We start from the raw sequence: 72089 nt of genomic DNA on the forward strand, positions 1-72089 counted from the left end.
AGAACAGAAATCATATACAGTCTAATACTCATTCATATCTGCCAACCAAAGTCTACCGACTCAAAGCTCATCCGTATAACAACTGCTATTGCTGCTAAAGTCAGAGGCTCTCGGTACGAAAGTCAGATGCTTTCGGTACGAAATCTGCAAGTTCTGGACCTCAAAGCTGCTTAAAATTTTAATTATCTCATCTTTCAGTACAATGCATTCTTAAAATAAATAAGATTAAGCTAAGTGCTTTCTTTCATGGTGTAGTAATTTTAATAGACAGCTGTGTAGTCTCTTTCAAATGTAATCAAACGCTAACAACTGAGTCAAGTGATTAAAATACACAAAAAGGTTTAGGTTTCTTACTTGACATTTTATTCTGTAACTATTTTATATACATTTCATAAAATAATATCGTAAAAGTTTGATATAAATAGTATAATACATATTAGAATAAAATATAGTGTCCATAAAAGCGATCAGATACTTACTGTTCCATTAAATAGAACAATACTTCCTTTATTTCGTATATGGAACTAAAAAACTAAATATTTTATTCAGGTTTTCTTGGATTCCTCTTACCTTTTATAACGCGACTGAATGTACTAGGTTTTAATGTTATGCATCTTATATCACTAATCCTAAATTCCTCTTTACAGAGATATTTTGTTTTTTCATTTTATTTTCCAGTTTTGACAAATATGTTTGATAGAATTTAAATCTAGACACTGAGAAATATTTTGATTATTTCGATGCAGTTGAACATCAGTCAGATACTGTGTTCATTCTTACCAATCATTGTCTCGGTAGAATATGAGATTACCATTGTAGGTTAAGTTTTTGTGCTGATTATTTAAAATTTCGAAATATCATTGTGTTTATACTCAATCAGTTGCACTACCAATAAACTTTAGGTTATGATTTCAACAAATGCCTATATCATAACTCTCTTTTACCACCACCTTACCGTTAGAAGTAAGTTTTCCAGAATCTCGTTCCCCTTCGTATAGTAAATTGACCATTCCATCCGAAGATGTTAACTAACTTAAACAGCAGTGTCAACAAATTTATGTTATCATAGTTCTTATTTCTGATACAATCTCAGAAGGAAAGCTGAAATTTTCTTTCTTAAAGGATTTTTCCCTTGCTTCTTGCCCGTTGTATTCAACAAATAGGGTTCTTATTTTTAGAATAACAATTGAATTAAGGTCTTCTTTACAAGATTAAATAATTTTCTGCTACAAGTGTGGGATTACTGAGTTTTCTATTATAGTAATACTTATGACAATATTGGCTGTATCGCATAGAACAAATCTCAATGTCTTTCAACTCTTTATTTTGAATTCTGTGAAGCTTTGAATAATGTTTTACTATGCCATAATTTATACTTCATTACGAAAATTTTTAATTTCATATGCTTTTTAAAGCAGTTTTGATATAAAAATACATAAACAACATAAATTTTGAAAAATGCAAAGAGATAAATTTTAGACGTTGCCTATGAGTCCGATGTAAAATAATGTCACAAACCTACATTTGTTATTACAAAACATCAGTACATGTGTCTTACTTCCGGTTGCGTTTGAATACATTTTTAATGCAATTTTCTATGTTAAAAAATGCAGTGTTAATTATAAAGACCACAGTTTTATTTTTGCATGGATATTAAACGAAATAGAAAATTAGCTAAAGTGAACTTCAGTGACAAATCTTCTTATAGTTTTAGTTTATGCTTTTGAAATTTTTTAGAGTATTTTCGGGTTTTAACTCTTTGAAGGGCGTTGGTTACCTAAAGTAAACACCTTTTCTATTGAACGTCTTATTAACTCGTGTGAGTGGATTTCAAGTTTCTGAAGTTCTCTTGTAGCTCACTAGATGGCAATCAAGAAACATAAGCCAGCAGTTGATGCAGAAATTCGTCTTCAAGAAAATAAGCCATCGAAGACAACATCCGATGATGTGCACTCTGCAGCACTAGGAAAAAGCCTGTAAGAACAGTGTGGGGATGCAGTACATGCAAAGTTGCACTCTGCTTGAAAAAGTAAAACTGTTTCCATAAGTATTATAGAGACTGATTTGTGTAGGGATGTGTTCTGTGGTCACTGACACTAACCACCAGAAGTGGTCATTGGACAAAATATGTGTAATTGTTGCAAATAATTTCATGGTAACGCCTGATAAAGTAAATAAAACAAGAGTTTTACTGAAAACGTTAATTACCTTTTCCTGCCCCTCAAAAAGTTAAAAGTAATCGGATCACTTTTGTAGGACACTATATATCTGTTTTATCACATCAACGTTCAAGAAGATTGAAAATCCCTTGATATGAATGATTTCACAGCTCGATAATGTGAAAACTCTTAGTATGAAATAAACCTCTCGAATTTCCAAAACGATTGTTTAGGTTATTCCTCATTTCCAACGAATACAAACACTGCAATTCTGATACTTCAAAATAGGCGTTTCAACGTCACTTTCTCTTCCTTTAGCTTCGCTCGTATCTGTAGTAACGTCCGTTGCTGAATTGAGTCGAGGCTCTGGATTCGGTTTCGTCATGCTGCTATCTTAGTGCTCCCCTGTAATCTTAAATAAGACTATAGAAAAAATATTTCGGTGAGACAAAGAGGATGAGGATGCAAAAGTGGAAACAGGAAACGAAACTGTGTAACCATAAGATAGTTACTTCAAAGGAAAAGGTTAAAATGTAGTAGAGAGAGTATGTATGTTCTTCAGCTGTCATTCGGCATCTGGAACTTTATCTTCCACTTTGATGGCGCGAGTCCTGGACAGAACGAAAGGTCTCTTCACGAAACACACACAGCACGAGGGAAACTTGAAGGCATCTGTGTAAGTCTTCTTCTGGTTAGGATGCAGGGCCAGTAGCCTCTTATAAGCGTATTTTTGCTTACAGCGAGAGCTGACGCCTGAGGGCAAGGCACCATCCAAAAAAGAACAAGGTTTGCCTTCTTTCCTACAAGAAAAAATTAAAATTAATTATAATCAAACTCTGCAAAGCTGAAATGTAAGGGAGCAGAAAAATTTTGAAATAAAAAAATTTGAGCTAATGGACCTTCTAAAAATTGTGCTTAAAAATATTTACTAGTAAGTAGTTATAGTAAGTAGATACACATTGTGTATACAGAGTTCGCCAAAAACTATATGCACAGTTTAATATATGAAAGTGTCATTGTTTTGACAATAAACGGCATGTATGATTAAAAAAAATCATTACATGCAAGAGTGCGTGGATGTTTTATGTTTTGTGATTAACGGAGAATCCCCGCAGAGTTGTAGAATGAGTAGAAAGTTGAAAAGAATGTTAAGTGGTTTCTTTTCAGAAACTTGTTATATATTACTTATGTATATTATTAATTCTGAAGTTTAATGTAGATGAAATTCTCGGATGCCTTATTGATAATATGGCCCACCAGCGGCCGAGCGGTAAAGTCGCTGAACACTGGTAGTTTGGTCCGAGGTTCGAATCCCGAGAACGGGCTGGCTGCATGGGTGTTTTCGTGATTTTCCCCATGTGTAACGTGTATACGAGCCAGTTTCCCTTAGAAAGTCCTCCGCGAAGGCATCCCTCCCCTTAGGCAGATAGCTCTCGAGGCTTTGCCGTAATTAAATAACCTAACCTAACCTATTGATAATATGCTTATATCCGAACAAATTCAAGGTGAAAATTACTTTTCATCTTATTTATAAGCTTCATTTATTGTATTATTTACGTTTTTATCGAGCCTGGTACAAAACTTCGATGTAGTGTACAAAACTTCGTGGCCTTTCTAGTTGAACAGAAGGATGATAGCAAGGGGTATCAAAACTTCCTGTCAAAAGTAATCATTTCTTATACGACTGTAAACCGAATACGTGAAGCAATAAAGATGAATTAAAATGGTCAGCTCGTAGTTGTCAGTTGAAGCATTTAAGAGCATTTGAATGTAATATTTCAAACTTGAGAATGTTACTGAAGTGCAACGTAAAAATCAAGGTGCAAGTTTGCAGTACCACTACCAGCACAATTGACAATTGTACAGTTTTGTGATTAGCTTGATATTCATTTGTGATTAATTCCCACTGAGTTCAATCCCTTTTGTGATTAGCGCGTGAAACGACGAGACACACCTGTCACTGCAACGAATCTTGTTTTACCAGCTATGGTGTTGGGAAAGTTTACATGTCTGCCACAAAAATCTGCCACACCATGTGAAGAAAGCAGCTTAGCAGTATAGCTTATCTAGATGAGTCTGCAAGTATATTGTTGAGTTGCATTAAAGTTCTCAGCGCGTTCCCTTAATTTAACATTAATATCGTTAGACTTTGAATATAGGAAACAAAGGATGTCAAGCATCATAGAAGATGCTATACTGGACAGAACTACTAGGGAATTTGAAATGGCATATGCAGCAGCAATCTTCATGAGCACCTAGGCCCATGTTGTCGTGTAGCTGGCCACTAACATCTATCACTCTGAGTTAGATGTTAAAGATGACTTATATTTATCTCAAGACGCGTAAAAAAATTAATCCCATATATCATAAAGTTTTTGTTAGTTAAATTGTGTAGACATTTTTTGGAAGGCGGTAAAACTCGGAACTAGCTGCTTCTAGCAATGGTTATTGTTTTAAATAATTTTTAAATAATTTTAAATTTTAAGCCAAAGTCTTAAATTTAACTACAGTTTATCATTACTTCGGACTTTGATCGACCATTTTCAAATGTAACTGGCAAAAACTGGCCGAAATTAAAAATTACCTTCCATTCGCTTTTAATGAACTAAACTAATCTTTTTGGCGACTGAAGAGTATATTTGCATTATAGCAGCATAACTGTCAAAAACTGCATTTTATTATTAGTATCATCAGAAGTACGTAATTGGAAATACGTATAAAATTTTTCGTCAGCTGTTAAAATGAAATAAAATATTCGTTATTAGTGAATAATTATGAACTAAAATACCCATAAATAAATAAAACATGCATTAATTTCTTCTTGTTCTTCTTTTCTCTTTTTCCACGCCTTCCTTTTTTTTTGGGGGGGGGAGTATAAAAATAAACAGCAAATAATGAACGTTAGGATTTATTTTTTCACGATATAGGCATTCTTAGGGGAATGTTTCCAAAATTTTTGGAGCAATAAATCAGTTGATTTCCTTATCATGAATTTATCATATATGTGGAATGGCAAGTGCTGCAACTGTAAGCCCCAATACCAGTGACTGTCAACTCATAAGTTACCAGTAGTTTTTTAATATATTAAGACAGTCACGCATACAAAAATGTAAAAATACACAGCGGCACTTGTCAGGACTTGTGTTTCTCTTGATTTGCGTTGGAAACATGAATGATCCTGAATAGGAACAGGGAGCTTACTCAAGCTATGATCAAGAAGGTGTTAAGTAGACAACACAAGCAGGAAGGGTATACGAAACCCTTTATTTTCAGTCTTTTACAGGCACTTCCGAACTTCGGAATACAGAGACCAACCACTTGTGGTCTGAACGTAAGAATATAAAAATTACTAACTAAAATTCTAACTAAAAAGCTAACTTTGAATTAGTATACAAATGCCTAGCACTAAGATTGGCTTTTATTTAAAAAAGGTACGTATGTAATACGCCGAGCTGCTGAAACTACGATACGTCTGCAAATATCAAGAGGTCTAAACCTCTGGCCTTAAAGGCAACCAGCAACCGAGTGAAAACTCGTAAAGCTACAGTGGCAAGCGGCTTGCTTCCTAAAACTCCTTCTCTCTCTCGCTTGGCAAAAAGCCACAACTGAAGTACTTGGGCGTTAGCAAGACAATTTCCATAAATAAGTTAAAGCATTTAATTCTGGCCGGAAGTAGAAAATAAGAAGTGATAGTACAGTTTTAAAATAAAATAAACGTTAGTAAAACTTAGGATCCTTACATACTAACTAATAAAAAATCAGGTGTATTGCACTTAACTGAAATAAAGCTGCGGAACAATAGTAGTTAATAAATGGTCTCAATAAACTAATCAATTGACTGCTGGTTATATCGAAATTTTTCGTAGTTTTTTTCATATATTATGTGAATAAGAACTTGTTTCTATTAGCAAGTCTTTCGCGAAGATATCCTGCGTATAACTAGATAGCTGTTGAGTGCTCTGGCTTATTTTTTTAAGGAACTAACTAATCAATCTACTGTTACAATTTGCTGCATGAATGCTTTATACCAAGTGATGAAGCGTATGACTGTTGTATGGCATAATATTCATATTATATCATTCTACGTCATATGTAATTTCATTAAAATATGTTCATCACTTCTGGAGATAATCGAACTAATACAAAAAATCCTTCATTGAACATCAGTGTACCTTCCCTCCAATTTGTAGGCCCACCAGTGGCCTAACGGTAAAATCGCTGAGCACAGGTAGCTCAATCTGGGTTCAATCTAGGCGAACGGGCTGGCTGGATGGACAGTTTTCTTGGTTCTCCCCGTGTGTAACGTGTATTCCCTTAGATAGTCCTCCACGAAGGCATCCCTCCTCTTAGGCAGACAGCCTTCTAGTGATGTGCCATAATCAAATAAACGAAACCCTCCAATGTGTATCCTTAAGGCATTTTCCTCTTAAAATTGGAATCACAGCGCTGAACTTATAGACATAATGAGTTTTTTTAATGTTTGGGGGATTGAATTTTTCCAACCAACCCCAATAAAGTTGTAAAATGCTAATATATGGCAGTGGTTACATATACATCTCAACTTACTTCCATTAAAATTTGCTTCATTTATAGGTACAAATTTTAATATAATTTTAATTTGCTTCATTTAATGCACCCGGATACTTGGCTAATAGATTTAAACAGAAAGAAAGTTTTTTTAAATAATGCATATGTTATTAACCAAATTATCATAAACAAAAATGTCATTCTATACCTGCAATCGGTTTTGCATTTCTAACTAAACAGACACCATTTCAAGGGCATTTCAAAAAGTCAGAAAATTGTAATTAAGGATTCAAGAAAGTATCAAAACTTGACTCTAACGAAGACAAAAGTTCAATGAATGTAAAGGCAGACGTAAAGCATCTAAAGGAATGTACAAACAGTATTCAAAATAATAGGAATTATTTTAAGCAATTACATTATACTTTACATATATTAGCCCCTTTCAAGTATCGGTCCATTTTCTACGACATTTTGCCTAGTGCTGGAAATATAAAAAGTGTTGTGGAATTGTTGAGATGGAATATTATTCAAAGTAAGCAACATATTTTCTTGCTTTCATCGAGGAATTTTTTTTTTTTTTTTTTTTTTTTTTTTTTTTTGAGCAAAAAGAAGTTATGGTGAGAAGCACGAGGGAGATAAACTGTGTTTTTCTTCCCCAAAAAACTGTTGAACAGAAATCATTTCTTAATATTTTCCTCATTTCCACCCTTCAATAAAAGTGCAAGTAGTAGTAGTTTTCATTTGATATGTCGTTATTTTTTAATTTAGAAAAACCACTCGTGCACTTGGGATTTATTCAAAGCATATTCTTTGAAGAGTCACCAAAGCATAACAATGACCTCAGCTATTTTTATTTCCAACGGAACATAACAAAAATAAAATTTCGCACACAATCTTTGTTCATTGTGAACGCACCTAAAATAAAGGAGCAAAAGGACGCTGACAGCAGATTTTACATAACAACACCGAGGATGAGACGTTTTACTCAAACTGATTCAGCCTAAGTAGTAGATATTACAAGGTAATCACATGATCCGCAATTTGAAAACTGCGCCTTCGATGTCATTACAGTAATTTTTAAGTGCTCCTGTTTATGTAGAAGGCTAAACAGTGATAAAGTTTTTTTTTTAATCTCGATTTTTTTAATCAGTTCTAAAACTATAAAGAAGCATTTGTACTACTTGTTTTTCATGCCCCGCGATAAACGGGGCAATTTATGTAAAACGTGTGAAATCATATCGTCAAATTATGTAAACCGCTTTAAATCATAATAGTCTTTTTCCGTTTTTTATTCATGCAAAAAAAAATGGTACTTTCACTTTCGACTTCTATATTAATTAAAATTGACAATTTTTAACATACCGACGATTGAGAAAGATGGAGTATCATTTTCGAGGAAAAATATGCATTACCTCGCAATCTGATATGAGTTGTGATACTTCTTTGGCGAAATGAAGCAACTCCAATGATGGAACACAGCAATAACTTTTATTTAACACTCAAAAAAATAGCGACATACAAACAAGAAGAGAAAACATATTCTATAAACTTATTTAAAAAAAATAATTACATGCTTCGTGCGAGAAAATGCATGCAGCTCTCGAGCCTGCATTTCAATATTGCCAGTAATCTGTACATTATTTATTATTCATCTATTTCAAATGCACGAGAGATTAATAACGATATTAAAGCTGTTACAACCTCTACCCCAACGGAGAGACTTTTTCCGAAGGGAAAAGTTCTGTAAAATTTGACAGTTTAAAAGCTCGGCTTGCTCAAATGCTTAAAGAGAAAAGGTAATTTCTCTTATAAATTTCCAAATTTTCAGGCCGAAAATTTTAAGTTTTAAACAAATATTTTTACACCACATTTAAATAAGAAGAAAATGGACAGTGTTCAAATTAGTTTTCCTTTTTTTTCTTGACGGCGCCTAGATCTCTTCCATGGTTGACCAGTTCCTCGGCTATAATTCACAGCAAAGCCTTTTCTCAGTTTATCTGTGCCTTTCGGATAATATTCATTTGTCATTTGCTTTCGACAATTGTTTTCTTCGTCTATTAGTAGCGGCTTTGATATTAAATCAAAAGCCGAAAGATGATGATAACGCTGCATTGCAAAATGATTCTCAATATTAATTTCTTTATCGTTTTCCAGTTTTTCGTGAACATCTTCCACGTTTAATTCCGGTGATTTTACTTCTTCAAAGACATCTCTGGATGCTTTATTTTCTTCCTTCATCGGTTCCAAGATCTTCTCTTCAGCTATTTTTCCTTTCCTTTGAGATCTAGTAGAGACGGCATTAACCTGATAAGGATGACTATCAAGTTCCTTTCTTTGTTTATTCAACAGTGCAAAAGTTCGATTGCCTAATAAATACCTCCCTTTGTCGAGTTCATTTCTAATAATGGCAGCCTTAGTCATTACTCACCCAAGATCGCAATTTAGTTCGATCTCAGCCAATGGTAAACAGGTTGGATTCAAATCTAATGGCTGTTGCACCCACACATTTTCCCCTGTCAGCATTTCCGGCGTGATGTATTTGCGACAAACTATATCAATACTAGCACCTGAATCCCTTAATATAGGAATTTTATGACCATTTACGTAACCCATACTAGTATAAGGTAATAGAAATTTATCCTCTGGTTTTGCACTAATTCTGTTAAGATTAGCAGGAGATTCAGTACTATTCTTAAGTTTTGGACATTGGGGTCTTAAATGTTGATAGGACCCACACTGATAGCATTGTGGCGTTTTTCGTTTTTCATATTTATCATCTGGACGTGGACTTCTAGGTCTATGAAACCAGCTTTGCGAATTAAATCCTGATGACAATTTTTTTTCAATTTTATTTTTATTATCTGAACTCAATTTACCTTGAGTTAGTGCATTATATCTTTCTTTCTGCCGATCCACTACAGGCCTTTTTTCACAGTTTCCGCAAACATTTTCGTAGGCATCAAGTTTTTCAGCTAATTTTTTAGATGAAATCATCTCTACCCATTCATCAAGAAAATGATCTCGAATTTCAGGAGGAACTCGACGTTTAAGTTGGTCAAGCACCATCAAATCTAGCAACTGATCAAAAGTCTTAACTCCTAGACCAGTCACCCATTCTTTGCAATAATTTTCTATTTCATAATTGAAATCCACCCATGTGGATTCGGTATGTTTCATAAATTTCTGCCTAAACTTTTCCGGGCTTAGTTTAAACCGTCTTAACAATAAATTTTTCACGTGTTCATAGTCTTTAGCTTTATCGGAGGGTTCTCTAGCTATTAACTGGGTTACTTCGTAAGGAAGTAGTCCTAGTAAATGAGATACAAATTCTTCTTTATCAATTTTAGCCCATTCTGCTTGCCTTTCAAACAATAGCAAATATAGACTGATATCTCCTTTCTTATCATCAAATTTCTGCATAAGGTGACGTAGCTCCGTTTTCGGCCGGATCTGTCCGGTATTTTGAGACTTTGTCTCTGCTTCAAGTCTTAATCTCTCTAATTCATACTGTTCGTTCCTTCTCCGCTCTTCTGCTTCTTCCTGTCTCCTACGTTCTTCTCTTTCCCTTTCCTCCCTCTCTTTCCGTTCTTCTCTTTCCCTTTCCTCCCTCTCTTTCCGTTATTCTCTTTCCCTTTCCTCTTTCTCTTTCCGTTCTTCTCTTTCCTCTCTCTCTTTTTCTCTTTTCTCCCTCTCTTTCCGTTCTTCTATTATTGTGTCTAAGACTCCTTTGATGAATACTTCATCATAATCACTACTTTCAACAATTTTCTGTTTTAAATCGACTATTTTCATATCTGCAGTCACATGAACTCCCAGTTCAGCCGCGAGATTTTGCAAATCTTCCTTACGAGCTCTTCCCAAGTAGGACATTTTCTTATGTTTAAAAATAACGAACACTGTGTTCCTTATATTTCCTCAAAATAGCTCAATTCAATTACTTTAGTTAATTAATGCAGTCAGGAATCACGAAATTAAATGCACTTTGTTAAGTACGTATACCTCAAAAATGAAATATTTAAATTATATAAAGTTCATTCTCTGTACCACATTAATTGTGATTAAAATAAGAATAATAACATAGAGCAATATATATATCTACCGTCTGGACAACTAAAATGAATATTAAATATAATATCAAATACGGTAATAAAATAAGACAATTTATTATTAACAGGAAGTAATAATCTGGTATCACTAATATTGCGTTCAGTGATGAACGAATAACATAAAGCAATTCTATATAAACATTAAGTAATAATCTGGTATCACTAATATTATGTTCAGTGATGAACTAATAAAATAAAAATACGCACGATTATTCGATCTCAGTCAGTGCCTCCAAAATAATTAAGACTGTGATACTTCTTTGGCGAAATGAAGCAACTCCAATGATGGAACACAGCAATAACTTTTATTTAACACTCAAAAAAATGGCGACATACAAACAAGAAGAGAAAACATATTCTATAAACTTATTTAAAAAAAAAATAATTACATGCTTCGTGCGAGAAAATGCATGCAGCTCTCGAGCCTGCATTTCAATATTGCCAGAAATCTGTACATTACTAATTCAGAAGTCAAACAACAAAAATCAGCGTTATATTTACAAAATTTTCACAGGACTAGTTTCGATGGTTTTACCGAACCATCATCTTCAGCTGCAAAACCGCAAATGAACAAGATAGGAAATAATGATTAGATAAGATAAGAAAGCCTGGACAAGAATAAGCAAGTGGCGCCATCTGTTGGCGAAACCAGAACTAAAACATAATTTCTCTAAAAGCCGAAGGCAAATTTGGATTGGAATTAGGATCGTTAACTAGAACAGAAAGATTTTTATGAATGTGAAATGCCTCTAGAAAATCCAGTTCTCCAATGGAAGATGTTTTTTGAATAATTTTGGCAGCAGAAAAATTGAAAGTGTGATTTTCGGACCAACAATGTTGAGCAACAGAAGACTTCTGTGTTTCCTTTTTTCTAACATATGCCTCATGTTCTTTGACGCGAAATTTTAAGGCTCTCTTAGTTTGGCCAATGTAAATTAAACCACACTGGCAAGGAATCCTATAAATACCCCAGGAATTCATATCCGGAATGGGGTCCTTGAGTATAGAAGTTGGAATTTTATTGATGGGAGAATAAACAACCCGAAAGTTAAATTTCTGCAAAATATGTGCAACTTTATAGCTAATTGATGGAAAGAACGGAATGACAACAGAATTTTTATAATCTCCTAAAATAAGAGTGTGGCTTTTAGTGTGTTGAGATGAAAATTTTTTAACTGCTTGATTAATAATGTTGGGTGAAAAGCCCCTGTCAATAGCTATTGCTTTTAAATAATTTAGTTCTTCATCAAGGGCTAGTTTGGAGGAGCAAACTTGAAGAGCACGGAAAACATAGGAATAAAATGAAGCTAACTTTTGTTTAGTCGGATGACATGATTTAAAGTGTCGTGGAAGGCAAACCGATGAAGGTTTACGGTAAGTTGTAGTACTGAAGTTGCATGTGTTACGTGTGACCAGAATGTCGGGAAACGGAAGAGAATTGCAAATCTCAAGTTCAAAAGTGAACTGAATAGCAGGATCAATAGAATTCATTGTTGAAAGAACTTTATTTAAATCATCTTTATTACCTTCAAACAGGGTAAAAGTATCCTCTACGTAGCGGAACCATGCCGGGAAGTTTAAAGTTTCAAACAATTTTGATCAAACAATAAAATTCCAACTTCTATACTCAAGGACCCCATTCCGGATATGAATTCCTGGGGTATTTATAGGATTCCTTGCCAGTGTTGTTTAATTTACATTGGCCAAACTAAGAGAGCCTTAAAATTTCGCGTCAAAGAACATGAGGCATATGTTAGAAAAAAGGAAACACAGAAGTCTTCTGTTGCTCAACATTGTTGGTCCGAAAATCACACTTTCAATTTTTCTGCTGCCAAAATTATTCAAAAAACATCTTCCATTGGAGAACTGGATTTTCTAGAGGCATTTCACATTCATAAAAATCTTTCTGTTCTAGTTAACGATCCTAATTCCAATCCAAATTTGCCTTCGGCTTTTAGAGAAATTATGTTTTAGTTCTGGTTTCGCCAACAGATGGCGCCACTTGCTTATTCTTGTCCAGGCTTCCTTATCTTATCTAATCATTATTTCCTATCTTGTTCATTTGCGGTTTTGCAGCTGAAGATGATGGTTCGGTAAAACCATCGAAACTAGTCCTGTGAAAATTTTGTAAATATAACGCTGATTTTTGTTGTTTGACTTCTGAATTAGTATTTATTCGGCGTGTTATTGTGTCTTAATCTGGACATTATTTATTATTCATCTATTTCAAATGCACGAAAGATTAATAACGATATTAAAGCTGTTACAGAGTAAATGCCCACGAAATGAAATTATAGTATGTGGAGGTGAAACGTTTTACACAAAAAAGATCATTCGATCCGACAACTGATTCCAGAATACCGTTCCTATAGTTCGATCGTCTGAAGCGCAACCCTGGTTGGCATTCTGCCAAAACACATCGACTTGTCCAGAAGAGGTGGTATTACTTGCTGCGACGTGAAAGCTCTTCTCTTCTTCGGAAAGAGCTATGCTGGAGGGAAAGAACGTCTCCATCCTTCCACCCTATTTTGAGAATAATTCGGTCCGTATAGCACATGCGTGTTTGCGCTCATGGTCGCGGATGAGGCGGTCGAACTATAACAGCGCTGCGTTTCTTGTAGTGTTGGGCAGAGGAACTAACGTCGCTTAAGTGGCGCGATAAACATCTTAACATCTGCCAAAATATCATGATTGACTGGAACAATTCTATACGAGAGGTTTGTTCACTAAATTTATTTCGACAACCTGAAGGGCAAATAAATAGGTGGGCCCTCGAAAAATAGTTGAAATTGATGACAACTTGTTTGTGCGGCGTAAAAGCAACTCTGGCAGGGTACTTCCACAATAATGGATATTCGGCGGGTTATGCCGTGAAAGTAGCGAGCAGGTTTCAAATCGGGAAGCAAGCACACTCATATCAGCAATTGTAGACCACGTAGTGGAAGGATCGACAATATACAGGTTTTCAAGATTGCTGGCGAGCCTATAAAACAGACGAGCTTGAAAAGGCCGGTTGCAGTCATTTAACTGTGAATCACAAATTTAATTTTGTTGATCCAACAATGAATGCTCACACCAAAAATGTGTAAAGATTATGGGACTCTGTTAAATGGCGAAACAAAAAGCAAAGGGGCCTCGACATAGTCTAGAGCAGGGCTTCTTAAACTTTTCTCAATCGCGACCCCTTTTTATCCCTGAGGCTTTTTCGCGACCCCAGGACCCAGGACCAGGATATTTACGAAAAGCATTGTGCAAATCCGACATATGCGGGAGTGAAACCGTCAATTTTTTCACTTGTACTTACTTTAATATACTATTGCAATTATGCTAATTACCTAAACATAGTATATCACTTTAATATACTATGCTTAGGTAATTAGCTTTAATTTCTAATTTCTAATTTTAAAATTTTAAATAAGTAACAGACGAAATGATAGCATCACGTGCAAATCAAGTAAAATGAACGTTTTTATTATAAAAAGAATGCGTCGAAACGTTTTCGCTTTTTTTGCCTGTATTGTCTTATCTTTATCTATTTTCAGATATAGTATGTGAAAATATTTGGTAATTATAAAATTATAGAAATATCAAAACTGCTAAAATTTTTGGCGAGCCCCTGCTGCAGGTCCCGCCATTCCATGGGGTTCGCGACTCATAGTTTAAGAAACTCTGATCTAGAATCATACCTTTCGGAATTCATGTGGCGGAAATCCTGTGGGAAAGGAAGACTTTTGATGTCGTAATAAAAAGCAGTTGCAGAGATACGGCAGCCACAAACTATAAGCGAGTAGTTTAAACCTGGCGATAATCTTGACTCTGCGTTGATAATGGAGGCCGTGGAAAATCAAATAGTACCGAAAAATTTTGTATGTATTGTTACTCAAATTAGAGTTACACTGCAATTTTTGGCAATTTTATCATCGTGAGTGAAAAAATTAATTAAATTATAGTTCTAATGATCAGTAGCCGCTTTTATCACCCGAACTTATTACACGCCCTGTAAAATAAGTTCATGTGCCATTGATTAGGTGCTATACCACTTAAAAATTTTATCGTAAAATTACCTGATTAGGGGAAAAGCATTTATTCTCCAGGGAATGCCAATGGGAGTATATAATCCTTTGGTAAGGAAATGAAATTTTATGTGTGTGTTTGTGATATAATTATGCTAATGTGTTTGTGAACTTATCCCCCCCCACTCCAAACGCCGTCTTAAAGTTTGGAGGAGGAATAGATTTACATAAAGCATCTTAGATCTTACTAGGCAGTGTGCTTAGCATGGTAGTTGACACATCACTTGAAGAGCTAAAATACAGCCCTTGTACAAAATTTACAAACTATTTACAATACACATAGTGTGCATAAAAGTTCTTTTATTTTTGCAACTATTAGTTGTAGACACATTACTAGCTACATATCATTTGAAATAATATATGCAAATATTATGAAATTTTCAAGTTTAAAAAATCAGTTTTGTAAAAAGTACGAAATCTAATGCTTTTATGATCCTTTGTCCATATGGATATTTAATAAAATGTTAAACTCATTCTTAAAAAAGCACAGAAATTTGACTACCGCAGCTAAAATTTTAATTTAAAATATTGCCATTTCTTTCGGCTTTATCTTGGTTGGTCGTTTATAAAATAAAATAGAGTAATTTAAGGCTCGGTTTTTTTTTTATTTAATGCCAGGCAGTGCCTTTGTGATTCATTTGTGTAACATTCTTTATAATTTTCACACGTCATATGGGATATCGTATTGTGACACCTTTGTGATTCATTATCTTGTAACATTCTTTAATTTATGATTTTCGTACATCATATGTAGTATCGTATTGTTACTCATATACCTTTGTGATTGAATCAGTGAGCAACATTCTTTAATTTATAATTTTCGTACATCATACGTGGTATCGTATTGTCGCTCATATACCTTTGTGATTCATTAGTGTGTAACACTGCTTAATTTATAATTCTCGTACATCAGTACATGCTATCATATTGTTCCTTATATACCTTTGTGATTTATTAGTGTGTAAGATTCTTTAATTTATGATTTTCGTATATCATGTGCCATACATCTTATGTGATAATGTATTGTCATTTACATACATTTGTGATTCATTAATGTGTAACATTCTTTAATTTATAATCTTTGTTCGTCTGATGCGTCACGAGTATTTTCATACCAGTAGTTTATAAGTTTTCAACTGCTAAAAATACGTTACTTATGTTCAAACGCAGTTTTATCACGTTAAAACAGCAATCTTAAGACAAAATCTCTAGAAATATTTTCCCTCTTAATTTATATAAATAAGGTTAAGCTATGTGTTTTACATGATTTGGTATATAAGATATCCTTTAAAAAAAAAAAAAAAGTCTTGTTATCAAACCATTTCCGCATACCGCTGATTGACACTAAATCTGTTAAAAACGAAAACCGTTTTCTAAAATAATATTTCATTTTTAGTTACGTACAATTTTCAATACTTCGTACTTCAGTTTGTGTCTCATCCTTGAATTTGCAGAAACGTGACTTCGAATTTTGAAAATAAATATCTCGGTCAAATTTTGCCGTAAGGGGATCAAACTTCCTGCGTTTTATTTTTATGAATGAACATAAATTTTTATTAAACATAACTATTCGGATCAACGGAACTTAAAAAAAAGGAACATTGAGCGAAAATAAATGGGACAGTTCTATATCTCCCGTTCTACTGTGTCGATTTACGAAAATCAAATTGAGTTTTTCATGTCTCGAAAGCGCGACTTAGAATATACAGTAGATTTATATACAGCAGTTGTTCTAACATACGTATTTTGACACAAAATCGGAGTTTTTCAGAAATAACATACCAATTTTTTTCCATATTTCGATTCTACGACTCAAATTTTATATTTATATAACATTTTATAAAATATGGTGCAACATTTAAGGAGAAATTTCAAAATTTAACTTGGCGCATTGTTTTCAGTTTCCGCCAAGAATAATTCACTTGGCGAACTTTTAAATATATGGCAACCTATTTTTCTTTCCCTTCCATTGTGCAGAAGCGGAAAAAAAACTCACTTCGTTGCTAGCTTTTTACATTGTGCGTGAGCGAAATCACAAAAAAAAGTCACATCGTTTCTACTTTCAAATAATTTTAACAAAGTGCCTAAACCTTATTTGATGTTATTATCACTTTCAACAAACATGTCAAATTTCAATACGCGCCATTATATAAATTCACGTATATCTTCGGAAATTTTGAATAAAAAACTGTAATTTTTTGGAGGTATACTCAGAAATACGTCTACTTTAAGATGATGGTAAAAATGTTATAGATTAGTATTCAAAATTTTTCGAAAAACAAATAAAAATTATTTTAAAAGAAATCATAAAAAAGGGGCGAATTTTATTTAGAATGATCCTAAATTTCGAAATGTGACAGGAATAATCAAATAAGTTTAATAAAAAAAAAAAGAAATATTAATAAATATATACCAAATTCAATGAACATTGAAGAGCTAAAATTTTGAGAGCTAATTTTTTAAAAACTACTCGTGCGGGTTTTACAAAACTTGGCAGTTTGACGTTTCAGTCGTAGAATTTAAATATGGAAAAAAATTGGTATGTCATTTCAGAAAAAGTCCCATTTTGTATCAAAATAGCAATATTAGCACGATGCTATATATAAGTTTAATACATATCCAAAGTCGTGCTTTCGAGATATGAAAAACTCAATTTGAACTTCGTTAATCGGCCCAGTGTAGAACAAGAGATATAGAACTGTCCTTTTTTTTCTTCCCGCAGTGTACATTTCGTGATTTTTACAAAAACTGGTTATTTAAGTTTTAAAATGCTTAAATATGAATGTTTTCCTAATTAATTTAAAGCGTTTCTGGTCTTGAAAATACATCTCCACTACCATCGATCGCAAAAATAAAGGCCGCTTAAGGATTTTTGTGAACATTGTGTACATGTACACTGCAAAAAAAAAAGGGGGGGGGACAGTTCTATATCTCTCGTTCTACTGGGCCGATTGACGAAATTCATCTAACGTTTTTCATGTCTCGAAAGCGCGACTTAGAATATGTATTAGATTTATATATAGCATTGTTCTAATATAGGTTTTTTTCACACAAAATAGAAGTTTTCTGAAATGACATGCCATTTTTTTCCATATTTCGATTCTAGGACTCACATTATATCAAATTGCCAAGTTTGATAAAAAATACCTCGAGTAGATTTTTTTAAAAAAAAATTAGCTCCTCAATGTTAATTGGATTTGATATATATTTATTAATCTCTCTTTTTTTATTAAATTTATTTCATTCTTCCTTTGGTATTTCGAAATTAAGTTCATTCCAAATAAAAGTTGTCTATGATTTGTGTTGTTTTAGGATTTATATTTAATTTTATATTTTTAAATAATTTTTATAAATTTTTCGAAAAAAATTTTGAATTTTAATCTATAAAATTTTTACCATCATCTTAAAGTAGAGGTATTTCTAAGCATACCTAAAAACTAAAAAAAACTGTAATTTCTAAGCATACCTGCAAAAAAATTATAGTTTTTTATTCCAAATTTCCGAAGATATACGGGAATTTATATAGTGGCGCGTTTTAAAAATTTAGCATATTTGTTGAAAGCGATAATAATATCAAATGTGGTTTAGGCACTTTATTAAAATTATTTGAAAGTAGAAACGATGCGACTTTTCTTTGACTTCGCTCATGCACAATGTAAAAACCTAGGAACGCTCTAATTTTTTTCCCGCTCCTGCACAGTGGAAGGGAAAGGAAAATAGTTTGCCGTATATTTAGAAGTTCGACAAGTGAATTATTCTTGGCGCAAACTGAAAAAAATGCGCCACGTTAAATTTTGAAATTTCTCCATATATTTCGCATCAAATTTTACAGAATTTAATATTTAGGCATAATTGTAGTCGTAGAATCGAAATCTGGAAAAAAATTGGTATGTTATTTCAGAAAAGTCTCATTTTGTGTCAATTTTAAAACTATTTTATGGTGAGCTGAAAACAGGTGGGATTGAGTTCAAATCTTTGAGCAAAATGTGTATTCAAAGACGAAATGGTCTAAACTGCCAATATCGACTCAGCTGCACTTCTCTCTCTTTGAAGCCCAAGGCCTGATTTTAGATACTGTATTAACTGAGATATGCCACTAAGAATCTGAAATTCCAACATTTTAAAACTATTGCTCTTTTGTGTCAGGAACATCATAAATATAGTCAAATCTAGATTAATCGAGTTGCGGATCACAAATCATCAGTGTAAAAAGCAAAAAGGAAAAAAAAATTCGTGTAACACCAAAAATTCGTACGAGGATTATTAGGAAACTAGGGTTTGAACCGCCGCAGTTTATCGAATCTTGGACGAACATTGAAACACGCATGTGTATCCTATTCTCAGCATGCCTTGCTCGCCAAACGACGCCATTTGAACTGGTATTGTTGCAATTTCCTGAGTACAGTATCAGTTCAAAATGTTTAAAACAATTGGTCAGCCACAACTGTGAAATACGGTCAGTGATTCGGTTTTTGACAGCAAGGAACGTCTCAGAGCTGAAATTCATCATCACATAAGCGACGTGCGTGTCTCCAATGCGACGAGACAGCAAAGTGCGTAAGTGGGTGAGAGTTTTCAAGGACGGACGAGAAAATGTCCAGAATGAACTGCGATCAGGCCGACTATCAGTGATCACAGACGATTTGGTTATGCCGTGAACAAAAAGATTCATGAACACCGACGATTCATATTTTCAACTTTACCGTTGAAATTTCCGAATATGGGTAGAAGAACTTTGCGGTGTCTGAAAAGTTGCAATTTCACAATTTCTGCGCGTTGCAATTTCACAAACTCTGGGCAGGTAGTGTTACCAGGCTGCTGCTCACTGAGGAACACCAAATGAAAAGAATGGCTCTTGGTTTTTTGGACAGATATCATAAGAAAGATGATCAGATTTTAAAGAGGATTGTTACAGGGAATGAGACGTGGGTTTCTCATATGACCCTAGAGTCTAAACGTCAGTCAATGGAATGACGTCTCACGGCATCACCAGTCAGAGTCAAGGCCAAGCAGACAGTCTCAACACGCAAAGTTATGGCAACCGCGTTTATCGATAGACATGGAGCCTTGTTAGTCCAGTTTATGCAGCAAGGGACAGCAATAAATATAGCCTCTTACTGCTCTACCCAGACTAAACTTAGACGTGCAATAACAAATAAGTGACGTGACCTTCTGACGTCTATTGTTTTGTTGCTACATAATAATGCCAGACTCCATTCTGTCATTAACACCCAAATCCGATCAGATCGTTTGGATGAGAACTCTCCGCCCACTATATAATCCAGACTTGGCACCCAGTGATTTTCAATTCTTCCGCTACCTAAAGAAGTTTCTCAGTAGCAAGTGCTTCGCCACAGATGACGAGGTGAAAGAATCAGCTCAAGATTGGTTATCCTCACAGGCGGTAGACGTTTGTGACTTAGGCATACAAAAGCTTGTAGAATATTATGACAAATGTTTAACCAAATATGGAAACCTATGTAGAAAAATAGAGAAACATGTAAGGAATTGACTAAAAAAAACGTTCTTTGAAAAAAAAAAAAAAATCTGTGATGTTTTATGTTTCATAAGAAATCGAACTCTACTTTCCGAATACCTATATTAGAGGCATTTCCAGAATTTTGTTAAAAATAAATTATCCGATATTAAAAAGCAAACATTTTTAAACCTAGATTTTGTTAATCTGCTTAAAGAAAACTGTAGCATTTTGTTTACATTTTAAATTCAAAAATAAAATTCGCCTTAATTCAGAATTTTTTTTATTCAAAGGCCTAATTAAAGGCCTAATTAAATTAAAATTTATTAGGCCCTAATTAAAGGGTACTTTTAATGTCAGATTTGTTTGTACATAATCCGAAATATATAAATATCGTACTATAAAAAGCAAAAAGTTTCACCCGACCTTTTTTACGCGAGTTTGAACTCGGAAACTTTATTCAAATTCTCTTTCAAATATTGTTTCTTTGTTCTAGTGTAGAATTGAGTGCCCCTTCGATTAGCGACATTTTTTTTTTTTTTTTTCGATGAAATCTCACTTCTGGTTACCATGACAGTTTTAACTTTGTTTTAGCTTCCTGATTTTATTTAAATGAAAATATAGTACATGGGCAAATTGAAGGCAGTGCGCAATGCCTAGTATGTGCAATTCTAGGATGTTTTTTAAGTACAGACAGATCGAAGTGTACATGGACACAGAGTGTGTGCAATTCTTTGACTTCTTATTTTGGTTTTCTGCAGCGGCCATCTTGAAATTGTCCTTCCTGGCGCCGATCTTGGCGTCAAAAAAGAATCGCCAAGAAACAAGGGGCACCCAATTGTAAACTTTTACCTTGTTCTTTAATGATATTTACAATTTTGTTTTTTTTACTTCCTTGTACGAAGTAAAAGGGAACTATTGTAATCGCGAAAAGTTTCAGGCATCATATTTTAACGCAAAAATCCATTTTCACCCCTATCGAATGCAATTTAACGATGTTTTTGCTTGACATCTGTTTTGTTTTTGCTAGAACGCCCCAACCCGCCTGATTACAAAGTGATCTTATGGTCCAAAAAGGGGCATCCCATTCACACCACAAGCGAAGGCAGCCAGCGACCCGGAGAGTCCTCCAACAAAAGTTAAAACGCCAGATTAATAAAAAAGAACAACTAATCCAAGATATTATACACGAAGCAACTTTAGCATTTAACTTAAAATTCAAAGCTCCAAGAAACCAAGCCCGGTATTCGAGTAACTAAAAATGTTAGTATAATCAACGAAAGAAAATAATAATTATACATCCAGCAAGGTTGCCATACAACTATATAATTTTATTTTTTTTTAAATGGCTGGATTAACAACACAATAGTAAAGAAGAAAACCAAAAATAACTAAATCAAGAAAACTGTATTAGTAAAAATGATAACATAAAATAAGGAAGGAAAACACACAACAAAAGTATGACATACAGTCACACATATCATCAAAACACGACGAAAAAGACATCCTAAAATAAACACATTGAAAATAGAACGAACTTAGTTAGAAACCCCAATCGCATATCTATTGCCATTAATAAAGGCCATCAATTCTCCTGCATATAATTTCAAATGTTTAAAATCAAAATTCAATAAATCAAAATGTATATCACTAAAACTTCGTCTGATAAAATCAGTCGATTGGCAATCCACCACGAAGTGTTTGGCATCACCCAAAACATTACAATTTGGACATAGATCATTATCTTATACATGAAATCTCTTTAAATAATGAGGAAACCTACCATGTCCGGTGATAATATGATTCATATCAATGTCATCATACATTAAAACTTTATCTGTAATTTCAATATTAGTCAACAAATTATTTTTCCTTGTTGAACTTTTCCACACATCTTTCCATATATTTATATAATATTTCTTCATGCTCATAATGGCAATTTGTCTAGAACCAGAAATTTCCACAATGGATGCATTAGTTGAAATACATGCCTCCTTGGCCAGACTGTCAGCCCTCTCATTACCAAAAAACCCCACATGGGCTTTAATCCAATGAAAAGAAATGGTAGAACTGATAGATTGCAACAGAAATTTAATATCCATAATAATACAGTTAACATTATCGGGACAAGAGAGCGACTGGAGCAAAGAAAGACAATCAGTATACAAATTTATAGTAACCCATGTTTTAATATTCATTTTAATCCATTTCAAGGCCTTCAAAACAGCAATACATTCCGCTTGAAATACTGAGTTATAAGAATTCAATCTATATAAACCATAATCAATTTCAACATCATAGAAATATACAACAAAAGCAGCTCCAGTACAACCCCGAACCATCCGTATAAATATCATATATTCCAATTTTTGGAATTTCTCTATCAAACCCATAACTGATTCTATTTACAGGGTGTAATAAATGTACATTAAATTTTTCAAAAACATATTTAGTAATAATATTAGAATCAAAACAAATCATATCAATATTTCCAGAACGTAAAAGATATTTCTTGTAATAAAAATGACATCTGTATGTAATGAATGCTTGACATCTGTATGTAAGGACAGAATAAAGGACTCTTTTTTTCCCCAGCCCACCAGCGGCCGAGCGGTAAAGTCGCTGAACACTGGTAGTTCGGTCCGAGGTTCGAATCCCGCGAACAGGCTGGCTGCATGGGCGTTTTCGTGGTTTTCCCCATGTGTAACATGTATACGAGCCAGTTTCCCTTAGAAAGTCCTCCACGAAGGCATCCCTTCCCTTAGGCATATAGCCCTCGAGGCTTTGCCATAATCACACACACACACACGCGTTTTCCCCCAAAAAAAATTGTAAAACTAATTTAAAATGAATTCTGAAGAGAATTTTTCGTGGCGTCTGTGCGTACGTATGTATCTCGCATAACTCAAAAACGAGTAGCCTCAGAACGTTTAAATTTTGTATATAGGACTGCTGTAACATGTAGATGTGCACCTCGTATTTTGGTTACAGTCGGCCGCACCAAAAGTATATAAATATATATATATATATATATCCACTCTGTTACTCGGCTCAGTGATCTCAGTTACTTTATTCTTATATGTTTATTGTGCATTTTTTCTTTAAAAATTATTGAATTATGTTGTTTTTATCTTCCGGCTACGGTTTTTATGCCTTTAGTAAATCTGTACGCAATATTTTTAGAATTATCAACAATTTAAAAGTTGTTCAAGTGTCGCTAAGCCTAATAATTTTTCTTCCATGGCGGCCATTGCTTGTTTACATTTGGAACAGCAGAAAAGTAGATTTGTTGCCAATCTAGAGAAAGTAAGCTTCGCAATAACAAAAATAATGCCTTCTTTTATTATTGCGAATTAAATCATGCTTAATCCATTCTGGAATTTATTCGAGGAAATAAGTGTTTAAGATTTACTTCATAATTTTCAATACAGACATTTTTGAGTTTTTATGTGTGTATTTTTGCCTTGTCGCGATGTGAGAATTGAATTAATTGAATGAGAAATACTAAAACGTCTGTGAAAAACTGTTTCTTTTTGTTGTTGTTGTTTCTTAATTCTTTTTATACATCGTTTTAGATTTATTACAGTATTTGAATAAAACATGTCGCAACGATTAGATAATTCGTAAGATGATATCAATTTTGTTCATATTGAGTTAAAAAAATGATTGAAATGTAGCGCTGTTAAATGAACCTAGGGCCAGAGTATCGCTACGGTAAACAATAATGAATTTTAAAGAGTGTATTTATTCTATTATGGTTAATGCGTTATTCGACGAAGTAGATTTAATGGTAAACAAATATAGTGAATTTATTCTATTGTGGTTTATGCGCTATTAGCGGAGTAGATTTAACGGTAAACAAATATAGTGAATTTTAAAGAGTGCATTTCTTCTATTGTGATTTATGCGCTATCGAAGAAGTAGGTTTAATTCAATCCAATAAATTTAAATGAAATGCAAGAAAAAAATGCGTATAATTTAATATTCAGTGCAAGGAAGTAATGTGGTGCACACATCAGATTTTTTTGTCTAAAAGTACTTTTCTTCCATTATTTAAAGCGTATTCTTTCTGTTTTGAAATCTCATTTCATTTATGTAACCACATGAATTTACCCTCCATATTAATCTCCTTGAAAACAGAAGTAGATTTATAACAATATTTTGTTGTTGATCGTAATGCGGGTTATTCCTCTTTTCTGTGTTTTTTTAACCTCTTTTTAATTTGATTTTGAGTGAATGGTAAATTTTGTCTCCGGTATTGCCCGGTTAATCGGGATTTAACTGAAAAATGGATTTTAAACGCCTCCGTTTACTGTAAATGTTTTAAAAAGTTCTTCATAAACCAAAGCACGTCAGATTAAATAAAAGTCAAAATCGTTTCCCAACTTACTCGCACATCTCGGCCATAACCGCCTGGACGTAATCCACATCGTTGACCACGAAGGCCCATTGCTCATTCTCATTGACCGCCGCCTTAGGGTAGAAGAGGCGCGACTGCTGGGGACAGACCGTTTCCTCGGACACATCTCCCGGGGACATCTTCCGAGGATTGATGGTCAGGGTGCCGAATAACTCCTTGAACTCGTCCGAGGAATAGTTGATGGCATTTCGGATCTCCCGCCTGGAAATGTTGTGCGAAACACACTTTAATCACAAACCGCAAGAAAGTAAAAGGAAAAAGTACACATGCTTATACTGAAAAAAAGGAAAAGTATTGAATTGTTATTCTTATCTCATTCCTCCGAAAGTTTCGAAATGGTCAAGAAAACTCTTTTGGGTGATAAATCGATGGGAAAATTGATTGTACTCGTAGAATTAGGTTAATAGACGTATATCATATTACAAGGAAGCGATGGAATGCGTGTGGAAGTTTGAGAATGAATTGTCTTAATGAAATTCTAAAACGAACAATAAAGTATTAACTCTATATTATTAAATAATAAAGAATCTAGGTGTTTAATTTTTCCTCGCATTGTGAGAAAACGAAACCTAAAACAACCATACTTTGAACATACGTAGTCTTCCATTCGAACATATGCACCTCTAACCCCGAATTTTGAATTTGTTTTGTTATTACCCCAATATGCTATTGGTCTCGTAACACGATTTTGTACTGATTCACTTTAAGTGCGTTATTCATTCTATTCTGTAGCCATTCGGCAAAATGTTTATCTTCCAAATTTAATCTGTTAACTTAGTTTGTTAATTAACAAACGAAGTTGTTTCAAAGCAATAAATACAGTTCTTAAGAATGCTATTACTTTTTTTTTATCTTTTAAACTGATTAATTTAAATAAAACATGAATTTAATTTATAATTTAGCTAATTAAAAACGTTAAAAGTTTTTACATAATTACGTTATACATTTTTCCATTTTTATAACTATATTGGTAATCATTGTATTGATATCAGATTGAGATGATCATACGAGTGATAACTGAGCGGCTGTTAAAATCTGAACATTTACAATTTTTTATTTTATTTCATATTTCGTGCAAACTTAATGAAATTTGGATTAACGAACTCAGCGACTGAAAAGCGGTGTGTTGTCGCAGCTCGAAATGAAATATTTTAACCTTCCGCGAGCAAATATGTTGCCATTCGACAAAAATAAGACATTTATTTTTTAAATTTAATCAATAAACCAGTCTATTTAAAAGGGCCATATTAGGACTGCGATAAATGAAAATCTCTTATCTTCCACGCGCCAATGTGTGGCCATTCGGCAAATTTTAAAGTATTTAATTTTCAAATTTAACATGTCTGTTACCGATGAACAAACTGGGCGATTTAAAAGCAATAAACACCATTGTAAATAATATGTTTTTTACTTTTTAATCCGATTGATTTAAATAAAAATACATTTAACTCACGAAATATCTAATTAATAATTTTACGGTACTTTTTTAATTCATCAAAGATTTTTTAATGCCATATAATATGCAACTGACACAGAAACTCTTTATTTTTGGTTGATATTTGAAATGATATCAATACTGTCAGTACATAATGGAAAATAGAATAGCATATCAGAAATAATATATATAGTGTTACGGATTTAGTATTTAAATAGCTCATGTTAGTTGAATTGTAAATTAAATGGTTTTATTTCCCGCGCAGTGCAGCGCGTGATGAATATAAAAGGAAAGCTAAGGCAGAAAATTGAAAATACAAGAGCGCGTGCATTTAACATTTAATAAATATCTCTTTTTGATTTCGAGAAAGTTCTCGCGCGCGATTTAAAAATCTTATGAAAAGAAGGAAAACCTCTCAATTCAATTATTAGCTCCTGCCCTTCTGGACTGACACTTCGAACTTATTCTCTTTTCAGCGCCCAAAGAGCAAACATCTGATGTCAGCCGGAACACATCAAGCAGAATGCTTGATAAGTGTAACTTGGAACTTGAACAATTCAGTTAGTCAGTGATTTTAGTTAGTTTGTTGTTGTTTTAAGAGTTTGTTTAGAAAACTGCCCTTGTTAATTGTAGCGAATTCGCGGATTAGCTCTTTAGCTGTTTGAATTAAGTTCTCTTGAACGTTTGAGTAGTTAGAAGATAATTACTGTGATATATTGTGATACTGCACGATTATTTGAGGACATTTAATCCTATTTGTTGTGATAATAATAATTTTTGTTCATTTTTCATCGGACTTGTGCATTCATTTCGTAACGAACCCGTTCGCACGCAACAATATATTTCAGAAGATCTGAAGGAAAGAAATAAGCTGATCCATATTTCATATTCAGTGTGTAATTGGGAAACAATGAGCGTTGAAAAATAAAACGCTTCAAAGCAGTTTTCTTCTTTTCATCTTTTTCAAAGCATAATTAAAAGACCAGTGAGCTCAGTATTCACCACTGGAACGAATTATTAAATCAGTGAGATAAAAGAACACTTTCGATTCTTAGTAAATTATTTTTAAAAGGAAGATTTTTGTGAAATTATACTCAAATTACGCTAACTGAATTCATGAAAATCATTACATATATGTAGGATAATGCGTGGCTGCTCTAAGAAATAATTGGCAACCTCAAAATTAACTATTCTAAATTTGGTGTTCTCCTCCCTAAATTCACCTGTTCTCCCAAATTCGAGATCTTTCCAAATTACATAACACTGCTTGAAAAAGGAATGGCGTAGTTGCTTGCGAAGAGTATTTATATTAAGTATGATGCATAAGTACAGCTAATCTGTGATTGGTTAATTTTAGGTTGTTATGTAATACATACTAATTCAATAAATTAGCATCCAACTTAATTTTAATTGCTTTTGAAAGAGAAAATTGTTTCGGATAACTGGATTTCCGAATATTTGGTGTTTCGGATACATTGGAAAGTAAGCTAGCATTTGGAGTTTCGGATCACCGGACATTTAGAGTTTCGAATACTAAGTTGCCGGATAACTGAAAACCAGAAATCTTGAATCACGGATGATTTTAGTGCCGGATAATCCAATTTTAAAGTAAACCCTTTGAAAATCCAATCTGTCGTTTTGAATAAATTTTATATAACTAAGCCGTTACTCGAGCAGTACTTACTCGGGATAATTTTCTACCTTCTCACAGAAGGTGTCATCATCACTCCTAGCACAGAGGGGTTGTCCGAAATTGTCAACAGGGGGCGCCAAAGGCCTCTGCCTTCCCACATAGGAAACGACGGGGTCAGGAAAAACTGGCAGTGAGTGGTCAGTCTCGTTCCAGACTGGGAAGATCACGGTCCTCTCGCTCTTGTCGTTGCCACGGACATTTTTATCCCTAGGACTTTGCTGGAAAGATTTCTTTGTCTGGATGAATATCACAGCTATCATCTGCGAAATAAAGGAATTGTTATGTAAATAAAAAAGAACTTCGATATGTCGAAATAGAATGCCTTCCTCTTGAGGAAATGTGTTTTCTGAAACATACATCTACCCTAGATTTTATCTAAATAATCACAAATTTTTAAGTCTATACCAGCGACTCTCAAACTTTTGCTTTAACGTATCCTTACTATGACTTAAAATTAAAAAATACCCTTAACTCTTCATTCGAAAGCTATGAGCTCTTCGCCCTTCCTGTATCTCGCAGTATATAATTTTGAGGCCGGAGAGATGAAAAATTAGCAACGTCTTCGCCGGAAATCGAACCACGGATCTCTGGAATACCGTCCCAGCGTGCAGAACCACTACACCACGAAGGCACGCTAGGAAGGCGGGAGAAATACCTTATAATTTTAATACCGTAAAATTTATTGACTGCAATGAATTAGGACAGGAAAACGTAATTAAGCAAAAAGCAATCACTGCATTATTCATTTCAAAATAAACGCAAAGACAGCGTATATATTTAATCTAGAACAACATTCCTAATGTACTACAATTATTTTCTATGTTAGTTTTTGTAAAAAGGAAACGAGTAAATTGATGAATTTATTAACTTTTAATAAGGTTTAGACCAGGGGTTCTCAACCAGAGGTACGCAAGAGAAAAAAAAAAATAGGTGGTACGCAAAGAAGCAAAGTATTTTTAACTATTAAGTTCAAAAATTAAAACCCCAACATCCTGGTTAAGTTTTTTCTCTAACACTAGTAAATTGATGCGATCTGAGCTTTGTTCAAGAGTGGGGGTGGTAGTAGCACTTTAAAGTGGTGGTACTGAAGGTTTTCAGTTTTTGTTTAGATGGTACGCGTTAGTCAAAAGGTTGACAACCGCTGGTTTAGACCTAAACTATAAACCCTAAGCATTCTTGAAACAGTGAACGAAAATTGCCCACAGGAAAAATGCTCACAGAATAATGTTCACAGGTATAAATGTTCACAGGAAAAAAGCCCACACAGAAATATGCCCACATAGAAAAAAATCTCACATGAGAAAATGCTCACTTAGAAATACGCTCACACGAAAAAAAGCTGACATAGATATATGCTTACATGGAAATAAGCCCACTGATAAATAAAATACGTAGAAATAACCTTACATTAATCAATCAATGATTAATCGATTTGAACATCGTACAACTACTTTAATTTTTCAAAGAAAAATTATTTAAATTACCAAAACACCTATGGTATATATACACGTGTGTGTGTATATATACCATATATATAAATAAACTGTGTAACTTATGTGTAGATTTAGTTGCTATATAAGATTAACAAATGGGCCGTTTTGAATTAGGAAAAAGAGAGGAGGAAGGAAGAAAAATGAACAGAATATACAGTGAAAAATTATTACGGTTTTAATTATTAAAAAAATGAAATAATAGTTAGTATAAATTACACATTTTATAATATAAACATTTAGAAGAATAAGCAAATAGAACTAATTATTTTATTTAAATTATGTAAAATACCTTGTTATATATAAATCACCTATTTTTCACATAAACTTATAAGGTATTTCTCCCGCCTTCTTAGCACGCCTTCGTGGTGCGGTGGTCTGCACGCTGGGCACGTATTCCAGAGGTCCGTGGTTCGATTTCCGGCGAAGTCTTTGCTCATTTTTCACATCTCCTGCTTCCAAAATACCTAATGTCTCTACAAACTTACTGAATATTAGCTAATATATATAAATATCTAGTTTTATCATCGATTTCGTCATAGTTTCTTACATGATTCGCGATTACCAAATGTAAGTTTTCATATTTTCTTTTTTTTTACTTCAGTACGCCCTGTATTTACAATAGCTAGTAATAAACGTTGACAGGCTAAATCTGTTTTCTGTCCGACAAACAAAAACCATATACTAGGATGGCTAAAATTAAATAATGAATTTAGTCCTTTATGAAAGCTTTCGTAATACTTTGTTGTTTTAAGAGATTTTTCGAAGGCTGCTTCATAATGATTCCACACTTCGATTGGAAACTATAGTCTTCTAGAACTGTTTTGGCTCCAAACTTAAATAACTACATTTAAATATCAATTTCTAAAGATACATATCAAAAGTATGCAAAAATAGAGTAAATAAAAAAAACAAAAATAAACTATTGGCAGTTACAGGGGGAGGGGAAATGTCGTACAGAGGTCAGTGGTATAAAATATTACAGTACATGCAAAATTTTACTATACCTTTTCATTCTTTTATATACCGCCCCTGAAAAGGTTAATATGAGCATTTGTCCAATATTTTTTTCAAATGATGAAATAATTTTTCTTTGAAAAATTCAAGTAGGTGTCCGATGTTCAAATTCATTGATGTAACAATATTTCTACGCATTTTATTTATCAGTGGGCTTATTTCCATGTAAGCATATATCTAAGTGAGCTTTTTTCCGTGTGAGCATATTTCTAAGTGAGCATTTTTCCATGTGAGTATTTTTCTATGTGGGCATACTTCTGGGTGGGCTTTTTTTCCTGTGAGCATTTATACCTGTGAGCGTTGACAGGCTATTCCTGTGGGCTTCTTTCCTGTGAGATTTTTTCCTAGAACCTCTTGAAACAGCGTTGTATCTGAGTAAAATACCTAACCTATAACTTCCTTCACACTAAATCTAAATGCAAACAGCTGTATTCTCGAACACAATATGTAGACTGGTCATCAAAATTAAAGGACAATGAGAAAAAATATGCTCACTAAGTTAATGTTGCAATCAATGCCCATTGCTGTAATTATTTATTTGAATTAAATACAACTGAACACAAAATCGCCCTTCCGCGCATGATTATCAGTAAAGCTCACAATGCAGGGATCTCCAAAACCTAAGCTGTGATATCGAACTGAAAAGGAGTCTGATATGGGATATGGTTCCTTCACAGCCAAAACAGGTCATGCAGCATGCTAGACAGGAGGCAGCTGAGTAATCACTGTGGTAATCTATCCCACACTTTTTCAATTTGCTTCTGGGAGGGGAATGGCGAGATGAAATTATCCTCCAAGAGTATCCCAAACATGCTTTATAGGGTTAAGCTCTTGCGATCTGGCTTGCCAATTCATTTGGCGAATATCCTCACTTTCCAGATAACCGCTGACCAGCTGATCCCTATGTGGACGAGCGTCATCATCTTTTAACAGGAATTCGCGTGCCTAACGTGTCCTGAAAAGTCGAATACACCGCTCTAAGATCTCTTTATATCTCATAACAGTTAGATAGCCTTCGTCAAAAAAAAAATGCAGCGGTTTGCGACCGTCCAACATAATGTCCGCCCAAACCACTGTATCTCCACCACAGTAGTGATCTTTTCCCTGATGAGAGAGGGAGGTTTTGGGTTCCAGGCTCTCTTCAAAAACATGTACTCCGAGAATCAATGCCCAAACTGAACCTCGACTCATCTCTTAGAAGCATGGGGCTACACTGAAGCCTGGTCCAAGGCGCATGTTGTCTGCACCGTGTTAAATGCTCTCTCTCTCTTGTGCGCTGCAATTTGCCAGAAGCAAACAGCTGGTCTTCTGGCATACAGTCCTGTCTCACAAAGCTTTCATCAACTGTAAATCGTGAAACACGGGTTCCAGTGGATCATACAGCTCATATGAGAGATGTAAAACTGTAGCAGTCCTGTATTGCCGCGTTGAAAGTGCCAAATAACTATCCTCATTCCTCGTTATAGATCTTTGCCGACCTCTTCCAGGACATCTTGATGTGAGTTCAGTGTCCTGAAACAGTTTTCACAAGTTGCAGAAGACACTGGGGGTTTATCGAGCTCTGTAGCGACGTATGCTTGTAAATGGTTTGTCTCCAATCTACCGACAATTCTCCATCTTATTCTGTCGTAAACGAAAATGCATTGTGATCTTTGATGAAGCATGGGTTTACCTAAATGATTGTAGGTCTTTTTATTATCAAAAACAAAAAGAAAAAAGTGTCCAAATGTCACCTGGTCGCAAGCGAAGTTTGAGCAAGGAGTTGATTGTCGCAATATTCAGTCTTACAAAAATAAGAAGAGTAAAAAAAATCTTCATTAAGAGAAACCCACACTTCGAAAAGTATACACCTTTCATTTCTTGAAAACAAAAGTGAAGACTGATACAGGTATTGCATATATATCTCTCCAACACTAGCCCTGCAAAGTCCCATGACGTTTTCCCTATGGGATATGTAATGTGTGTATTTTTCCTATGGGATATGTATGTATGGACCTTCGGTCTCCTGAAAAGCTTTCTAAGCGCAAACCCATCCCTATTGAGGGACTCTGGAAAGTAGTGAAAGAGGAATGGAAATAAGTACCCCTGGAAATTTAACGAAAAGCTCTTCTATCATAAAACACGATATAGATTTATAATCCAGAAAAAAGGCTATCGGATCAGTCATTTAAAAGAAACACTCTTTACATTTCAAGCATGAATTAAATATCCCCCGAAATCGTTCTAAAAGTGTGTAAACACCCTCTGCATATTTTTTAGTCCAAAGGGATTTGAATCCCGAAGGACTATTAGTTTCGTTTTGGCATTTTGCGTCGGACTCATAAATGTCGGTTCACTTTTCAAACTGTTGCCACAAAATGTTAGAGTCCTGCATTATATTTGAAGAAATTAAATAATGAAAAATCTGCATAAATGTATGTATGTTTCTCGTATTGTGATAAAACAACGGTACATAGAGTCATCGAATTTTGAATAACGTAATCCTCCAACGAATATGAGCATGTGGAAGACCAAATTTGAAATTTGAAATTTGTTTCATTATCCATCTCATCTTTTGTAAAACTTTAACGAATTTTTGATTAATAAACTCAAGAATTTCAAAGCGAGCAATGGCAACGTTGTGCAGAAAAAACATTTTTATCTCCAGCGCGTGAGTCTCTGTATCGGAAATTCTAAAGATATGCTCGTTTTAAAACTATTTTGCGATATTGCTGTTGCACTGGATCTTATGGTTTAAGTGCGAGGAACATGATATTTAATAAAGAAAGGTAACACACAAAATGTTAAAAAACGCCCCTTTGGACGTAATTTAAAATCTGAAACAATTCAGATTTTTTTTTTTTTTTTTTTTTTTTTTTTTTTGTGTGTGTGTGTGTGTTGTTGTTGTTTTTGGGCGCAGTTTCGACTGAATAACTAGGATATTATATAAAGCAAACGGTTTTATTCTTAATTATAAAATCTGAAATGAGAACTGAGAGCGAACAAGACGCAATTCCTATGAAGCTAGAAAATCCAAAGAAGCGGAGGGAGGAAGAAGAAGGCCTTTCTTTTTAAGTCCAGCATAGGTTCGTTGAAAATATAACCACTTTTAGGGTTCCAAAATTCTTTCTTTTCCCCTCGTTATCATGATTAGGTAGGTTAGGCTATTTGAATATGGCAAGGTGCATCAGGGCTATCTGCTTAAGAGGAAGGATGCCTTCGTGGAGCACTTTCTAACGTAAACTGGCAGGGTTCGTAACCGGGTTGAACTACCAATATTCAGTACTTAAGTACCAATATTCAGTACTTAGGTCTTAAGTACTCCGCCATTGGTGGGGTCCTTGTTATCTTGAAAATTTAGCATTTGGGAATTAAATTTGATCACCTGCTGATTCAAAGAATACTTTAGAGGTGAGACAGGGATCATATCTGGCATAAACTCTAGTTAATTACTTTTTGTTGTGTTAAATTTTCGTTCGATTTCAATTTTACTAGTAAGTATAGAGACTTATGAAATGTTGCTTTTTGATTAAGCAAATAATATAAGTTTCAGTTATTTTAGATACTGAATTCTATTTTATAATATATTTTTTGAATATTATTCTCTTCTTTATCTTCTTTTGACCAAATTTTTTAAATAAGTGTGTAGAAACATCAGGGTTTTTTTTGGGGGGGAAGCGAAGGAAATGCAAAATGAGCAACCGCCATCGCCGGGAATCGAACCGCGGACCTCAGGAATACCGGTCCAGTGTGCAAACCATCATACCACGAAGGCTCGTCAAGATTGCGGGAGAAACACCTTATAAGTGTATTTTTCATTGTATTTCAAAATTCTATCAAATAGCTCGCTTTACGCCATAGATTTTTAAAATATCCACTAACTTCAGATTCTTTGTTTGTTTACGTTGATTCAGAGATCCCACAGAAAAGAATTATTAAGTTAAAACATCGCTTAGGTTCACATGTGTTTCGTTTTAGGATTTTGTGCTAAGCATTAATTTGCAATAAAGACAGATTTCAGTTCATAATTTAATAGCATTAAAAGCAATAATATTTGTTTGTATATTCTGATGCGTAACAATTTTAGGCACATTAGTTATGAATAATTATGCCTGTTGTGCACGGTCTCTTATCTTAAAAGACAGACATATATTTCTATCCGAAAATGGCCTTGAAACCAAATAGAGCTGTGAATGTCTGAACTCTTATAGATGTCACTGTACATTAAGTATAAATTAAATTTAATGTGTTATTAGAAAGATATTTTGAATGTAGGTGAAAATTCGGGGAAAAGATTCACATAAAATTTGTATCTGAATTTGTATGAAATAGTGTTGCAATATTCTACCAAAGTAATTTTTCACTAAATTGATGAGCAACTTCTTCTACGTTGCATTGATAGACATTAAATGTAGTGAAAAAACACATCAGCTTTAAATTTATTCAAAATTCTATCTTAGAGTGGCATACATTTTAAAGAAATTTGTAAGCGTTTTGAAAAAATTTGACAATGGCCTCTCTTCTTTTTCTCATCATTAACTAATCTTTTTGGGGAGGAAGACAGGTAAATCGCATATTAAACCTCTGTTCGTCATTAATATTTCGTCCATTACAACCACAAATTAGAGGTCATAATGAAACAATCCTGTATACAATCCTGTAAACAATCCTGTATAGAAGACAGGACTCGGATTTCTCAACTTGAGGTTGAGCAGTAGCTGAACGGCTAAAGCCACGAAACGATGAGAGATCGGCTCCGCTTCCATTATTAGTGGCTAAACGTTTTTCCAAGATTTCCTTCAAGAGCAATACTTATATGTATGGCTGGTCTTTTGACTAATTTTAAAATGTCTGTAAGGTATTTCTCCCGCCTTCTTAGCATGCCTTCGTGGTGTGGTGGTCCGCACGCTGGGCGCGTATTCCAGAGGTCCGTGGTTCGATTCTCGGCGAGAGCGTTGCTCTTTTTTTCAAGTCTCCTGCTTCCAAAAAATGCCTTCTGTCACTACATGTCTACTGATCTTGGAATGATTTTTTTACAAAGTTTGAATTTAAATCAGGTACTTTTACATAAAAAATTAGCCTGTTCAGGAGAAATTTAATTTCAACAAATGAGCATCCGACAAATTCAGCACTGGCTATCATCTGCAATCACAGCTGTATGCCCTGGATATCCGCTATCACAGTCCCTGGATATTATCCGCTATCACAGCTGCTATGCTGCACATTTTTCTTTTCCTTTTTTGTATTACTCCATAGACATTTTTTGATGCTGATGGGTTTATGGTAGCAATTTTTCCGTCATCCCACAATAAACAAACACAACTTTCTGGATAGGAACCAATTAATGTCCGATCCGATTAATGAGCAATTGACTGTATATTACTAATGTCACAAGCTTCGAGAAAGCGCCAAATGTCAAAAATTTAACAAAAATACTTGCCGATAGTGTCCGCTTTAAGGATTTTAGTCCATAAATCTGGCTGTAGTTGAGCTATCCTTACATTTCAAACGTCAGTCAATTCGTAATGAAAAGATCTACAACGTAATACATAGAACAAACACGTGCAATCGCATGGAAGACAATAATTTCGAAATTGAATTAAATACGCTGCAAATAAACATAAAATTTTAATACATAATGTGCTAATGAAAAATATATATAAAAATACACAAAAATCAAATTACATATTTTTAAATATTTACAGAAGTACAGAATAATAAGGGAGTGATACATAACTAAAAAATCATAATAGCAACTGAAACAATGATACAAAATCTGTCATTTGTACAGGCTTCCACATAACTTCCTTGTACGGCTTATTAAATTATACTTATCATTTTTTATCATATTAAAATCATTTCCTCGAATTTCATTAGAGATATGTTTCTTATTCAATCAGTTCTCATTTCGCGACAAGGCAAAAATATATAAAAACTCAATAAAACATCTTCATCAAAACCTGTAAAGTACAGAAAAACCTAAAATACCAAATGCAGCTAAAAACAGGGAATTTTTTCCAATTAAAATTAGAGTTTCTATGCAAAAAAAATAAAGGGCATTTGACCAATGGGCAGGAAGACAAACTTTTCCGTGCACAATAAACTTAACTTTCGGTCCCACTGGACAATACGACGCTGAGCTGAAGTTGGTCTACCAATTTAATTTTAATTCTCTATACTTCTAAGAGTTTCAAATGTAAACAAAAATAGCCGCCACATTAGGCCTAACACCACTTACACTTTTAAATTGTTGATAATTCTACAACTAATGCATGCAGATTAACAAAACGCATAAAACCCTTAACCAGAACATGAGAAGAACATAATTCAATCACTTTTAAAGCAAAATATTAGACCAAAAACCTGAGCTCACCGAGCCGGGTAACAGAGTGTGTGTGTATATATGTATATATAATTTATTTACTAATAGGTTATTGAGTATATTATCTCCTTTGAGAAATTTAGCATAAACATCTAAATAAATATATAAATGCGTGTGCTGCGGTCGATTGAAACCAAAAAGGGAAGTATAAATGTTATAGTAGTCCCACTTATAAAATTTCAGCGTTCTGAGGGTACTCGTTTTTGAGTTATGCAAGATACATACGTACGTACGTACAGACGGGACGAAAAAAATCTTTTCTGAATTCATTCCATTTTATAATCCGTTTCAGAAAAAAGACTTCTTTATTCTGTCCGTACGTACAGAATGTCATGCAAACACATCATTCAAATGGACTCAAGAGCGGTCAAAATTTATATTTTCATTGAAATACAATACCAAAATAATTTACCGCGATTACAATATTTCCTTTACTTCATACAAGGAAGTAAAAAAAAAAAAAAAGTGCAACAATATTTAGAGAACGTAAAGCGATCCCGAAAAAAAATTGGTAAAAACGTGATTGTCATTTGATAACCTTTCTAGAGTTAAAAATCAGGTTTAATAAGTTGTTCTAAACAGAATTTCTTGGCAACAACCCAGTGGTAGAGAAAGCAAAGTGTGGCTCAAAAATTAAAATAAAATAAAAGAATTAAAATTTTAATTTTTCAGATTTCCAGTTCAGGCTCCGAAAACTGCCATTTATACTGAAACTGATATCCTCGTGTAATATGAACCCCCCCCGTCAGTCCAGACCAAACGCAATTTCTTTTAATAGTACTGAATATTTATTTGTGCCTGTTATCATATGCAAATTAAAAAGAAAAACATTTTTCCTTATCACACCTGAAATCAAATGCTATTGTTTTCATTTCACATGGCAAATCTCATCCTGATAAAAGAGGGATTGTTGCCAACTCACGCGCTTAAGTATCTATAAAGTAGTTATATTTGATCTTAATGTTTGTCATAGACGCAGAACGATCAGGAAAACGAAAACCTTTTACAAAATACCAAATCTCTAGCTTTTTAATATTAAGGAGAAAAAAAATTGCAATCTTAATCTGGTGTAGATTTTAAAGAAAATTCAATTTTTATTTTGAGAACGATCAGACGTGGGAACCTATTCTACAACAGAAAAAATATTTTTACAAAGGCTGGTAAAGAGGCATTCATTTTACATGGAAATCAAAGAGTGGAATACAGCCAACATCAATGTACATATGTCAAGATAAAAACAGTAATGAAACGTAAAAACGCTAAGATATTAGAATTTTGAAAGTATTGAAAAGAAATGGATCAGAATGAATGTCATTTACTAATGAAAATAATTTTATTAATGTAAAAAGTTTGAAGGAAATCCAATTCAAATCACCAATTGAAATAACTTCATAGATCATTTTTGACGAACCAAAGCAAAAATTCTGGTTAAGAGTGCAACTATAACCAGTTTTCGAATATACGATTCATATTTGAAGGAAATTTTAACGCTCTTTTGGTTTGGCCGATATATGTCAAATCATACTACTCTGTAAATTGCCGAAGAAACAAAATCAGGGATGGGATTCTATATTTATATGAAAGAAAGGCCTAACTTCGCAATATGTTGCCGCTAAACTCAGCGTAAGGTTTTGAATTCACTTTTCCAATTAAAGCTGATCATTGATTAACTTACGAAAAACATATTGTTAGGTGCGTACGAGTTCATAATGGTTTGAATGTCCGTAGAACCGACGATAGCTTGACAAAATTTATTTTCCCCAAAGAAACGCTTTAGTACTCGTACACCTCTTCTTAGTATGACTAAACAAAATCAGTAGTTACAACTTCAGACTGGTACTGAGAACGTTAAACACAACACAATGCAAAGCGCATCTAAAGAGCAAAGCTCGCACGGAGATCTCTCAGTACTCAACTCTCAGTACTCAGAGATGCCAACTCTGAACTAAAAACTGAGAACTGATGCTACGTCTGGTCTTATATAGCTTTCCAGTACCTTCGATTTCTGGAAATTATTGGAAGATATGTACAGTTAAAGTTATATATAAGGGCTGGATACGGTTACAGTATAGGAATCAATTACAGTTATAGAGAGATCGGACCAAAATTTTGCCAAACGATCGCCAAGCTTGGCAACATTTACGAATTTCTCGTCAGATTTGGTGACAAAAATTATTCACCAAAACCATCTCAGCTTGGCTATATGTCGCCTACTTCGCGAGATAGCCTCTGTTAAATGGCCTGTCCCTGTAATATTGTTTTTCCGGCGGAGAATCGAATTTTTCGAGGCAATTGGTCTTACATTACGTAAAAGATACTACAATTTTATATATAATTTCACTAAAATCATTTACATATATACAAACAATTCGCAACAATGTAGATTTTCGAATGCAAGAAACGTTAAAAATTAACTGCGTCTTTTATGGGATCCAAACTGCTTGCTAACTATTTACACCACAAGAGCACGCACGAAGAGAGCAACAGTTCCTTACATTCTCCCCCCATTTAAAAGGCAACTGGGCATGAGCCTAAATTGACCAAATCCAGGTAGTGACACATATCATCAATAATATTTCAGTTCAGAAGCACTATAAATAACTCATTTAATTTTCTAAGCCAGGATGTATGAAAAATCAACTGTAGCCACATAGGAATTTGAACTATGGATCTTCTAATTGCTAGCTGGACATTTTTTGCATATACACCATCAGAAAAAAACACAGAAGAATTCGAAAATTTCTTACAAACTAACGGAGGGAATTAAAAGCAAAAAGCGAACATCTTAACAATCTGAATCTTTAATTTTTAATTACAGATCTAACTGACATAATTTCTAACATATTTAATTTGTAAAATAAAACATAGCGCATATTTTACACCGTTATTGGAGTCTTTTGACACTTTTTGGATCATTATGTTGTGCAATCAATTCTTTTATCAGTATGCATGCCATCCGTAAAGTGTTGCCATTGCTCAGGTAATAAGATTTTCAACATATCTTTCATGTCACCTGCAGCCAGTTTCCAGAGTCCCATTCGATGTGATTGATAAGTGCGTTATTTGGTAAAATTGAGGTATATGAAAGAAACAATTGCGCTTCTTAGTAATTTAAACGTTTATTTTCTTTTTAATAATATATCTAAATCTAAATCAGTTTCATGATATACCCATTTTATAATTATTAAGAACATTTACAACATTAAGTTTAATTAAATTTATGTTGTTTCTAATGCCATACATTACGCGCTGCAAGACAAAAACCTGCTTTCGTTTAAAAATCATCAATTCCTTAATTTTTATATTATTTTATAAACATAGCCTTTTTATTTACCTTTGTATAATTTTTGATAAAATTAAGAACAATGAAAGAGAAAAAGAGAAAAATAGCCTCATTTTCTTTATAAGTAAATATTTCTATGGCTTACCGACAAAAAAAAAAAAAAAAAAAAAAAAAAAAAACGCAATCGTATTATCTGGATTTTTACATTATTCGGATGGGTTACAGTCCAGGTTAATTCGCATATTTGGAGTTTTATTAATACTTCAGAATTACAGATTATCAGATGTTACAGATTGCTTTGATGCTGATACTTAATAAATTCGCACCCTATTTCTTAATTTTTAAAATAAACACAAAAGTCACGCAGAAAACAATTTTTACTTAAAAATATTTGTACTTCCGCTTAACTGACAAGTTACATTTACAATAAACAAATTAACTGCGAGGAAATTAATTAAATATAGTACACAGCTCCTCTTTCACAGGCATAAGACAACGTACTCGTCTGTCACACCGATGCCATGCAAGGAAATAAAATTTTTAAACTTGACGGAGGAAATGTAATTACCATCATACTCCTTCTTTTCAGAGAATCTATATTAGATTAACCGGAAGTATGGTAATCTTCCTTCCGTCTCTCGCGTTGCGTGTGTGTGCGGGGAAAGAAGGGGTAATACATTCAGCCCAGACTACTTGATGTCTGTTTTGAGGAGAATATAATAGAGAAGAATTAAAAATTCATTATCATATTGGATTATGCTAAGTGGTGGTATTTTTCTCGGGGAAATATGGGATTAATTATTTATCGCCAGTTCAAAGAAAAAGAAAGAACAAAAAATTTCTCAGTTTTCGGACTATAGCTGGAATTTTCCGCATTTCGTCTTCAAAATGTGAGACAGTTCAATTTCAGAGTGGTTAATGCGCAAGGTTTCACTCTTGAGTTATTATTAATTGTTTATGGTTTTAATTGCTGATCCCTTCACATTATAAATGATATGATTCATTCAGACGTGTGCGAATTATAGAATACTGAAACTCTAAATATCCGAACTAGCTGATATTACAGCGTACTCCGATAGTTGTATATAATATATATATATATATATATATATAATATATATATATATATATATATTATATACAACTATCAACTATATATATATATATTATATACTATATATATATATATTATATACAACTATCAACAACAATGATATATATATATATCATTCGAAATATATGTTAGTCAAATGTTTGTGTTATCGGTAAGATTTCTGGCGAACAACAGGATATTAATAATACATTTTCTACACCACTGAAGCAAATACCATTGAAACTGCGCGCGGATGTTGACCTTCCAGGCGCCCGCATCTTCCATGGGTCACTTGGCAAGTTTGTAAAAGATCTTAGAGAATGAACAGTTAGATTTCGTGAAGTTTGTCTAAAGAATGTTTCTCATTTTTATTTATAATTTTTTAATTATTAATGTTATTAATTTAAGAAGCAGTCACAAAAGTGGCTTATAAGCTTAATAATAATAGTTTTATTTTTGTAATACTATTATTTTATTACTTTTATTTTATTAATTTCTTATTTTTTATTATTTAGTTTGTTATTTTATTAGTTTCAGTCTTATTTTTGTACCATTATTTGATTTTGCTAAAGAATTTCTTCAGAATTTGTAAAATACTTAGTCAGAATTGTAAAATTTTCTCAGAATCTCAGACCTATGTCAAAAGTATCCGCGAAGAATTCTACTCATCAACTTTGTATTACTCTTGGTAACATATTCTATAACATTGCTATAATTTGTCGAAAATGTGACAATGTCAAAATCTTTTATAACATCTATGTTATACCTGTAACAAAATTTTATAGTTCATAGAAAAATCTCTGTAGAATGAACATTCTTCTTAAAAGCGTAAAAAATTCTCCATAATATGTATATCACCACTATATCAAAATTTTGGGTAAAAGTTTACAATTGGATGCCTCTTGTTTCTTGGCGATTCTTTTTTGACGCCAAGATCGGTTCCAGGAGGGTGCAATTTCAAGATGGCCGCTAAACAAAAGCAAATTAAGAAGTCAAAGACTGCACAAACTCTGTGTCTATGTACACATCGATCTGTTTTCACTTAAAAAAAACATCCTAGAATTTCACAAACTAGGCATTTCGCACTGCCTTAAATTTGTCCATGTACACATCAATCTATTTTCATTTAAATAAAATCTGGAAGCTAAAACAAAGTTAAAACTATCATGGTAACCAGAAGTGAAGTTTCATCGCCAAAATTTAAAAAAAAATATGTCACTAATCGAAGGGGCACCCAATTCTACACTAAAGCCCAAAATTGTATCGAAAGATTTTTTTTTTTTTTTTTTTTTTTTTTTTTTTTTTAATAAAAGCTGCTAAATGAACAGAAAAAGCTGAAAGTCTTTCAGACGGAACAGCTGCTCATTCTGTGGTTTCCTGTATGAAACAGGTTAAAATGTTTTTATTTAATTCAGTAATTCAAAACGATCACGATCATAATGAATACGTTTCAATATATGCAACGTAAAATAGCATGAGATCTTGCCTTAAAACCCTGAGTATTCTTAAAACAGTGTTGTACAACTATAAAATACTAAGTGAATTAATCTACGAGTATAACATTGTTCATACAAAAAGTAAAGACAAAACTTTATAGCTCGGTGTGTAAGAAAAAGCTTTTATTATCTTTTACATGCGATGTATAAGGTGAATGAAGCAATGTGATTTGTCCAAGCGGGGTGTAAGGTCGTGAATGTGCCAGTAATAAGGAAGGTAGCACCGGTGATGGCATCAATTCTTTTATTCAGACCACAAAAAGACACAGATACAAAATTCAATTAATACATTTAGAAAACTTTAACAGGTATCCGAGCAGGTGGTATGATCAGACACATTAGCCAAAATGGCACTTATCACCCCCCACTGTACGAATAATAAATCTCCACACCTTCGCTCACTGTCGGAGCTTCCCAACTCTCTCTGCGATTCACGTCGAAACCACTGCTGTCATACTTGCGCAAGCGCAGTACTCTGTTGCCATCCAGAGTTCATTATAGGGGCTAGTTACAATTCATTATATTGCTTCTGTACATATTTTGGTCAATAATTGTCACACCGCAAATCGTCACACTTACTTTCCTTTTTATTCAATAACAAGTTTAAACATTCTGAATATTTTGCAGTTCATTCACCAGTTATTACAACACTTTGCTGTTTTTCCCGTTACTGATAATTTTCTTCCATATCTTTAATTGACTCAACAGTCACGTATTCGTAGGAGAACACAGATTAAGAACCGCCTGTCTAAAAGCGTTGTTTTCCAACGTGCATACTATCGCCTACCACTCGGCGCTGTTGAAATGGGAAGCGTTTTTACTCTAAAAGGCAGAATAAAGGAATTAGCAGTAGGTGGTCAATAGAAATATGCTTAGAAAATTCTGTTGTTTAAATATTTTTGAAACAGTCATTTAAACATTTACCTGATTATACAAATGTTATAATAACCATATCTTTGCACGTATCATGCCAAATTTTGTAAGCGACGCTTCACACAAATTGGAACAAGTTGCACATAAACCAAAAGAGAAACACGCCAAGGAGAAACTTAAAATTACTAACGAAACAACCTTGTATTTGGCGTAGATATAGACAAGAAACTCAATCGATTTCGAGGACAAACATATTCCTCTTCATCAGGAGCAAAGAAATTTGCAAGATAGAAAAGCAGCGGGCGTTTTATGCCCTACTGCAGTAAAGCGAACAGGAAGGTAGTGTCATCTGTCGCCAAAATTAGTAACGGAAATTGAAAACTTAAGTTAATAGATTTTTAAAAGAGTTAGGAAGGACTGGATTGGACTTAAAGTCATTAACTAAACAAGCTAAATCTTTGTAAATGTAAAAAGCTTCAAGAAAATCTAACTCTCCAATGGAAGAAGCTTTTTGGATAATTTTTGCAGATCCAAAGTCAAAACTGTGATTAAATTCCCAACTCCGATTAGTTATCGAAGACTTGTTAATTTCGCTTCTTTCACATAAGATCCATGTTTCCTATTACGAAACGTCAATGCTGTTTTAGTTTGGCCGATATATCTCAAACCACACTGAAACGAAATGCTACAAATTCTTCAAGAATTAAGGTCAGAAATGGAATCGTTAAGAAAGGAACCATAGATTTTATTGAAGAAGTCATGTATTCTGGAGAAGTCATGAAATTTTACAACTAACAGAAGGATAAAATGGAAGTACGACAAGGTTATTAGTGTTATTTCTAACAGCGGAACATTTTCTTTTTATGGCACGTTGAAAATTTTTTAAAGGTTTTAGCAATGACCATAGGAGAAACTCCTCAGTCAATGACAACTGATCTCAAATAATTGAGTTCGTTAGTAAGCAGTGGTTCTCAGGAACAAACTAATAGAAAAAAGAAGCCATTTTTTGCTTAGCCGGATCACATGACTTAGCATGGGGTGGTAAACAAACAGAAAAGGGTTTACGGTAAACAGTAGTACTGAAATCAGATTCACTGCGAATTATAAGCATATCAAGGAAGGGAAGGGTATTGTCAAATTCAGTTTCAAAAGTGAACTTGATAGCAGGATCAATAGAATTTATAATAGATAAAATCTGGGATAAATCTTTTTTATTACCATCAAAAAGCGCGAAAGTGTCGGCTACGTAGCGAATCCAGAATAGTTTTTCAAAAAACTTGACCTCAAAATAGTGCATAAAATTCCTTCGTTTTTGATGAAGAGTGACCTGTTTGCCCTCGAAATCGATTGAATTTTTCTGTCTAAATTTACGCGAAATACAAGTTTGTTTCTTTACTAATTTTAAGATGCATTAAAAACCCATACTTATAATGATATCTAATGCCCACAAGTAGCATATTTTTTTTATCATACATACTGCATGTACTATGGTAGGAATTTGAGCATGTTTTGCAGGTTCGTTACTGTAAATGTGTTGAGAAATTATGTGTTGAGTTTAACGTTTATATTGTATTTCCGTACTGCTTGATGAGCTTTAGTTGATAATTTGGTGCCAGTGCAAGTACAATGACTACCATCCTTTCTTTCCATCGACGGTGTAGCAGTTAGCATACGGCCAGGTGACCCCGCTGGTGAAATTAACTTTGCTACAAAAGTTTCTAGATTTCAGGCTCCCCAGGCCAATGTTTGGCGAAGGGACAAGTAAACTGATGTGTTTCAGTTATTTTCAAAAATGAAAGCTCCCTCCTTTCTAACATGCCTTTGTGGTGTAACGGTAGCGCATTCGACGCGTCTTCGAGAGATCCAGATTCGAGTCCCGGCGACGGCACTGCTAATTTTTCATGTCTCCGTCATCAAAATAACCTAATGACTCTACAGTGGCGGCCGAACTAAAAGGTGGTGGACTATGATTCTTCACCACCGGGAATTGGCGATTGACTACCCTAATCCCGAGTCTCCCTTTAAAAGGGGGAGTATATAGGGTATTTTCTCCCTTCTTTCTGCATGCCTTCGTGGTGTAACAGTAGCACACTTGGCGCATATTCGATAGGTCCAAGTTCGAGTCCCGCTGACGGCTTTGCTCAATTTTCACGTCTCCAGCATCAAAATAACGTACGGGTCCACAGGTTTGCTTTGCGCAAGACCAGTGCTGGAATGCAAAACGAATGCTGGAGAAGTCAGTGGTCCAGGGATTGAGAAGGGTGCAATGCGGGTGAGGGGAACAATTTCAGTTTCTCCATATACTGAGCTATGGGTGGATTTGATGCAACTTCAATACTGTTAATTGGCTCCCACAACGTAAACAGTTTAAGAATTCTGTAGATAACTTTAATACATGTAACGGTATGACTGTGTTACATGGATATACTTGGTACAATCAGAAATATAACACATCAATTGTGACAATAAACATTTAACAGAGTTACTGATACAAAAAATTTAAAATAATACATTAAGTAAGGCAATATACACAATTATTCAAGGTTAAAATTAGAGTACATGACATTAAATAAAAGATAATTAACATATGTAGATATTTATCCGGTAGATATTTATGCATGACCTACCTGAAAACTACCTCGAGTTTTTTGTACATTTTGAGACAGTGATTACAGATTACACTCAAAAGACGTGTAATATATCGCTGTTGCAAAGGCAGAAGACGCTGACAAAGACGGAAATGCTTATCGAAGTAAATCTAAAAAAGTGGGCAGCGAGCCAATATAGATTGAGCAACTGTGATATAAAGTTGAATAAATTAAATAAAAGCATTTTCAGGCCATTTCACATAATAAATTATAAGGATTTAGTTTCACTAGTCGGTTATTTTATGTTAATGGGCTTTAATGTCCTTCTCGTTTCCCATTTTTCTTCCAGAATGTAAATTTCTAGTTCTCATGTATTCAAATGAGGTAGAAAAGACATAGTATTTAAAGGAAGGTTTCAAAAGGTAGAATTAGAGCGCGTTCCGCCTGCTGAAGGCCACATTTGCCAACTGATTCTCTTGAGAGCAGTATTCTGCAGCCTAACATTATTCCCGCCATTAGACTTATCACGCCGACTTGAACCAACTCGCGCATTTTCTATCTGTGTAACCGTTGGGCTAATTTATGTTTACTTAGTTAATTCAGTTTCATTACTTTTGATTTAAGCCATAAATGTTGGCTCTTCTGTAAGCACAAGTGGTCTTTCTGTGAACTTTTATTTGAGTTAAATAAAAGAGTTCTTTACACCCTTTCTCAGTCTCTGTAGTACTTTACAAGGCAAGGCAATTTACTGAAGTCTTAGAGTTCTCGAGTTCTCGTCTGGGTTACCTAAGAATACGAGACTCCACAACCTACTTTACAGAGACCTCAGGAAATCCTTCCATTCACTCTCGGAGACCCTATACATGAAACAGGTATTTTTACACGCATTTATTTAGCTAACTTTTAAAATCATATTTTTCTTCTGCGCGTAACATTTCCAATAATAAAAATAAAGTATCTAAATACTCCTTTTGCAAGAACTTAGAATACTTGAAGGATGATTGCAATAAATATTCAGAATGAAAAATTAGGCATAATCAAAAGCAACAAGTCATTGCAGCTATGAATTCAAGTGACATTAGTGAAGCGTGGTAAGTCTGTCGTGATCAATATTTTACAAGTCTGAATAGTTTATATGGTTATTGGTGTATCCATTCTGCAGCCATTATTTACTTGTGTAACAATAAAAGCATGGTTATTAGTTTCGACAGTAATTACAATAACTTTAGCTAATACAAATACAGTGTTAAATCAGGCAAAAGGAAATTGCTTGGTAAGGTGCCAAATTAACCAAAAATGAAGAAATGGAGATTACAATGTAAAATCTATTTTATGACCCGCAAGTGTCGGAAAATTTATTATCCGCAAAGAAGTTAACTGACAATAAATTTGTAATCAAGGTGCTGAATGCCATATCGTTAAAAATGGTAACAGCTTTTGGTTACATCGGAGACGGTTTATGTATGTTCTTATGAAAAATAAGCATGTTCTCCGCATGAGAGTAGCCCATGCGGAATATATTCTTGGTTGGCATATAGAATTAGAGCACAGAAATCCGGTAGATATTTTGAAGATGCATAAAGCAGCTTTATTTGAAGATACTAATATTGTCTGTGTTCCAGTGCATCAACTTTCAAGGACTGCATTGCAACCAAAGCATGGAAAAAACCATTTCTCAGGAGGTCTAATTTATCATCTTACGAAATCCTCGATTTAGAATATAGCTGCTCATTGTAGACTAATACAAACTGTAACTCCAGGTGATACTAAACATACAAAGGCTGTTCGCATATTTTTAGACGATTTTCATTGTAATAACAGAAATATTTGACCTAAAATTTTTATGTTTTAAATATTCTATTTGATAACTCTTAGCCTTCACTATACTACATAACTAACACACTTATACACCGTAAGACAATAAAGCCTTTTGCTGTATCGGAAGAGGTATTTTATCCCATTGCTCTCGAACACCTTTGCAAAGTCTAAGGTTGTAGGTCAACGTTTGGACAACCCGCAAGTCAAAAAGCGCAAAAATACGTTGCTGATAGATCAGGAGATTTAATAGGATATGAGTGAAGGGGTATGGCCTTGGTACCCGTTTCTTATTCTACTTTTTTCCAGGAAATTAACAGTAGATTTGACGTGTCCTTGCTTGCTTTGTCTTGATGCAGTTCTATTGATTGATCACACTGTGTGTAAAGAGAAGGTATTTAATATTTAAAAATTGGGTATAAAATACGTTTTTGATCATATGTGGAGTTGATCTTAACATTTTTCTCCGCTCTTTTTATTTTTTATTTGCCTTTATACAAAAAACCAGCAATAATCATAAATCCCTTAGAAAACCTTTCTTTAGATTCCTTGAACCTAAGTTTTTTTTTTTTTTTTTCTGCTCTTTGATGATAATAAATGGATCTCTTTTTATTGCAGTCATTTAAATACACCCAATATTCATCCATTGTGACAACATTTTTTCATTTTTGTCCGGATAAATATTTCTCGTAAAGAATTCTGCAGTGCCTTCTGTTTTCGGCGATATGTCGTGAAGAAAGACGATGCACATTACGTTTTTTCGCTTTTTTAAAATTCAAATCAGCATTAACCACTTTGTTGACAGTTGACAATGAGCATTTTAATGAGTTTGCAACTGTCCTTTGACTATGCGAATTGTATTTTTATATTAAAGATCTTACTTTTGCAACATATGAAACATTCCGTTTTTTTCCTTGGATACGTATTTGGAACAATTTTTCCATTTGAAGCTAAATTTTGAAGTTTTTTGGCCTTTGTTATTGACAACATTACCTATCGTAGCTTTAGATATCGAAAAACCATGGCTTTCACAAAGTTTTTTAATAACTAGATACGAATAATTTTCTTCAAAAAGAACACAAACATAGCCTTCCATCCATTGCTTCTTTTAAAGCGACATTTTGCCTGAAAACAAAATTGTCAAGTAGCAGACGATAACTGATACTTCAAAATTATTAGTTGCAGTAAAAAATATTCCAACAAATTTTTTTTACAGCAAACAAAATCGTCTAAAAAATGTGCGAACATCCTCTGTATTCTAACAGTAATTCCTGATTTTAGTAGATACATTAAATTTTTTATCTTCTGAAACACAAAGAAGGAACTAAAGTACGTATTGCATGCTAAATCAAACAATTATTGACTCAATACGGCAAAACACCACAGCGACTGAAGTCTGATCGAAAATCCACCTATACAAGTAAAGATTTTAAAAATTTGCTAACGGAAAATGGCATAATATATGAGAAAAATTTCTATTATCTTCAACAAAATGGAAGAATCACTGAAAGGAATAATCGTACGTCAACGGAAATAGCTAGAGCGATCTGATAGGCGCTTATATTTAAAATAAGTATCGGAGAGGTGAAGGTTGACTCAAAATTATCCGCAAAATATATTGCTGGCGATTAAAGCCATTGCTTATGAAAAATGTTCCAAGAAAGAAAGCATCGTTAATACATATACAAGTATTTGGTGTTCTAACATATATGCATATACCGAAGAGGCAAAAACTAGAAAACATTCCTGTTAAATGTACCATGGTTGGACAGGAAGAAAGAATAAAAGATTATTGTTTGTTGGCTATAAATACTGATACTATAGTAATCAATCGGGATGCAACTGTTATATCAAATGACCCCCCTCCTATGGACAAGCAAAAAGATACTGAAGTTATAACTGCTACTAAAGATAATTCAGAAAAAGAAGATAATTCTCAAAATGCAGAACTAAGAAGTGCTTCTAGACAAAGCAAAAGTGTACCACCTCAAGAGGTAGATTTCTTCATTCACAGTACAGTTAGAGGAAGTCCAACATAACACCATGAGGCATGAAAATAGGAACAAGTCAATGCAAGAAGAATTTAATGCTCTAACGACGAAAGGCACTTGGATATTGGCAAATGGCTGTCGAAGATAAAACCGTTATAGACTGCAAGTACACATATAAGATCAAAAGAGATCTTGCTGCAAATATTTCGTTGGCGAAGTGGCTAACGCGTCGCGCAGCTGCATCACAGCTCCGAGGTTAGATCCCCGGGCTGTGTGAGGTTGATTCAGCCTTTCATTCCTTGACTGGGTCGATAAAATGAGTACCAAGTTCGCTTGGGGACTAAACACCGGGCTTCCTGCGACAAGCTGCCCAGGACATATGCTCTTGCACTGCAGGGTCCAAGGTCAAAAAAGCAGAATTCGGGGCACTGCAGGCCATGTCCCACTAGCGCTGTTGCGCCACTGAGTTTAGTTAAACGAAAAAGGTTTAGATAAAATTTAATTATTCACGATGCAGTTGGGTGCATTTTTTATCGAATCGCATGAGCATGAGCACTGAATATTTCCCGCCAATGACCGATCAAACTAAGTCTTTACAGTTTTTAAAAAACGTAAAATTCAAAAGACAATTCCAAATCTACAAGATTCGCTGTTTCACCCCGTAAAAGGATATAAATTGGGCAATATCAACTATATAAGAGAATTTCAGTGTCAATAACTCATGATTATTATATTTAATGTCAACTACATGTGAAGGAAAATGGACTGACGTATCTCTCAGACAAGTATCCTTCACTGCAAGCACCAAAATTAAAGATCACTTTATCTTATTAAAACATTTTATTATTTTCATCTCGAAAAAGGCATGCAAGTATCTAGTATCTGCTAGTGTTTTTGTAATAAAACACATGTCAGTTAATTGATTTCTAATTTTCGTTATATCTTGATATTGCTGCCAAAGATATTCCGTCAAGAAGAGTATCTTTTGCTACGTTTATGTGTATGGATACATAGACTATTTCTCCGTACTAGAAATATTTGATAATGATTTATCCCCTTTTGAATTACAAAAAATATAGTTAGGAGCGTTATACGATTTTATAATACAAGTAAAAGATATATATAAAGCTCTGTAAAGTACTTACACATATTTATAATATTATGTGCATGCTATATATGTATACACATATCATCAAGTATAAAATAATTTATATATAATTTTTATGTCGCGATGAAATTACCGAAATGCTTAAAAATCTAGTATTTTTAAAAACTGTTTTCTTCCGCAGAATAACAGCAAATTATAAAACATTACGCAACATTGAAAAGCGTGATGAACAAATTTTGCGAAAAGGAATTTTCACGTATCTCACAGATATCTTTCATTTAACACAAAAGTGGAAAAGTTCTATTCCTGGTCAAAACATACCCTGCAGTCTGAGTCACAGACGGAAGAAATGACAGCAGTTCTTTTGTTCAACTGGGATGTGTTTAAGTGTTTTATGGTTTACTCACTTTCCCGCCAAACGAGTACAAAGGAAGGGAAGCATCGTTGCCATGCCATAGTAACCAGGTTATAGGTACAGATTTGACTCTTTATCTCTCAACGTTCGTAGCGCCATCTGTTATTAAAAATCGACACCAGAAAGGTGTGTTAATCCCTCTTAAAGAACATAAACTATTGACACTTTACCAGTGGGAAATATGTGTTGGTAAGCTTCCCCTTCGAGACGTAAACAATCCAGGAAAAAAATGCACTGCCTCGGCTTAAACAACCATCTTTTCTGTATTAAATAAATTTAAACATCCATGTAGCATTAATTCATGATGAAATAATATCAAAAAAAGTCTATCATTTGCACCCTCTGATTTTTAACTCTTATCTAAAGTACGAATTTTTTTGTCCTACATCTTTATTTAAATTTAAACATCCATGTAGCATTAATTCATGATGAAATAATATCAAAAAAAGTCTATCATTTGCACCCTCTGATTTTTAACTCTTATCTAAAGTACGAATTTTTTTGTCCTACATCTTTAATTTCTGGGACATAGTTCTTAAAGTAGAAAATATGCCATAACTTTCTTAAATTACTTCATATGTTTAGTTGGGTTCTGAACATCAAACTCCTTAATTTACATTTTTTTAGTAGCTTAAAGGGGCAATTTGTCCAAAAGGGCTAGTAATTCCGTTTTGGCATTTTGCGTTGGTTCTTTATAAACGGCGTTTCACTTTTCAAATTGTTGCCACCAAATATTGAATCCCAGCATTATATTGCATTATATTTAATGAAATTAAATAATGAAAAGTTTGCTTGAACGTATGTATGTTTCTCTCACTGTTGAAAAACGACGGTACCTAGAAACATTAAATTTTGACCTAGTCCTGCAACTCAAATATGGGCATCTGGAAGCCCAAATTTAGAATTTGTTTGTTATCTACTTCATATTTTTGTAAAACTTTAAGAATTTATGATTAACAAACTCAACGATTTTAAAGCGAGCGATGGCAACGTTGTACAGAAAAAACATTTTTATCTCCAGCGCATAAGTCTCTGTATCGGAAATTCTAAACACGTGCTCTTTTTAAATATTTTGTGATATTGCTGTTGAATTGAATTTCATGGTCTTATAACGAAAAACATGATATATTTAATAAATAAAAGTAACACACAAAACGTTCAAAAAAACTTCCCTTTGGGTGTAATATAAAATCTGAAAGCTTTCAGATTTTTTTTAAATTTTTATGATTTTTTTTTTTTTTTTTTTTTTCCGTTTTTCATTTTAAAATTTTTCTAATGATAAATTCTCTTTCTAGGCGTTAAACTGTTATCTGATTTTTTCCACCCTTTTAAGTGGAATTCAATTTATTTTCATTCTTAATTTTAACTAACTGTAAAATACTTTAAAATGAATGTTTATTTTACATCCTCGTACTTTCAAGTGTAATTTAAACTTTCATCCCGTGTTATAAATGTATATTGGCCCATCCTGTACTATAAAACTGCATCTTGACAGTTCTAAGTTCCCGCCCTTCCCAACTCTTAAATAAAGATATCGCCTGCGATTCCAACGGAAAGAAATGTTTCCTTTATTTCCTTAATAAGCGAATGAAAAATTTATTCATTATTCTTTTTTGAGTAAAAACAAAATATTTATTATAATTTTCTTCTATTTTTATAAGAATTGATTACCTTCGTTGTTGCAGTCACAGTTTTACTTCTTGAGTTATGATGAAACGTATAAAAAATTCTAAAGAAGGAAACGTCTGTACTAATTAGAGTGCTCTTAAGATAAATCTATTGGTAGGAAAAAAGCTAGTTTTTGTTTGAAGTGAAAGAATGATCGCTGCCCATTTACGAGATATTTTCGATGTATTTAAAAGAATAGAACAGATATAACAATCAACTTTCGTGAAAGGGAGAGGAGGGAGTTAGGTTTCGCAAACTTATTAATCCATGAGTTTGCAATGCTGTGTTTTTGGAGAATGTTTAATGAATAACTATATAATTAATATAATGAAAATAAAAATAATAAATAAATATTCTTACAAAATAAGGTTTTATTTATAGTTTATAAAAGAACTTAGGCACAAGAAGGAAAATAATGATAATTTTTAGTATTCTAAAAAGTTGACAATTTTCTGTCCTTTATGTTTCAGTAAGAAAATTTTTAACAAGATTTAATTAATGGGCAAAAGTAAAAAAAAAATAATAATAATAATAATAATAATAATTTTCAAATTTTGTTAATGATTTTGTTAAATTATTCATTTTTACAAGCAAATAAACTTAGAATGGTGAAAACTGCGAACCAAAACCATACAATCTAATACGAAAATTAAAGGAAAATACAGGCAGTTTAATCGGAAAATTGGAAAAAAAAAATGCATTATATATTTTTGTTTTTCTCCTGAAGAAGAGAGATCAGTGGTTAATCGTCTCTGAAAATCAATAGTGTTTGATTCAATCTCCGTGCCAATCTAAGGCTGCTTTTCTGTCTAATTTTAAACTAATACAGACTTTATTATTATTACTGTAAATATTTATGATAAAGCATGCAAAGGCATCTGCATCAAAGTAAGGAAACTTCCGTAACAGAGTTTCTACGAAAAATTTGGATCGAATTCATGTTTACACATGAGGAAAGCCACAGTACCGAAGGGCCTGTGTTCGAATCCCGGAGAAGGGAGGGATGTATAGTGTCTCCCGGAGAAAGCAGTTATGTAAATGTATAGTGTCTTTGTGGCATGGGGACTTTCTAAACATATGGCTAGGCGAAAGTTCTCTCGTGTGGTTTGTTTGTAGGAGGAGATGAGTGAGAGACCCTCGGAATTCCTCAAAATTGGAATGGAAGCAGGAAGTTATTGTGTATTATCTCCTTGAGGCTCTAGCAACCATTCTTCTTAAAGTAACGGATAAGACAACAACAACAAAAGGAAAGTGAGCTCGGGGTGATTCTCACAAATTCTCCGACATGGACCCTACATATACGTTCAGTTGCCCATAAGTTTTGAGTGTGTAAAGCCACATCATTCCCCTTATTTGCTCAAAATAGCGTTCTATCTATTGATAATAAGTTACTCATTTACAAATTCATTTTGCGACCCATGTTGTGTTATGCCTGTCCAGTCTGTACGTACTCATGTAAAGCAGATAGGAAAAACTGAAAACTGCCCAGAACTGTGTTCTGACGCAGATTACAAATGCATCTTGGTACATTAGGAACAGTAGAATTCATGAAGAACTTGGTATTATTAAACTCAGAACATTTTATTAGGACATTGCCAAAACCTTTCACTGTGTTTCACTGTAAAAAAGAACTCTCAGCGACACTGAGCTCAGAATTTCTAATTTTGATTATAAAAATATACAACATAAAAAATTAACCAATGGCCATTCTGAACCCAACAGTGATTATAGAGAACTGAAGCAATATTTTTCTTTAAAATTTATATTCTGTGCTATTGTATGTAATTCTGTGCTGTATTTGTAATTGCAGCATTCTTATGTATTTTCTTTTTGTGATCCCATTACATTTAGTATTTTTATTGTGTATTATATCTTCTCACTACTGAAACCTGTGTTTCGTACTGCATACTTATGATTCATCGGTTAGATATCTTTCTGTTTCGTTAAAAAAAAAAAAAAAAGAAAAAAAAAGAAAGGAAGAAGGAAGAAAAGAAAAGAAAAAAGAAAATCTGAAAGGTTTCAGATTTTAAATTACGTCCAAAAGGAATTTTTATATTTTGTGTGTTACATTTATTTATTAAATATCACGGTCTTCGAACTTAAACCATAAAATTCAGTTCAACAGCAATATCGCAAAATAGTTTTAAAATGAGTATATCTTTAGAATTTCCGATACAGAGACTCACGCGCTAGAGATAAAAATGTTTTTCCTGTACAACGTTGCCATTGCTCACTTTGAAATCCTTGAGTTTGTTAATCAAAAATTCGTTAAATATTTACAAAATATAAAATCGATCATAAAACAAATTTGGGCTTCCACATGCCCATATTCGCAGTAGGATTACGTCATTCAAAATTCGATGGCTCTATGTATCGTTCTTTTATCACAATGCGAGAAATATACGTACATTTACGCAGATTTTTCATTATTTAATTTCCTCAAATATAATGCAAGTCTTTAACATTTGGTGGCAACAGTTTAAAAAGTGAAACAGGCATTTATAGTAAACCAACGCAAAATTGCAAAACGAAAACAATACTCCTTCAGGGACATAGCACTTTTGGACTAAAAAGAGTTTCTTCAATTTGTAAAAAATAAAAATAAATAAATAAATAAAATAATAAAAATTATTAGAAAAACCTGAAATATTTCAGATTTTAAATTACGTCCAAAGGGGCGTTTTTTTTTTTTTAAGTTTAGTGTGGCGATTTTTATTTATTAAATATCATGTTCTTTGCACTTAAACCATAAAATTTAGCTCAATAGCAGTGTTGCGAAATAATTTTAAAATGAGCATATCTTTAGAATTTCCGATACACAGTTCGACGCGCTGGAGATAAAAAGTTTTTTTTTTTTTTTTTTTTTTTTTTTTTTTTTTTTTTTTTCCCGTAGAGTGTTGCCATTGCTCGCTTTTAAATAGTTGAGTTTGTTACTCAAAAATTCGTTAAAGTTTTACAAAATATGAAATCGATAATAAAACAAATTCCAAATTTCAAATTTGGGATTCCAGATGCCCATATTCGTAGTAGGATTACGTCATTCAAAATTCGATTGTTCTATGTACCGTTGTTTTATCACAATACGAGAAATATACATACATTTATGCAGATTTTTCATTATTTAATTTCTTCAAATATAATGCAGGACTCTAACATTTTGTGGCAACAGTTTGAAAAGTGAACCGACATTTATGAGTCCGACGCAAAATGCCAAAACGAAAGTAATAGTCCTTCGGGACTCAAATCCCTTTGGACTAAAAAATACGTCTAATAAAAAAATAAATAAAATAAATTACGTCTACGTCCAAAGGGAAGCAGGGAAGCCAAAAAAATATCCATACTGCCAGATTGTTCGTCGGACATTGGAATGTCGATATACCAGTGTTCAGCAGTCGGCCAGTGGTGAACGCCTTTAAAAAATTATATTACGGACTATTTATTTGATAATAGCATAATAAAAGATAAGGAAGTCCATAAATTGTTGTCGAATATAATGCATTGCTGCCAACCTTGAAATATGATAAACAATAACTTCTTTGCGCATTGCGCTGCTCAGCGATACACTTCGAAAGAACACCACAAACAAATTTGACTCAAAAACATTTTATAATACAGAATTCAAGTTGATCAAAAAATTATAATATTTTTAAATATAAAATTTAGTAGTTTAATATTTAATTCATTATTCTAATTTTCAGTTCTATGTTAAGTTATGTTGGTTCGCTAATGATTTTCTATTGTGTAGATATCTCAAAATTTTGCATTAATGAAAACCGAGCAGAAAAGGCGAAAAAATATCAAACAAAATTTTAGTTATTTACCTATTAAATATTAATTAAAATGCTGTGTAAATGTATGGATATAACCAGTTTAGATCGAATACAAATTAATCAGAAAAATTATGCTGAAAAGTACTTGGAAAAAAAATTTAATTTGAGTTTCGTTTAGAAATGATCATGTCGTTCGTTGCCCTTAGCGCTTTTCTAGTACCAGAGATGCTATTAATCTCAAAACTCAGTTTTTGAGAGTATCACTTTTCAAATCGTCACCACAAAATGTTATGGCTATTATTTTTTTTTAAATTATAACTAATGACGAATCTGTATGCATGTATGTATGTTTCTGGTATTGGGGATCAACCGAGCCACCGAGCTTTAAACGCACCAGAACATAGATACTTCAAAGCTCGAAATTTGAATTTCGGAATTGTTTTTGATTTATTCCTATTTTGTAGAAATTTGACGCTATTTTTATTTAAAAACTCGGAGATGTAAAAGCGAGAAGTGGCAACAATGCTAACATTTTTATTTCCAGCTCGCCAGACTGTTGCCATACGATAAAATATAACATATTTACCTTTCAATTTCAATCCGCAAATTCGGCTATTTGAAAGCAATGTATTACCGCTACCTCAAGTAGAATACTTATTATCTCAATGCAACAGCATATTGCCATTCAATAAAGCGTAAAATATTTAACTTTCAATTTTAATCTTCCTGTTACTGAGCAGCAAACCAAATGAGTGAAAAGCAATACAGGCAGTTCTTAAAAAAAATTTTTTTTTTTGTCCTTTGTAATCTGATTGATTTAAATAAAAATGCATTATATCATGAGATGTCTAATTAGAAATAATAAATATTTTTATGAAATAATACTAGATGGGCTCGTTAAAATCATTTATACATTTTTCTTTTTTATAATAATTCTTTTAGCCGGCTGGCAGCTCAAGCGCCAATTTTTCAAAGAAATAATATATCGAATATATAACAAAGTATAGGAAACCTAACACTCTATCGGGAATTCAAAAGACGTGCTGTTTTTAAATATTTTGTGATATTGTGATTTTTAAATATTTTGAATTTTATGTGACGTAAGTGCGAAGAAAGCGATGATTAATAATAAAGTTAAAAAAAGAATTGCCAGCAAGAGTGCGTACATAAATAGTTCAGATAAAAATATATGCTATTTATGATGCAGTAAATATTCTAGAAACAGGCTAATTCACTGAAAATATCTTTCATATCAGAGAACGTATGTATACAACTATACTACTAAATAATCAATTATTACATAGTGTGTCAGGAAAAGAGCAGTTAAACTTACTAAAGGAAGCTGTCTAATCTGGATACTACTGTTACTTTTAAATATAGTTCATATATATAGTAACTTTTAGAAATAAAAATATATACAAAAATTAAACGGCATATAGTATACATATTCATATCTGCAAATTTGGGAATAGAATATAAACATCCTTAAAATGTCTGATAACCGAAGTCCTTAGGGAAATTCAGTATTAAATTCCTTTAGATGATGTGATGTCCTCAAGACATCTGAGAATAAACATCTTCCCGTGGCAATACGTCTTAAATAGCATATTCTTAGGATGTTAAATTATTAAGTGTACAGGACATACAGGAATCAATATCCTCATCGTGTCTCGGGAAATATGAGATTAGCAAAGGACATCCTGAGTATATGATGTGTTATGGAGCTACTTTACAGTTACTCTACCATACATTTCATTTACGTATTCTGACAAGTCTTACATTGCCAAAAAAAGCTGATTGTCAAATTACTGGTCACTGCTATCAAACACTATATCACTCAATTTCTCTTAAATTTTTATTTAAATGATAAAATTCTGAATAAATTTAATTTATAATATGTCTGTTTGATGATTTTTATAAACATTCGCAACATCAATTTAATCAATAAAAAAATATTTTAACGTAATATATTATATACCTCTCACAGAAAAAAGTGTTTTTTTTTTTTTTTAAATTTTTTGGCAGTGCTTTTAAAACATCTGTGTGGTATAGACGTTTGCAAGCATATAGTGTCTGTGCAGCAAGGGCTATTTGTATATACAAAATATACAGCGAGTCGAAAGTCCTCTCGAGAGATTGATGGTAGAGGAAGAGGGGGGGGAAGACCTTCCGACCGCCTCATCCAGGTAATTCTTCCTCAAAACTGGGGCTAAAGTTTAACAGTTAGGTAGGTTCAGCAATATCACAATTACCTGTGGTACTATGGAGGAGTTAGCCAAGCTTTTACCTGTACCTATAACAGCGCTTCGGCCCACTAGAGGCCGAGCGGTAAAATACATTGAACATTGGAAGTTCGATTTGAGCTCTATTCCAGACGAATAGGCTCACTGCATCGGCCTTTTCGTGATTTTCCCCATGTGTAACATGAGTCGAGAATGTTTCCCTCAGAAAGTCCTCCAAGAAGGCGTCCCTGCCTTTAAGCAGATAGCCATTGAATGCTTTGCCGTAACCAAACAAACGTAGTAGTGCTCCTGTTTTCAGTGTAAGTTTTGCCAGTAAAATTTTTTTATTAAAGTATCTCTTTCAGTTTCATTCTTTATTAATTAAAATCTTAGTTACCGCAATGAACAAAGAACAACAAAGAACTTACTGAAAGAGATCTATTTCAATATAAGAAATATATTTCTTACGTTTAGAAAAATTTACTGCGTTCAAATAAATGGATAACGAAAGCATGACACATGAAATTAGCGCATATATCTCTCTGTAGAAAATGCTTTGGTGCATATTGTCATATAACGGAAAAGATCCCTAGTTATTTATCGGCATCTTTTAAAAATAGACAGACGATAAGGTACTAAAAAAATATGCTCAAAACCAAAAATTAATTCAAATATTTTCTAAAACATAGTAAAGTACTAAAAAAGTGCATAATCAAAGGCTCCATTGATACCTAAATCAAATAATAAAAATTTGTCACGTAAATAAAAGTAATAAAAAAAAGCGCAGCTAATTTTCATGACTGTTTTCATATTTTTACATGTAAATAATATAAAACAGATTCCGTTATTTTACCATCGGAAAGCGTAAAGTATGTTTGGTAATGTTTAACCGCAACACCAGTTTATCTTAATCAATTAATTATCAGAGAAAGTCCAAATTATTTTAAACGGAGCAGGTACTCACCAGAAGGCATCTTGCCAGTGTCCGGCTTCCCATAATCGTTGCTGTCAGTCGTCCCAGAAATCAGACATTCTACCTACCTGAGGGTAACTTTACGCGCACGTCAACCCTCCACTCACCCAAGGTCATGACGTCACATGTCGGAAGCGTGACGTACTAGGAACAACCCTAATCAAGCCCCGGCCACGTGTTTCTCCGCCACTCATCAACACTGTGATGTCGAACGCAACTCAATACAATTGCCGTATCTTGTTTCAGCCGTTGACAATTTGGGATGGATCCGTGCGCTTCTAGATGGTGCCAGTGCTAATGAAATGTCTTTAAGCAAGCAACAGGTGCTGAAGTCGAGTGTGGTGGTGGTGGAGAGAGACGAGAGGGGAGCAGAACCTGTTTGGCTTGGCTCCAGTGTTGTTTTGAAGTTTTGTGTACAAATGCACATTGCGTGAATGTCTTGCGGTTTTTTCCGACCTTTTGACGCAACACTGAATGAAAAAAATAAACAAAATATAAGTAACTAAATAAATATAAAGCATCAAATCATTTCTCTTAGCTGTTTTGGTTTTCAACTGCGAACGCGTAATCACTCATGCAACCACTTAGAAGCGTGAAAATTTAATCGTCGGATAGTTTTGAAAATAAGTTGCATTCTACTTCAACGCCGGGATGAGATGGTCTGCTTGGGGAAATATGGTAGTTCTTACGGCAAGTACGTGAGGGCGAAGAAGGTACATACCCCAATTCTCTAAAACTTTCTTTCTACTGTACTTAAATATGTTTTTTAGGCAATTTAATAGCCTTTCTGGGCTATTAATTTCGTCCACGTAAAACGGCGTTTCGCTTTTCAAATTGTTGCCACCAAATATTACAGCTCTGCATTATATTTAAAGAAATTAAATAATAAAAAATCTGCAGGTTTCTCACATTGTGAAAAAAACAACGGTACCTAGAGCCATCAAATTTTGTATTAACGTAGTCCTGCACCCGAATATGGGCATCTGGAAACTCAAATTTGGAATTTATTTTATTATCTATTTCTTATTTTGTAAAACTTTAACGGATTTTCGATTAGCAAACTCAACGTTTTCAAAGCGAGCAATGGCAACACTGTACGAGGGGGGGAAGCATTTTTATCTCAAGCGCGCGAGACTGTGTATCGGAAATTCAAAGATATGCTCATTTTAAATATTTTTTATATTGCTGTTGCACTGAATTTTGTAGTTATAGTACGAATAACATGATATTTAATAAATAAAGGTAGCACACAAAACGCCCCTTTGGGCGTAATATAAAATCTGAAAGCTTTCAAATTTTTTTTCACCCAATGGCGGGCCCTCGGTCAATTTCGGCTTGGCCACGACTAAGGCCAGAAGTGGTGATCGCTTTATTATGGAGGCACCTGATAGGTGGGCCACCTTTGCTTCCTATGAAGGGACGGACATTTACAACTATGCTTTCTCCGGGATTCGAACTCGGAGCCTTTGGTATAAGCATTCGGCTTCTCAACCACTAACCACTGTCTGGTTGGTATTTAAAATATCTAAAATTTTATATATTAATTTAATTCAAGAGCTTAAGAATGTAGAATTAGAGAGAGGAACAAAGTTTTAAACTTCATATTATAGTTCTTCATGTCGTTCTTCAAAAATCATGCACTAGACTATTGCCTCCCACTCTCGTTGGTGAGCCATAAATCCTACTATTAGATCGCAAGGACACTCACACATATACTTCATTAATTTTTCTTTCCAGGATTTTTGTTCTTAACTCATTGTAACTTTTAATAGTATAACTTATTTTCCTTTTATCCTTATGTTTGATATATTCAATTTCAGAATGATAGCAACCACATTCTGGTTATTTTAGAGACCCAGGGACCACTGACGAGATCACGTGCCTCCATTCACAAACAATTATCGTATTTTTTTCATATTTCATTATCATACTTACTACTAATGTTTAACATTAGCACAGCCATTTCTTTGCATGCACTGTGAATAGAATTCGCAAAGACAATGAAAGATTTTCGGAAGTTTTCTCAACTAAATTGACTATTTTTCAGTTTTTTACTTCACGGTTACAGAAAGTGCTCAATTAGCTTAACGAAAAATTTTTTGATAGTCTAGTGTTTTAAAAAAAGGAAAATATAGTGTTCTTCTGCCAATCGCCTGATTATTTGTTGTTGCCGTTGCTTTTAATCTCAAATTTGTAAATGCAACAAAAGTTTAGTTTACCTTGATATCATTTTAATATTATATTTTTTCCTTAATAAATTATTTCCAAAATAAAAGTTGTTATTTAGAAGGAGAATTTAAAATACGTGTTAAAAATACAAGAGTACTAAAAAAAAAAAAAAAAAAAAAAAAATTGCGTATAGCGAATAAACATTAAATCTGTGAAAGAGTCCTTGGAACCCAACGACGGGCTTTACGAACAAAAATTCGACATAGGAACTTGAGGGTTAGCTTGTGCACTTTTATAGTTCAAAAGTATAATTTTAAAGATTCCTTTCCATGATGGAACGAGGCGGATGATGGAACCATGATGGATGATGGAACCATGATGGATGATGGAACCATGATGTTTCCATGATGGAACTTGAAGAAAAATTTCTTCAAGACCTTGGGCTTTGAGCGTACGTTGATGGGCAGATGCCTCTAAAAAGATAACTATTTTTATTGTATTATTTTTATATACACTGCTTATTTTAATGCTTATTCACACATTGTTGTTTTTCAGCTAGCGATAGAGTACTATCCGTAACAAATAAAGATCAGAAACATAAGGGCACATTATGCTAATCGACGATGCGTCAGATCTTAAATTTATCCAATTGTAAAATTGCAGTTATCTAATTGTAAAACTGCAATAAATTGATATTGTAAAATTGCAATGCATATCAACGGGAATCACTCAGAAAGTCATTTAACACCTCGAAGAATCTCTTAATATAAAGAGTGTTAGCACTTCCCTTTTTGAAATATAGGTTGGAAGCTTCGTACTCGAGAGATCCGGTTAAAAAAATTGTTCAGCGACACCTCGAGTAATGAGGTCTTTTATAATTCAGTGAATGAAAAAGCTCCGTGAGGATTTATTTAAGACGGAATAATATCATAACAGGTTTTCTTTCTGCATTTTCTTTTGGTAAGCTGTTTTGCATATCTCAATTTTAAAAATATGATTTTTTATTGTTTCTCGAATTTCTTAGGACTTATGCTTAAATTAGTAGATCCTCGTGCATGAACTAGTACGTCTCGGGACTCATGCGTAAACAAGTAGATATACTACTAGTTTTCAAATGCCTTTTTAAGTGTTAAATATAATCTGAATTTTTTTAAAGGAATCAAAGGAAATTATCTTAATTGAACTCAAGAGATCCAGAAAACTATAAGCAGAGATTTAAACAGAATTCAAAAACATGAAGAAATCAGCCAGCTGTATGATTGATATAACTGTTTTGTAGATTTTTATGCATGGTATATTAAACGTTAAGAAATAAGAATGTTGTTCTCTTTCAGCTTTATATTTTGTACGAAATTAGTCCTAAAACTTCGTAGACGCATTGTGTATACAGTTGTCACTTGCCTTAGAAAGAAATAAAATGTGTCTAAATCCATTCCGTGTTTGATGAACCGATTACGTGATTTTTAAAATCTGATCTCTGTATTTTGTTCTTGCTGTAATTGTGTGTAAGAAGTAAAACTAGGTGAACCGTTAAGCAAATAAGCACGTACTAAGGCATCAAGGATAGGGTCAACACAAAAACGTCCTTGGAAATTAAGGAAAGAGAGTATAAGGTATTTTCTCCCTTCTTTCTGCATGCTTTCGTAGTGTAAGGGTAGCACACTCGGCGTGTGTTCGACAGGTGCAGGTTCGAGTCCCGGCGAAGGCATTGCTGCTTCCTGCTTAAAATAACCTAGTGACTCTATAGTGGCCGAACTAAAAGGTGGTGGATGATGTTTCTTTACCGCCAGGATTTGACGGTCCCCTAATCCCTAGTCGCCCTTCACAAACGGGAGTATATAAGGTATTTTCTTCCTCCTTTCTGCGTGCCTTCGTTGTGTAACGGTAGCACACTCGGCGTGTATTCGAAAAGTCCAGGTTCGAGTCCCAGCAAAGGCATTGCTCAGTTTTCATGCCCCTGCTTAAAATAACCTACTGCCTTGTAGAAACATTAGGTTATTTCGAAGCAGGAGGGATAAAAAATTAACAATGCCTTCGGCGGGAATCGAACCGCGGACCTCTCAATTACGCGCTGAGCGTGCAGACCACTACACCACGAAGGCTCGCTAAGAAGGCGGGAGAAATAGCTTATATACTCCTCCTTTTAAAGGGCGACTGGGGTTTTTTGGGGACCCAATCACCAAATTCTGGGTGAGGAGATTCATTATTCAACACCCTTTTAGTTCGGGCGCCACTGCAGAGATATTAGGTTATTTGGAAGCAGGAGGGATGAAAAGTTAACAGCGCCTTCGCCGAGAATCGAACCGCAGACCTCTCAATTACGCGTTGAACGTGCACGAAGGCTGGCTAAGAAGGCGGGGGAAAATACCTTATAGCCTTATTATATAACCTAGAGTACGGCAAAATGTTTTCACTGTAGGTTTTAAATGGTATGTATGGATGCAGCTAAACCAAAACTGAGGGAGGAGAAATTGGGGGAGGGGAGAAGGTATTAGAATGTATTACTTGAAGGCACCAAATCTTTTAAGTGCTTAGGACCTCTTAAATTCTTAATCCAGCCCTGGTAAGAGGTGAACTATTCTTACTGAATTTTATATACACTAAAATGCCGGTAAGCTGAGAGTTTATTTTACAGTAATTTCCGTATTTTGATTTTAATGTCTTCGTTACTCTCTATACAAATTCTAATATTCTTTCCAAAGGAATGCGTGTGGAAAAAAAAATGTATTGGCATTATAATCGGCTTTATTAGAATGAGAAGTTTTAGACTACTGTAAAAAATACTTTTTCTTTTTCGAGTTAAAAATTATGCCCTTACTAAAATTAGTTCATAACTATTATCGGAGAAAGTGTACGTTGATGAGAGGGAGAGAAGGAAGATTTTCTGTCTTAAAAAATTTAGGTGTTAAAATGAAGAGTTAATATGTATATCGTGTATCGTTGCTGAATAAAAAGCGAAACCAAAAAGAATTTCTCAGAAATAAAATTGCATTAAATAAAAAAAAATGCAAGAATTTTTACCAATTTACTCGTATTTTCCTATTCAGAATTTTTTTTTTTTTCCTATTTTTTAAAATGATATAAACATCTCTTTGCAGATCTGTGAAACATCTACAGCGTGCGGCTCCGATATTTCGGGCATCTCTAATACTATGTAGAATAGTGATCTCAAACTCAGATTGCATGCAAGCCGAATACAAAATTTCTGAATTCTAAGCGTGCGGCTCCGATATTTCGGGCATCTCTAATACTATGTAGAATAGTGATCTCAAACTCAGATTGCATGCAAGCCGAATACAAAATTTCTGAATTCTAAGCGTGCGGCTCCGATATTTCGGGCATCTCTAATACTATGTAGAATAGTGATCTCAAACTCAGATTGCATGCAAGCCGAATACAAAATTTCTGAATTCTAAGCGTGCGGCTCCGATATTTCGGGCATCTCTAATACTATGTAGAATAGTGATCTCAAACTCAGATTGCATGCAAGCCGAATACAAAATTTAAAACCAGCTCACGAGCAAGAATTTTTTTTAACAAAATAAAAAATCTTTTAGCAACAAAACAAATATTTTAAATACATTTTAAATTTGGCTTAGTAAATATTTATCAAAACATACATAGACAGTAATAACAATAATAACGCAAAGGGAAAAAAATAAAATTTATTTTCTATCTGAAATCTAAAGTTTGGTACTCACAAGACATTTCTGTTGGTTACACTTTGTAAATCAAACATAACAGCTAAATATTAAGTATCAGACTGGCAATTATTTCTATTAATTCTAATGCGTTTAGTTGATCATTAAATAATTTATTTTAAATTAAAATATATATAAACAAATTATGAAAACTTTATAAATTTTTAGAAAAATTTAAAAGTGGGACAAAACTAAAAATGCATGTATTTCTCTAATTTATTACATTTTCCTTCGTCACGTGAATAAAACTATATATGCTTGTATGTAAATAATTACAAACTATTTTATTTCTTACGAGGCTTGATAGTTGTTGGCTTTTCGCTTTTGATGACTTGGAGAAAAATCACTAGAAACTATCTTCTTTACGGGTCGTAGATGCTCATCCGTCAGTCAGGTACTTTCCTTATTGATATTCAACTGTTAAAAAGAACTGTTTTCATATGAATGTATTAAACGATTAGTCTTAGTGTAAAATTCGTAACTGAGAGTACTTATTTTTTGTCAAGTACAAATAAAGAAGAATAAATTTTTTATCTTCAAATCTTTGAATAAGATTTATATCACATTGTTACTTAATTAGCTTCATTTGTAAATTTTCTGGTGTGTTATTTACATTCAATTTTTAACCATAATTAAACTAATGTAAACACGTACTTGACTAAAATTTAAAAACTTTTGAAACACCGTATTTGCAATAAATACATAATTGAAATATATTCGCGGGCAGTATAAAACTGCTTGTAGGCCACATGTAGCCCTTGAGCCATCAGTTTGGGACCACTGATACAGAAAAATCATATATTCAAAATGAGATCTTAAAAACAGCAATGCCAAACGGTAGTAAAAAAACTTACTGTAATATTATTTCATCATAAATTAACGTCATATGGGAATTTGTAAGGTTTCTGAATAAAAGAAAGAGTGAATCAGCCTGCCAGATGGTATAGTGGTTAGGAGAGCTTACTGCAGCACCAAAATGCCTGGGTTCGAATCCCAAAGAAGGCATGAATGTTTGTAGATGTTCAGTGTTTTTGTGGTATGGGGGCACTCTAAATATATGTCGAGCCGAAAGTTCTCTCTAGATGTTGGTGGTAGGGAAAGAGAGTTTGGAGACCCTTGGACCCGTCCACCCGGGGTGCTATTCATCAAAACTGGGGGTGGAACTGAGCGAAGTCATATTGTCACCTATATGGTGCTGAAGCCTCTTGCCAACTACAGTCGCAATCTTGCTCTCCTTGCCATGATGAATTTCGTGGACTTGTTCTGATGCTACTGTCAGACAAGTGAGATAAGCCACAACACAACAACAAGAGTGAATCTTTCGAAATATAGCTGATCACGCACCAAGCATTTCCCTCAAGTGGCAATTTTATTTTACTCTCCCTGTACGGTTACTGAAAGCAATAAACATCTCGAAAAGTTCCCTTCAAATTATTAAATAAATAGTGAAATTTACTTAATTTTTAATGACCGCTTTGCGACATAATTAGATATTATACTTCATGTGGTAAACATTCGAACAAAAGTTTTCAGTGAAATCAACTCATACTGCCAACTGTACAAATGGCAACTTTATTTTTTTCAATACCTCGTCTATCATTTCCAACCCCCTTTAAAAAAATTTACCTTGTTCCCAGATGTTACTACATTATTAAGCATAATAGCATTCTGAAAACATACGAAATGTTTTTTCTTTTTGTTATTTTCTTCTTCTATTCATGCAACTTTTCAGTAGCGCATCAACCGATTCTTCTGTGCTGCCACTGGAGTTGCAGGAAACTCCCGCACACAATGCTGAATGGAAAACGTAACTCTGTTTTGCAATTCTATTGTGAGACATTACAGCGTTGCGTGTCCATAATTCGAAAAGCAGTATAAGAAAATGCCTTCGTGACGTCAGATGGATTTCCCAAAATTGATTTCAATATGAAAACGCTGTTTATTTTCATTAGAGAACAAAGACGAAAGGCAGACATATTTGTTTGTTTATCTGTTTGTTTATGTTGGCAGGCACTTTCTTTGTTTTTCTAATGTTAGAAACATGTAAACGTTTCTAATGTAGAACGAACGCCCTTCACAAAAGTTTTGAACATCATGTTATGCTATGCATTTACCATCCAGGCCACCAGGCCAGAGTTTTGCCATTTCAGAGGACATAAGATATTTAACTTCCACGCATTGCGGTCAATAACCAGTTCCTAAAATAGCCACTGAATGAATGGTAATATCTTTAGCCTGTCTTTCAAACTTAATGTATCTATAGCTGCCGAGCAAAATGCGAGTTTTTCAGGCAAATATTTCACTTTTTAATAATTTAAATCTTAATTTGCCAGACACATTTTTAACAGTTCATCGAAAATTTTGCAGCCAGTAACATTAGGTTATTAATGTTTATCACAACACTGCTTGACTATCCCAAGCATTGCTCATAAAAAGTATTTTATTTAACGCCCACGTTGCTTGACAAGTAACCTACAATATTTATGTTTACGTATTACCATTCGTTGCAAGGGACTAAAATATCTTTCAAATTATAACTGCTCTAGAAATTGCTAGCAATTTAAAAGCAATAAACGTACTTCTTGATATTTTTATTTTATTTTTAACAAGTTCTCTAAGTGATACAATTCAAAATATATCGCATCTTATTCATAATTATAAACATTATTACTGTTATTATAATTCATTAAAATATGCGCATTCCCAAACGTTATATACACTAGTACAGAATCGTTTAACTTTTCCTTTGAATAGTATTACTTACCGACCTTCAGATTATACCTTTGAATAATTGCGCTGTTATTATTTAAGAATTAATTAATTTATTGCTTAGTCAAAATGCAATATATTTCCATTTTACGTTTATTATTAATTATATTTTTATTTTGTAATAAAAATGCAGTTGTCATTGCATATAGATTGCATGCGTATTAGGAATTAATTGACTTTTTCTTACTTCCTTGTATGAAGTTAAAGAAAGTATTATAACCGCGAATAATTTCGGGTATCATATTTCCAAGAAAATATCTATTTTGACCTTTCTCGAATCCATTTTGACTTTCTTTTTTTGCGTGAGGTTTGTACGTGCGGACAGAATAACGGACTTTTTCCCAAAAATGGATCGTAAAATAGATTTTAAATGGATTCAAAATGGATTATTTTTCGTGAAGTTTGTACATACGTACTTACGTAGGTGTGTATGTTTCTCGCAGAATTCAAAAGCGATTAGACGTTGAACGTTAAAATTCTGTATATGGAGCTACTATAATATAGATGTGCATCTCCCTTTTTCATTGCAATCGGCAGTACCAAAATTCCATACACATACATATATATAAAACTCATAAGATAGTACACAGACCTTTCTTAAAAGATTTCTAAAACGAAGTTATAAGGTATTTCAAGATATGAGATTCAAATGCATTTTGTAAGACCAATCATTTCAGTTAAGCCTGAAGATGGATGGGTTCAAGGACTTACATATTTATCTCGTATTTTTTAAGAAATAAATAAATTCAGTTTTCGGTTAGAACACTGTAATAACGGTTTTTAGATTTATAAGGTATTTCTTCCACCTTCTTGGCATGCCTTTGTGCTGTGGTGGTGTGCACGCAGAACGCGTATTCCAGAGGTCCGTGGTTCGATTCCCAGCGAAGGCGTTGCTCATTTTTCATCTCTCCTGCTATTAAAAATATCTAATGTTTCTACAGTGGCACCGGAAGTAAAAAGGGTGGTGGAGGATGATTCTCCACGCTCAGGATTTGGCGATTGGGTCCCCTAAAACCCCAATCTCCCTTTAAAAAGGGGAAGTATATGAGGTATTTCTCCCACCTTCTTAGCATGGCTTCGTGGTGTAGTGGTCAGCAGACTCGACGCAATTTCGAGAGATCCGTGGTTCGAGTCCCGGAGAGGGCATTGCTCTTTTTTCATCTCGAATTAACCTAATGTCTCTACAACCTGAAAAAGACTGTTCTAGGAATATTCGTTATTCTGTTCGGCTGCACCATGCCATACAATTACTATGAACAGTGTTGATGAAGTACACACAGCTAGAGTTAAAGTCTATAATGTTTAGTACCTGAGATTAGGATCCAAAGTATGATTCTTGATCTTTGATGACTTTCTATCCACTTCAGGATGGAATCCAAGTGCTCATAAATTCTAAAGCTTTTTTTCTTCCTAGCTGTCCTTTTGGTATAGTTTAATCGTTTTAAGCCCAGAATATTGCTTGATTCCATGAATAATTGTTTTTTAGGTATCTTAAATTTTCCTGCAGTTTAACGTATAGAAAATTTATAAGGTATATTTCTCCCACCTTCTTGGCGTACCTTCGTTTAAATGTTACAAAAGTGTAGTGGTGTAGTGGTTCTGCACGCTGGGCCGGTATTCCAGAGGTCCGTGGCTCGATTCCCGGCAAAGGCAATTGCTCATTTTTCATCTCTCCAGCTTTTCCAATAAACCTAATGTCTCTACAAATTCAGATTTCTCAATGAATTTCTGCTTAGACACTTTTATAGTCTGTTACTTCATTTTCGGATACTCTTTCAAAGTTTTGATTGCTATCAACATGTCCATGCTCTTCATACTATTTTTAAAACTTGACAGATCATAGCATCTGATATTAGCTTACTTTTGTAACATTTAAATGCAGAAGTTTTGCTTTCTTTCGCATTAGAATTTTAAAAGCTTACTATTTCATTCTTAAAAACCTTCTTTATATAAACGCCATTTTATAAACAATTTTAGCACACAACTGAAATTGCCATTTTGAAGGTTTGATTCGTTTAATTTTGATTATGCCAGAACACGCCAGCGCTACTATACCTTCGTGGAAGACTTTTTAACTAGATCGTATTCACATTACGCATGGGGAAAATCGGATTGAGGGTCGCTTTTGGCCAATTTATAGGTCGCTCATATGGTGTGCTGCAGCAATTTAGCTAGTTATTTAAATTAAAATTAAATCTGAGAGTACCGGAATAACTTCAAGTTTATTGACTAATGAGACTTATAAACTGGAGATTTTTAGGGTGAACACATAGGCCGCCACTCAAAAGCACTGTCGTAAATTTATACAGATATCAAAATTAAAACTAAATCTAGAAACTCTGGCCTGTAAGGTTGGCAAAAAAGATAATAAAGATACAGAGATTGGTTGGCAAAAAAGATAAAAAAGATAAAAAGATTGGTCAGCAATGAGCTACGGATTGACAATCACTGCAGGTGATCAGTGTGGGGAAGTGCAGTAAATATGAATAAGTTTTAAATCGCGAATGCCCAGTGTGTTTTATTTATTATTTAATAATAAAATTATTGCACTTAAAATCATTGAATGATTTCTTGTTTTCGAATTCAGAGTTGCATGCGTTTACCTTTTCATTGATTTTTCGGTTGTATGACAAGTTCGTATCAAAGGACCTAGATCAGCGATTCTCAACCGGTGGTACACGTACCACTGTTGGTACGCGTATGAAAAATAGGTGGTACGCAAAGAAATAAGGTATTTTTAACTATTAAATTTTAAAAAAATCTTGTGAGGAAAAAGAACAATCGATAGAAATTTCTTGTGATTGAACTCTAATTGAAGATCACAAAAATGACTTTATTCTGAACCGAAAAAAAAAAAGAATTTAAAGCCATTTCAAATAAAGCTATTAAATTTTCTTAACAACAACAAACAAGAATTTTCTTCCATGTTATATTTGAAAAATAAATACAGAAGTATATTAAAAGTAGATCCTAATTTGCGGTTAAAACTAAGTGAAATAAGACGAGACATGAAGAAATTGATCTTCCTTTCTAAACAGGCTTAAAATATTCCTTCCTAAACAGGCCTAAAATATTCCTTCCTAAACAGGCCCAAATTTCACACTAAATTTTAGAATTAACGCTTCATAACTTAATTTTGATAATTAAAATGGAAATCAATTTTCAGTCTAAAATTTTTTTGTGTGCATATTTAATACAAATAGCCAATAGGTTATACAAATGGCAAAATATTTTCTCAAATATTTTTATTAAGAAATTGAAAAATAATCATTGTAAATTGTAATGGTAGTAATTTCGGGTGGTAGTTTTTCAATTTTTGTTTAGTTGATATGCGTTAGTCAAAAGGTTGAGAACCACTGGCCTAGACACATGTGTGACAAATGAAGGGAAAATTAACT

At 33.6% G+C, this 72089-nt stretch overlaps 1 protein-coding gene across 1 annotated transcript; it reads right to left on the reverse strand.

The window, feature by feature from the left end:
- Positions 1 to 340: 340 nt before the first annotated feature.
- Positions 341 to 60402, reverse strand: LOC118185081 (protein spaetzle 5-like). Its single transcript, XM_035354875.2, has 4 exons — positions 60044 to 60402; positions 27881 to 28149; positions 24732 to 24962; positions 341 to 2959 (listed from the first exon to the last, which is right to left on the reverse strand). Exons 1-4 carry the CDS (start codon positions 60074 to 60076, stop codon positions 2725 to 2727), a joined length of 768 nt encoding a protein of 255 aa, XP_035210766.1. The 5' UTR covers positions 60077 to 60402; the 3' UTR covers positions 341 to 2724.
- Positions 60403 to 72089: the final 11687 nt, after the last annotated feature.

The sequence above is a fragment of the Stegodyphus dumicola genome, chromosome 2 (genome assembly GCF_044657685.1).
Source record: "Stegodyphus dumicola isolate Sdum_Otavi_A_Nest chromosome 2, ASM4465768v1".
Lineage (NCBI taxonomy): Eukaryota > Metazoa > Arthropoda > Arachnida > Araneae > Eresidae > Stegodyphus > Stegodyphus dumicola.

Excerpts from the sequence above, each read along its gene's own strand:
- LOC118185081 (XM_035354875.2), bottom strand. The coding sequence starts at position 60,076 with ATGGGAAGCCGGACACTGGCAAGATGCCTTCTG. Across the intron at positions 28,150-60,043 it reads CACTGGCAAGATGCCTTCTG|ATGATAGCTGTGATATTCAT; the intron begins GTGAGTACCTGC and ends TTTATTTCGCAG. Across the intron at positions 24,963-27,880 it reads AAGGTAGAAAATTATCCCGA|GCGGGAGATCCGAAATGCCA; the intron begins GTAAGTACTGCT and ends CAACATTTCCAG.